Consider the following 58,804-nt stretch of genomic DNA (forward strand, 5'->3'; position numbering starts at 1 on the left):
TTAAGAGGTTTTCTACCATCTCTGTTCTTTGGCTCTTTAATTTCTACAAGTGTTGGTCTCTCATTTGATCAAAAGACTAGGGAGTAATAAGGCCATTAGTTCATTAGGGAGCAATAAGGTCGTTAGTCCATATCTTCATACCAATAAAATTTATTTAACTACTAACAACTACTAACATTTAACTTTCTAAAAAATGTTATATAAAAAATATAACACCCCGTAATTTCATAATTTAATTTAATCGGCATTTAAATTAATTAAGTGGAATTAATTGATTATTTGTTGAAGTAAGGGGAGAAAATTTTGAAAGAAAGTAATTGGGCTTGGGTTAGTAGTTAGTAGAAGGGGGTGTTAAGTTGAGTAGGCCTTAATAACTAATGGTTCTAGTTTTCATAAAATAAGAAAAGAAGGAAAATTGAAAAATAGAAAGCAAAAGAGCCAGAGAAGGAGAAGAGCAAGTACGTGAAATAGCAGAAGAGGGGAAGAGGAAGAATCTAAAGAATTTTGCTAAGGTAAGGGGTGACTAATCCATTTACTCTCTATCATCGGTTTAATAGTGGTAGGATTGAGTATGTAGGTTATTTGAATCAATTGATAGTATGTTAGGTTTGGGGGTTTTTTTAAATGTAGAACAATTGTTGGATTGCGATGAAATTGGATGAATTGAAATGATGTTTGATGTTAATGGACCCCTAATTATGTTAGAAAGAAGTTAGAATGTTTGAATTGAGACTGTATTGGTGATTTACTGATGTGGGAACGATTTGGGTTGGAATTGGAATGGGGAAGTGCTGTCAAAATTTGGTATTTTTGGTTCTGTGCACGATGTAATCGGGTAGCAGCCTTGCTGTAACCAGTTATCGCGTGGAAAAATGAATAATCTGGGAAATTTTGAGTACTGTAACCGGTTACCCACCATGCTGTAACTGATTACAGGCGCATTTTGAAAATAGCGAATACATTGACGTAAAGGCGTAACCGGGTAACGCCCATGCTGTAACCGGTCACACCTGATGCATTTTGAAAATTCATATCTTTCAAACCGTATATTTGTTTTAAGCGTCGTTTTGAGCATTGTGTCATTAATTAAATATTTTATATAATTAAATGATGTTTTGAGATGTAGCTCGATTATATTTTAAAAACCCTATTTTATTTTATGGTGGGGAGTTGTATGTTACATGTTTATGTGTTAAGTGTGAAGGTTGAGAAAACACTTAGAAGGGGGGGTTGAATAAGTGGGTTTTAAAACTTTATGAAGGAAAGATAGTCAAAACACAATTATTTTTATCTTGGTTCACCTTCTCAATAAGGCTACATCCAGTCCACCCTCAATAAGGTGATTTGCCTCTCTCTACAGAGGTCTTAATCCAGTATAACCAGAACCTGATTACACTTGCACGACCAACTGCCGTGACTCACAATACAATGCACGAGCCAAACTGCTTGTGACTAACAACCCCGCACAAACCAACTGTTTGTGACTAACCAATCTTCTAAGACTCAAGTAGTCCTAGACTTCTTGAGACTTCTGACCCAACTGGTATCTCTAGGACTCAATTACCACGTAACTTCTATTGACAATGTATTGTTTTGCTTCTAGAAAGCTGTAATCACAACTATGATATTTCACTAGGATTAAGTACAGAATAATGAACTCAGAATATGAATATGAAAATTTAGCTTCAGAGAGTTTTTCTTCACACTTGATGATTTATCAGAGTTGTAGCATTCTTGTGTGTTATTTCTTGTTTTCTTCTATTTCGCTCATTATATTTTCTTCAAACGATCATGACTATATATAGCTTCAGAATTTTTGACTATTATCTCCAAGGCTTGTATTCAGCATTAAATGGTTTGCGTGTTGTCTTTTCTTGTGCTGTCTCCAAGGATTTGCATGTGGATAGCTTCTTCAATCAACCTTGGGAATTACACTTTTGGAGTGTTGCAGCTGTTTTGCTAATGATTATGTCTTCAATGGTTTAATTTGAATCAATCTTCGTAAACTTCTGTTCAATCTTTGTTCTTCAACTTCTGTTGTGGATGTATTTACGGTGTTCTGGTGTAATATCTGAAGTTGCTTTCAGTGGTGTTGATTTGAATCATTCCTTATAATCTTATGTTCAGCCTTGTTCATCAACTTCTGTTGTAGATATGTTTGCAGCATGCGGTATCAGAAGTTCCTTTATGACTTGCGTTATGTTTCTCTAGCTCCTCATAAGTGCCAAATTCTGATTGCTGGTACTGGTACATCTTCTGAAATTAGAACCATATGATTAGAGTACCATGTTTGCATTATACAAAATTTGTTTGCTTGCTATCATCAAAACACTAAAATATGATTAGAACCAAACTATGTTCGAACAAAGTGTAACAATAAGGTGGAATTGTAGCAATGTAATTGCTTTGTGGGTGTTGTATTTGATTGTTGATTATGCATAATTTAATTTCTGAATGGTGTTGAATTATAAATGCATTGTTTTGGTGTTGCTTCAGTGAGTTGAAATATGATAATGATTGTTCATATTAATTGGTGTTGATGATTAACGTGCGTAAGGTGGTGCATGCATTCATAATCATATTTGTGGTTGTATCCTGGTGGTGTTGGATCAGCGATAGCTAATTCCCATTGTGTGGAATTAGTGAGTGGAAGTAGATGTATCATGTTGGTGGTGGATCGGTGAGATGGGTTAATCCCATGATTGGTACCATATGCATAAGAATCGTTGCATTTGCATATATGTTGATATAATATGATTGGAGGTTAGCCATATTATATCGGTTTGTGGTGATTTATGATTGAGTTGTGTGGATAACTGCCTATGAGTGATTTTTGAAATCTAATTGTACTGCAGTTGGGTAAATGATCTGTTTATGACGTTTTATCATTATGAGCTTATAATATAGTTTAAATGTGATTTGTCTCACCCTTACTGTTGACCATTTTTAGATTAAGGAGTAACGGCTTGTGCTTGGTGAGGATAGCTCGTAGAGTTATTTCGTTTAGTTCGGTTGTGTCAGTGTCATGCTCTGATCTTGTAACACTAGGGAACATTTATTTAGAGTTGTTTGATGAACTATTATCTATTTTGTTGGAATAATGTTTTGGTTGGTTTTGAGTCGATGATTTCTTAGTGTTGGATAACGATGTTTTATGTTATTCAATTTATGAAGTAATCCCGTTGTGTTAACATGTTTTGCAGAATAATATGGTTTGATGTTCTTCATAAGGCATGATATGATTGAATGTTTTAATTATTTTGGTGTTGTAATGCCCTTATACATGCTTACTCTGAATTTTTATTAATATTCTGCAGGGGTTTAGAAGGGTGTAACAATAGTGGTATCAAAGCATAGTCGATCATTATGGCCAAAGTCTTATTGTCATTATTCCCTTGTATACAACTAGTGTAAGGTTGACACTGTCGATACTCTTGTTCTGATGGAGATTATTTTGTAATTAGCAGAACAATGGCTGGAAGAGGTGGGAGGAATGATGATGCTACTGTCGGGGCACTGGGTATAATTGCTGGTGTGCTGGAAGGGAATGCCAATGGAGCTGGGGTTGGTGCCAACAGACAGTTGGGGGAATTTCAGAGTAACAACCCTTAGTTGTTCAAAGGCACTCACAATCCTGAAGGTTCTCAAAAGTGGCTGAAGGAGATCGAAAGGATCTTTCGGGTGATCGATTACGCTGAGAATCTGAAGGTGAGGTATGGTACTCACATGTTATCTGAGGAGGCTGATGACTGGTGGGTTACTACTAGAGCTGAATTGGATGTTGATGGTGTAGCAATCACATGCACTATGTTCAGACGGGAATTTTTGAGGAATTACTTTCCTGAAGATGTTCGGGGAAGAAAAGAGATCGAATTCTTAGAGCTGAAGTATGGTAGTATGACAATGCCTGAGTATGCTTCTAAATTTGTTGAGCTGGCGAAGTACTATACTCATTGCAACAATGATGAAACTAGCGAATTCTCAAAGTGTATCAAGTTTGAGAATGGTCTCCGTGATGAAATCAAGCAAGGTATCAGATGTTAGAGGATTCGTCGATTTACTAACTTGGTGGATTGCAGTCGGATCTTTGAAGAAGATAACATAAAGCTGAAGTCATCTAACTTTCGCGAGTTGGTTGACAAGAAAGGAAAGAAGCCTATGGATCGAGGTAAACCGTATGGCAGAGGTGATTCAAAAGCTGGTGGTTGGAAGAAGCCTAATGGGGGAGACTCTAGGTGCTATAAGTGCGATGAATGTAACACCCCATAATTTCAGTTTATTAATTTAATTTGGATTTAAATTAAATAATTATAATTTTAGTATTTTATTTGGATTTAATTGGAAAATGATGGAATAAGAACTATTAGGCTTATGGTGTGATGTTAGTAAAAGAGGGGTGCTATTTGGTTAGGCCTTTTTACTAAGTGGTATTCATTTTATTTTATTTTTCATAAAATAAGAAAAGGAACCAAGAGAAGAGAAAGAGGAAGAACAAGTGAAAAGGGCAAGAGAAGAGAAAGAGACAAGAACGTGAAACCGGAAGGAGAGCATTCAAGACACTAGTGCAGAAACTACTTTTTACATCGGGCAAAAACTACTTTTTACATCGGGTCTGGACCCGATGTAAAGCTAGGCGATGTAATAAGTCTGAGACATTTTACATCGGGTCAAGGCCCGATGTAAAAAGTAGCATACCACATCGGTTGAATTCAGATGTCTGATGTGAAAGATAATGCAATTTTTTTATAAAAAAAATATGCGCAATATTTTACATCGGGTATTCATTTTGCCCGATGTAATAGACGACCTTTTACATCGGTTGTTAGAAAGGCCCGATGTGACAAATCATGCCTTTTTTTTGCAACATATTTTACATCTGGGTGTGCATTTTACCCGATGTAATAGACTACATTTTACATCGGTTTTTAATACGGCCCGATGTAATATCTTTTCTGGTTTTTAACATAAATTGACTATTATTCCAATTTTTCCTATTTTAACCTGTAATTTTTTGTACCTAATTTTCAATATAATATACAAATACCACACAGACCAATATAAGGTCGCTACTTTGCACATTTTTCCCACAGCACACAGACCACATTTAACTGCACCAAATAGCTAAGATGCATATATATCCGTCAAAATATACAAAAGTATTAATTTAGGATACACAAGTGTACAAAATGATAAGAAAGGTTTACACACATTTTTCTACTACAAAATAACAACACTAAACATAAAGTTATTCTTTATATAACTCAAAGAAACATTTTGCCCAACGGAGTCGCAAATCATACAAATCTTCTTCTGTTAATTATGTAGGATCATCAAATACCTACAATACGTAAATTCACAATATAGAGTTATTCTTTGAAAATTCTCATTAAGTTGCAATACGCAAAGTAAATAACAAATTAAATTTATTTTATTACCTGCATCCAAGATCCAATTATATTTGCAGAGACAATGTCCAACATATTTTTCATCACATAATATCCACAATCATTAGAGTTATGTTGTTTCCTTGTCTACAAATGAAAAACATAATTATTGAATAATTATCATAAAATTAAATATAGAATTATAATTTGCATAACACTTACATTGGCAGTACGTTACCTTCTGGAAGCATTTGTGTCAACAATTCAAGCAATTCGGTAAAACTTTTATCACTCCACCCGTTAACTGCCTTCAGATTGAACAATTTTAACACGGCTGACAAACGTGTAAAATTTGTGCATCCCGGGTACAAAGGTGTATCCTTGTCAATGCATAAGCTATCATACGCATGTGCCCTCTTAAACGAATCTTGTCCAATATCACGCATCATATCTTCTAGATGATCATCCATTTCTACACTAACATTATCTATTTGGGACACATTTGACGTTGCTACTACTTCACCGTGCCATATCCATTGTGTATAACTTTGACAAATCCCTTTACAAATTAGATGATTCATGATTTCTTTCTTACTAAGTTTTGGTTCTTTATTTACACAACGAACACACGGACAGAGAATAAGCGTAGGAAGACTTTCTTCAGCACTACTTTTAGGAGGAGGCAGATCTTTTTTAGCATTACTTTCAGCAAACTGTAGAAATTCCATCACTCCATGTTCGTACTCAGCACTTAATCGATTAGCTCTCATCCAACTACGATCCATATCTATGTTCCGAAATTAATGCATAAATAATTAAATCATTAAATCATTATGACGCCTACAATTGACATTAAATATTTGTCCAAAAGGCGGGGGTGTAGACATTATTTCTAATAAAATTATTTCATGAATGAGATGGTGTATTTCATAAAAAGTTTAATAATTATGCATTTTTTGTATACAAAAACTACATAAACGGTCAATTATATCATATAATTGTATCATGTAATATTATTATTTACTAAATTATTAAATTTTCAGCATGAATATCAATATAACTTTGGTCCTTGAAAATATACTTTCATTTTCAAAGGCATTCGTACATTTCATATCAAGAAGCTCAAATACAAAAAGTCATAACAGAAAACAAGTTCACAAGTAGATTCATTATAGCTTAGAGCTAGCCATTTTCACAACCAACACCATCTAGACTAAACTAATACCAATACAGTACATTTCATGCCAAATATGTAATACATCCAAATAGCTCAGTCCAAAACCAATTCTAATAGTTAATAACATCTGGCTTTCAACCATTCTAGTAACCAAATTAACAAGCACTTTAGACCTATTATAACCCTTTAACAAGCACATGTTTCCACTACCGACCGACAGACTACAAAGTTCTATATATCTTTAACTTGTACGAGTACAACCCTATACTACTACTATATAGGCTCAACTTTTTAGATGATGAAAAAATTCAATTTTTTATCTAAATTATCTGAACTTGCAATACAAGGGAAGATTGATAGACTCCACTTTTAAAACAAAGATAAAGTCCAATTCTTTTTTCCAATCAAGAAAGTTTCTTTGAGGAGTAACATTAATTAACCATTCTTTTCTCACATCTCAGACTTAATCATCATTCTCTCTCTCTAAAACATATACTATAAGCTAGTACCACCTCTCTCAATCTTTCACTATTATACTTCTCCTCATCTCTTCACTTTATCATCTTTCTCTCAAATCTTCACTTTATAAGTATTATATTCTGATATTTATTATTTATTCCTGGTTTTCTCTAATGTTAGCTCAGATTTATTCATCAATTATTTTTCATTCACGTTACTCTATCATGAATATTATTACTTCATGAATTCATTCTATCATTCTTCATTAATTTATAAAACTAGCATTCTTTAGATTTTGTTTTTCTGGATCTAAGTTTCAAACTTCTGTTCTCTTGCTATAACTAAAAAGTGCAAATCTTTTTATTTTTTGCAATTGATTTTCAACCGATTAAACTCACCCGAACCAACCGACAAATCGGCAAACCGACAAAATTAAAACCGATGGCACCAAACGGACGATAGTGGATGAGATATTGTCATCTGTGGGTTTCTTCGGATCGAGGTTTTTTCATCCGAATCCGACCAATGTCCACCCCTAGTTAATATTACATATACACACATCAAGCTATTCAAAGCATCTACCAAATATCCAAACCATCATAATTTTTTGTTCAAAACAATCTAAAGAGCATACAAAAACCGAGCCATATCATTATACTAGCTTTCAGTTCACCACAAACCAATTCAAAATTCCATATAACATATATATCATCCAGACAATTAAACATAACAGATGCTAACAAAAAGGATCAATTAAAAAAACTTACGGAAGAGGAAGGGTCGTGCACCGTCAGACTCAGGCCGTCGCGGGCAGGCTGAAGCAGGAGAAGAGCGAAGTAACGGAAGAGGAGGCGAGGTCGTACACTAACGCAAAGACGCGGTTTGGCGGAGGTCGTGGATCAACGACGGTGGCGTTACCGGCGAGTCTGCTGGGCGTTACCGGCCGTCGTGGGTTTTGGTTCAATCGCGCAGGAAGGGAAGAAAGAAAAGAATATGTTTTGTGTATAGCTAGCCAACCATTGTGTATATCTTTTCTGGGTTTTTGTTCAGTCGCGCAGGAAGGGAGGTGAGTGGGTCGGTGAAGGTGAAGTTGTACCGCGCAGAGAAAGCAAAGAAGGAAAAAGAAATTTTGATTTTTGAGTGAAGGAGGCTAGGGTTAAGTTGGAAATAGTGGGAGACTTTTCCATAGGGTAAAATATGGACCGATGGGAAAATCTCTTTCTTGTAGACTTTTTCCATCGGGTTTTGTATGGGCTGATGGGAAATCCCTTTTTGTTTTATTTACAGTAATGCCACCGTGTAGACTTTTCCCATCGGGTATTGTATTGGCCGATGGAAAATCCCATTCTGGTATACTATTTCCATCAGGTATTATATGGCCCGATGTAAAAGCCTTTATAAAAATTTAGTTTTATTTACAGTAATGCCACCGTGTATTGAATTTTTAATTTTTTAGTTATTTTTCCCATCAGCTCCATTAAATACCTGATGTAAAATTCTTTGACATATATTTTTCACATCAATTATCTTTATACTTGATGTAAAATCTTGTAAGCAAATGTAATATTTTTAGTAGTGAGAGATTCATCGAGGTAAGGGGGGACTCTTCCTTTTAGTATTTATTATATGGTCTTAGGTAATAGGTAGATTGATGTATGGTTTGGTTCAATTAGACATTGGGGTTGTTAGGTTAGGGTGTTATAATTTGGATTGAATTGATGATGATTGTGTGAACTATTTGCTTAATAATGAGTTTAAATGATGTTTTGTGGTGTATGATTGAATGTATGATGATTATATGCCTATATGTGATGTCTGAGGTCGATTTTGGACTAAAATTAGGTGGAATCGCAGGGTCTGTCGCAGACCTGAGAATTGTTGAAATCGCAGGTCCGCTGAGCGGAAGTCCCAACGTAGTTCACTTCTGTTGGACGTCGCTAGTGGTCCGCTAAGCGGAGGTCTGAAGGATTTCGCTTCTGCCTTGCATCGCTGAGCGAACCTTGCTGTGTGTGAATTTTTCCAGACTTTAAAATAACGTATCTTTTGATCCGTGTATCATTTCTTAGTGTCCTTTTGGGCGTTGTGCAAGTAATTAAATGTTTTATATAATGAATGATGAATATGGGTGGTAGCCGACTTTATTTCTTTAAAACTCGGTTTAATTATTTGACGAGAATTGAACATTGTGTGCATATGAGATAGGTGTGACAATGTATTTGATGTGATGATGAATTGGTTGTGATTATTATTATGATTGGGATGAATGCATGACTATTTGAATGATGTTGAAAACATGTAGATACTTATTCGGTGATGTGGTGTTGAGATGAATTGTTCATCGTGATTCGGTGATGTTTTTAAGTATGTTATGTGTGTTTCATTCATTCATATGCATTTGATGTTGGATCCCGGTGATGTTTGAATCGTTGGTGGATATATTTCCCATTGTGCGGAAATTGTGTCGGTGGGCCGTATCTCGATGAGGCGTAGATCAGTTAGGTGGATTGATTCCATGGTTTATTGGTACCACATGCATAGTGTCAGTTGTGTCATATGCATTTCGTCATAACATGATTGTATGGATTTTTGTGTTATGTGTTGTAATCTATTATTGTGTGAATTGATGAATAATATATGTGAATCTGAATATGTATAATTGGGTGAGCGGTATATTATGATGCTTGTTACTTATGAATTGCATAATATTTTCTAATTGAGAATGAGACTCACCCTTACATGTTGTCATTTTCAGATTGAGGAGTAACGACATTAGTGCTTGGTGCGGATGACTCGTAGAGTTTATCCGTTTATGTTGGGTCGTGTCGCTCATGCTCTGATCTGTAACACTGGGGAACGATAGTTTTAGAGTTTTTATGAGATTACTCCATTTTATTTGGTGTTGGATTATATTTCCATTTGGTTGTATTCGATGATGTTTCCTATTCCGATGTGATAAACATGATTATGTTTTGGTCAACCGTTTCCTAATGAAGCATGACTTTGACCTTAGTTGATTTAATTGTTTTAAATAATTGTGTCACCCTTGTGCATATGTTTTTACTCTGATTATTTATTTAAATTGCCGCGGGGTTTAGAAGGGTGTTACAATAGTGATATCAGAGCATAGTCGGTCGTTTGAGTTAGAGTCTCGTGTCAGTTAAGCCCTCGTATGCGATTAATGTAAGGTTGACACTATCGATACTTCTTGTTCTAACGAATATTGTTTTATATTTAGCATAATAATGGCTGGAAGAGGTGGAAGAAACAACGATGCTATCGCTGAGGCTTTGGGCATGATTGCTGGGTGTGCTAGGAGGGAATGTCAATGGAGCTAGTATTGGTGCTGACAGGCAGCTGAACAGTTTTCAGAGGAACAATCCTCCGTTGTTCAAGGGCACGCATGATCCTGAAGGTGCTCAGAAATGGCTTAAGGAGATCGAGAGGATTATCAGAGTCATCGATTATGCTGAGAATATGAAAGTGAGGTATGATACACATATGTTGTCTGAAGAGGCTGATGACTGGTGGATGGCTACTAGGGCTGAACTGGATGCTGATGGTGTAGCTATTTACTAGGCTGTGTTTAAGAGAAAGTTTCTGAGGAGGTATTTTCCTGAGGACGTTCGAGGCAGGAAAGAGATTGAATTTTTGGAACTGACTCAAGGTAACATGACGGTACCAGAGTATGCTTCAAAATTTGTTGAGTTGGCGAAGTACTACGTTCACTACAACAATGACGAGGCTAGTGAATTCTCAAAGTGTATCAAGTTTGAGAATGGTCTTCGTGATGAGATCAAGCAAGGAATCAGGTACCAGAGAATTAGGCGATTTGTCGATTTGGTGGACTGTAGTAGGATCTTCGAAGAGGATAACCTTAAGCTGAAGTCATCTCACTCTCGCGAGTTGGTTGACAAGAAAGGTAAGAAGCCTATCGATAGAGGTAAGCCATATGGTAGGGGAAATCCTAGAGCTGGGGATTGGAAGAGGCCTAGTGGGGGAGATTCTGGTGCTCCCGTTAGGTGCTACAACTGTGGTGAGACTGGGCATAGAAGGAATGAGTGCAAGAGTGGAGAAAATAAATGCTTCAAGTGTGGTAAGGCGGGTCATATTGCTTCTGATTGTAGGACGAAGATCGTGACTTGCTACAATTGCGGCGAATAGGGTCACATCAGTCCACACTGCACTAAACCGAAGAAGGATCAGGCTGGTGGAAAGGTCTTTGCTTTGTTTGGGACAGAGACTACTCTAGAAGATCGTCTGATTAAAGGTACGTGTTTTATCCATGACACACCTTTAGTTGCCATTATTGATACTGGAGCGACTCATTCGTTCATTTCATTGGATTGTGCTAAACGATTGGGATTAGAAATATCCGTTATTCATGGAAGTATGGTTATTGACACTCCTGCGTCGGGTTCAGTAACTACTTCTTCTGCTTGTTTGAACTGTCCTATTGACATACTTGGTAGAAAGTTTGGAATGAACTTAGTGTGCCTTCCTCTTGAACAACTTGACGTCATTTTGGGGATGAACTGATTACAATTTAATCGAGTTCATATCAATTGTTTTACGAAGACGGTTATCTTTCCTGAAGAGGTTAGTGTTGAGGATTTGACTATGTCGGTCAAACAGATGAATTTAGCTGTCAATGATGGAGCGGTGGTATTTATGTTGTGCTCTTCGATGGAAGTGAAAGGGGGCGATAATACCGGTGAACTACGAGTAGTGAATGAGTATCCGGAAGTATTTCCAGAAGATGTTAGTGAGTTGCCACCTGAAAGAGAAGTGGAGTTTGCTATAGAATTGATTCTTGGAACTAGTCTTGTGTCGATGGCACCGTATCGCATGTTGGCATCGGAATTGGTTGAACTGAAGAAACAATTAGAGGGATTGTTGGAAAAGAAGTTTATTCGTTCTAGTGTGTCACCGTGGGGTGCTCCGGTACTGTTGGTTAAGAAGAAAGAAGGTTCAATGCGGCTATGTGTTGACTATAGACAACTGAACAAGGTGACAATTAAGAATCGATACCCTTTGCCGAGGATTGATGATTTGATTGATCAGTTGGTTGGAGCTTGTGTGTTTAGCAAAATTGATCTGAGGTCTGGATATCACCAAATTCGTGTGAAGGCGGAGGATATTCAGAAAACGGCATTTCGAACGAGGTATGGACACTGTGAATATTCTCTTATGCCATTTGGTGTTACTAATGCACCTGGTGTTTTCATGGAGTATATGAACAGGATATTTCACCCGTATCTTGACAAATTCGTGGTAGTGTTCATTGATGACATACTAATTTACTCGAAGAGTGATGAAGAATATGCAGAGCATTTGAGAGTGGTATTGGAGCTATTGAAGGAGAAGAAGTTGTATGCGAACTTGTCTAAATGTGAATTCTGGTTGAAGGAAGTAAGTTTTCTTGGCCATGTAATTTCGGAGAATGGTATCGCGGTGGATCCTATGAAGGTAGAAGCAGTATCTCAGTGGGAGACGCCGAAGAATGCTTCAGAGATTCATAGTTTTCTTGGTCTGGCAGGTTACTATAGAAAGTTCATTGAGGGATTTTCGAAGTTGGCATTACCAATGACTAAGTTAACAAGAAAAGGACAAGTATTTGTATGGGATTCAGAATGTGAAAAAGGTTTTCAAGAATTGAAGAAGAGATTGACAAGTTCTCCGATCTTAATTTTGGCTAATCCAGCGAAGTCTTTCAATGTGTACTGTGATGCTTCACTGATGGGTTTATGTGGTGTTTTGATGCAAGATAAGCAGGTAGTGGCCTATGCTTCAAGACAGTTGAAAATTCATGAAAGGAATTATCCGACTCATGATTTGGAATTGGCGGTTGTGGTGTTTGTGTTGAAGCTGTGGAAACATTATCTCTATGGTTCTCGATTTGAGGTATTCAGCGATCATAAGAGTCTGAAGTATCTCTTCGATCAGAAAGAGCTTAATATGAGACAGAGAAGATGGTTAGAATTTCTGAAGGACTATGATTTCGGTTTGAATTATTATCCTGGTAAAGCAAATGTTGTTGCTGATGCATTAAGTAGGAAGTCATTGCATATGTCTATGTTAATGATGCGAGAATTGGATCTAATTGAGCAATTTCGAGATTTGAGTTTAGTATGCGAAAGTACTTCCAATAGTGTTAAGTTGGGAATGTTGAAGTTAACTAATAGTATCCTTGAGGAAATTAGAAATGGACAGAAATCTGACGTTGGCTTGGTAGATAAGTTGACATTGATTAACCAAGGTCGAGGAGGTGAATTCCGAATTGATGAGAATGGTGTTATGAGATTTGGAGACCGAGTGTGTGTACCCAATGTTGCTAAGATCAGAAAGAGTATTCTGGAAGAAGGACACCGAAGTGGATTGCGTATTCATCCTGGTGCTACCAAGATGTATCATGATTTGAAGAAGTTGTTTTGGTGGCCTGAAATGAAGAAGGAAATTGCTGAGTTTGTTTATGCTTGCTTAATTTGTCAGAAGTCAAAAATTGAGCATCAGAAGCCGTCTGGATTGATGGAACCGTTGTTTGTTCCGGATTGGAAGTGGGATGGAATTTCTATGGACTTTGTATCTGGTTTACCTAGAACGATCAAGAATTGTGATTCTATCTGGGTTATTGTAGACCGGTTGACGAAATCTGCTCACTTTATTCCAATAAGAATGGATTATCCGATGGAGAAGTTGGCTCAGTTGTATGTTGAGAAGATAGTGAGTTTGCATGGTGTTCCGGCTAGTATTGTGTCGGATAGAGATCCGAGGTTTACTTCTAAGTTCTGGACAGGATTGCAAGAATCCTTAGGTGCTAAGTTGAGGTTGAGTTCTGCTTATCATCCGCAGACAGATGGTCAGACGGAGAGAACGATTCAATCGTTAGAGGATTTGTTGCGAGCTTGTGTATTGGAAAAAGGTGGTGCTTGGGATAGTTATTTACCTTTGATTGAGTTTACCTACAACAATAGTTATCATTCGAGTATTGGTATAGCTCCATTTGAAGCATTGTATGGTAGGAGATGTAGAACGCCGTTGTGTTGGTACGAATCCGGAGAAATTGCGGTGGTTGGACCGGAGATTGTGCAACAAACTACGGAAAAGATCAAGATGATTCAGGAGAAGATGAGAGCTTCTCAGAGTCGTCAGAAAAGTTACCATGACAAAAGAAGGAAGGATATTGAATTTAAGGAGGGAGATCATGTGTTCATACGAGTTACTCCGATGACTGGCATTGGGAGAGCCTTGAAGTCGAAAAAGTTAACCCCGCGTTTCATTGGTCCATTTCAGATTACTAAGAAGATTGGGAAGGTTGCTTATCAGATTGCTTTACCGCCTGCACTCGCTAATTTGCATGATGTGTTTCATGTATCCCAGTTGAGGAAATACATTGCGGATCCATCTCATGAGATTCAGGTAGATGATATACAGGTGCGAGATAATCTGACTGCAGAGACATTACCTATGAGGATTGAGGATCGTAAGGTGAAGCAGCTGCGAGGTAAAGATATAGCAACGGTGAAAGTGGTTTGGGGAGGACCAGCCGGTGGAAATGTTACATGGGAGTTAGAGAGCTAGATGAAGGACTCTTACCCGGAACTTTTCGTCTAAGGTATGTTTTCGAGGACGAAAACTCTTTTAGTGGGGGAGAGTTGTAACACCCTAAAATTTCAGTTTATTAATTTAATTTGGATTTAAATTAAATAATTGGAATTTTAGTATTTTATTTGGATTTAATTGGAAAATGATGGAATAAGAACTATTGGGCTTATGGTGTGATGTTAGTAAAAGAGGGGTGCTATTTGGTTAGGCCTTTTTACTAAGTGGTGTTCATTTTATTTTATTTTTCATAAAATAAGAAAAGGAACCAAGAGAAGAGAAAGAGGAAGAACACGTGAAAAGGGCAAGAGAAGAGAAAGATGCAAGAACGTGAAATCGGAAGGAGAGCATTCAAGAGATTCATCGAGGTAAGGGGGGACTCTTCCTTTTAGTATCTATTATATGGTCTTAGGTAATAGGTAGATTGATGTATGGTTTGGTTAAATTAGACATTGGGATTGTTAGGTTAGGGTATTATAATTTGGATTGAATTGAAGATGATTGTGTGAACTATTTGGTTAATAATGAGTTTAAATGATATTTTGTGGTGTATGATTGAATGTATGATGATTATATGCCTGTATGTGATGTCTGGGGTCGATTTTGGACTGAAATTAGGTGGAATCGCAGGGTCTGTCGCAGACCTGAGAATTGCTGAAATCGCAGGTCCGCTGAGCGGAGGGGGTCCGCTGAGCGGAGGTCCCAACGTAGTTCTCTTCTGTTGGACGTCGCTAGTGGTCCGCTAAGCGGAGGTCTGAAGGATTTCGCTTCTGCCTTGCGTCGCTGAGCGAACCTTGCTGTGTGTGAATTTTTTCAAACTTTAAAATAACGTATCTTTTGATCCGTGTATCATTTCTTAGTGCCGTTTTGGGTGTTGTGCAAGTAATTAAATGTTTTATATGATGAATGATGAATATGGGCGGTATCCGACTTTATTTCTTTAAAACTCGATTTAATTACTTGACGAGAATTGAACATTGTGTGCATATGAGATAGGCGTGACAATGTATTTGATGTGATGATGAATTGGTTATGATTATTATTATGATTGGGATGAATGCATGACTATTTGAATGATGTTGAAAACATGTACATACTTATTCGGTGATGTGGTGTTGAGATGAATTGTTCATCGTGATTCGGTGATGTTTTTAAGTATGTTATGTGTGTTTCATTCATTCATATGTATTTGATGTTGGATCTTGGTGATGTTTGGATCGTCGGTGGACATATTTTCCATTGTGCGGAAATTGTTTCGGTGGGCCGTATCTCGATGAGGCGTAGATCGGTTAGGTGGATTGATTCCACGGTTTATTGGTACCACATGCATAGTGTCAGTTATGTCATATGCATTTCGTCATAACATGATTGTATGGATTTCCGTGTTATGTGTTGTAATCTATTATTGTGTGAATTGATGAATAATATATGTGAATCTGTATATGTATAATTGGGTGAACGGTATATTATGATGTTTGTTACTTATGAATTGCATAATATTTTCTTATTGAGAATGAGACTCACCCTTACATGTTGTCATTTTCAGATTGAGGAGTAGCGGTATTAGTGCTTGGTGAGGATGACTCGTAGAGTTTATCTGTTTATGTTGGGTCGTGTCGGTCATGCTCTGATCTGTAACATTGGGGAACGATAGTTTTAGAGTTTTTAAGAGATTACTCCATTTTAGTTGGTGTTGGATTATATTTCCATTTGGTTGTATTTGATGATGTTTCTTATTCCGCTGTGATAAACATGATTATGTTTTGGTGAACCGTTTTCTAATGAAGCATGACTTTGACCTTAGTTGATTTAATTGTTTTAAATAATTGTGGCACCCTTGTGCATATGTTTTTACTCTGATTATTTATTTAAATTGCCGCGGGGTTTAGAAGGGTGTTACAGTGAACCTGGACATCGTATCCATGAATGCAAGAGCAAAGAGAAGAAGTGCTATCGGTGTGGTAAAGTGGTCCATGTTGTTGCTGATTGTAAGGGAAAGACTGTGACTTGCGATAACTGCGGGGAAGAAGGTCACATTCGTCCACAATGTCCTAAGCCGAGGAAGAATCAAGCTGGTGGTAAATTTTTCGCCTTATCTGGTTCCGAGACTACTCTTGAGGATTGATTGATTAAAGGTACGTGTTTTATCCATGACACACCTTTAATTGCAATTATAGATACTGAAGCGACTCATTCTTTCATCTCTTTGGATTGTGCTAAAAGATTGAATTTGGAAATATCTGATATTAATGAAAGTATGGTTATTGACACTCATGCGTCGGGCTCAGTGACTACTTCATTTGCTTGTTTGAATTGTCCGATTGATATTTTTGGTAGAGAATTCGGAATGGACTTAATGTGCCTTCCGCTAGAATAACTTGATGTTATCCTGGGAATGAACTGGTTGGAATTCAACCGGGTTCATATCAATTGTTTTACGAAGACGGTTATCTTTTCGGAAGCGGTCGGTGTTGAGGATTTGGCGAGCTCCTTTGTTTAAATTATTTTGAGGTTTTTGAGACTTAGGAGTCGGTAAGTCGGGAAAAGGTTTATCGACATGCTCACATTAAGAAGGAGACTGTGTAGTTGAGTTGTCATTCAGTATAGGCTTCAATTTCTTGGGAGCACCCTTTGTCTTAATCGGTTGAGACGGTGGTTTCATGTCGATTGTTTCAGGATATCCAATCTTTCGCAATTATTCTTTGATATGGAGTTTCATGTTATCATCGGCCTTCGAAAACCTCTCTTGTACCGCTTCCAATTCGGAAGTAATGGAGATATTCGATTTCTCTCCTTTGACGCAACCATCATCATCAAAACTAAGTATTTTCCAATGAGGGATAACTTCGTCCATTCTTATTGGCTCACCTAGTCTTGCTTTTTCAGCAATAACACATGCACACGTGAGACCATACGTTCTAGTAATAGTACAACCACACTTTACACTATCAGAACTGACAGTTTCACCTCGTTTGGCCTAGTGAAAAATATAGTTCAACTCAGCCCGAGACACATTGCCGATCAATTGAGAATAAAGAATGTTGTCCCGAAATTGATGTTCGAACACCGTAATGCTCTGATCAAAAGTGGTTTGTATCTCATTATGTTGGTTTTTGATCATGAGAATTATGGTGTCCAAATCTCGACACAAGTTACCCTTGCTATTAGCCAACCAATTTTTCAAACTAGCATGTGCCGATTCTGTAACATCCCGATTTTTTATTTTTATTTATTAAATAGATATTTTATTATTAGTATAATTATTTAATTATTCTCTGGTGTGATAATTATTTAATTGTGTGTTATTATACCAATGAGGTTAATTGAACTATTAGTAGAATAATGAGATAATATCTATTGAGCCTAATAATTGAGAATAGAAATAAATATGGGTGAGTGGGTTACTAAGCCCATTAACCTAAGAGAAAGATAGTAAGTAAATAGGGTATATAGTCATAATTATCATTTGGTAAAGAAGAGAAAGAGAGAGCTCAAGAGAATAGAAGAGAAAAAGTAGAAAGAGGGAACTAGAAGAGGAAGGAGATTTAACCTAAGGTAAGGGGGAAAATCCTTATTATTGTGGGTATGGTATAATCTTCTATGGATAGTAGTATGCTTAGGTTTCATATCTCAATTCCTCATAATTCATATGTTAGGGTTTGTGTAAATCTATGAGATTTTGTGAATTAATCATGTTTAATGTTGTTATAATGATAACCCATGGTTAAAAACATGATTATGAACCTTACATATGTGGTTAATTGCTATTTAGATGGACTTTTGTTGGTTAGAAACGATTTTCTGAAGTGCTGCTAGATTATAGTTTTTTTTCCCAAAATCTCAGACGGCGTGTCGCGCGGTAAAAACTTCTATTTGAGCGCACGTAGCGCGGAAGTGGGTGCCTAATGTGGTCTGCTATATAATTTTTTGATTTTGATTCTTTGACTTGGGATTTCGTATGCTTATGATTTAAGATGGATTTACATGTGTTTTAATAATTTATTCAATAATGTTTGGATATGTTTTGAATCGAAAATGAACTTATACATAAAACTTGTGTTTTGGTTATGTATAATGTGAATTTGTGAATTGAGTGAATAACATGATTTGACTTGTGTGTTATATGTTATATGTGATCATTACATGCTATGTGAATGCTTGTTTAATAATAAATGTGTGTTGTGCAATGTTTTGGTGGATAATTCAAATTGTGCGAATTATTGTGATATGCTTGGATAATTAAGGTTGTGTGAAAATCTTAATTGCATATGTTGTGAATATTATTGCACATGCATTCATGGGGAGTTGGAACTCCAGTTGGCTTTGATCCTTGTTTGGAAATAGAGGCATGGCTTAGTTCCTTTGTGGATTCGGAAGCGGTGAATTATATGTTCATATTTTGAGGGCTTTGGTCTTGTCTGGATCATAAGCGTGGTTCTGGTTCTTGAGTATGGAATCAGGAGCGGTGAGCTTGATACTCACATGGTACCACATGCATGAGTCACATTAATTGCCTCTCGAGTCGCTTTGTTTGCTATGTGATTATTTTAAATTGATGTATGCTAATGTGATAATTGAAAATTTGTGCCATGTGTAATATTTATTGAACTCATTTAAATTATGTCGTATTATATATATTCATAATGATTTGAATTCTCACACTTCTGTTTGAATGATGTTCATTGCGACATCGCCCAGGTTCCGACGAGTAGCGTGCTTGCACGAGGATTTAGCCGAGGAGCTTATCAATGATTTCATTTCGGTTTAGTTAGTGAGTCAATGCTCTTATCTTGTAACACTAAGGGGTATTTAAACTCATGTTTTTTATGTTTGGACAATGTTATCTTATTGTATTTAACATGGTATTTTGGATATATATGGTGTTGATGGCTAATGATGTCTACCGTTGGATTCATATGACATATTTATGAGATGATAATGTCATTATGATTTTGGTAGACGATTATAGTATGGGATATAATCGTTGAAATGCTTGAGAAATTGTTATTCCGTTGCGATATGCATATTGACGAAACACGAAGTTTTCAAATTGTGTTGTAAATATGATTAGTTGCATGTTTGTATGTTTTGATTTTGGATTTTCATTGCTATGGAAACTACATGTGATGCCCTTTTAGTTATATGCATGTTAATACTCTGTGAATATATGTATTTAGTTGGAGTTAGAAAATGGGTGTTACAGATTCAACTCTATTGGTGGTTGTATTCCCAAGGTGTTAGACATTATTGGTCCACATACACACAAACTTCTCCTTCACCTTATCAAGAATGATGCTTTCAACATATTTCAATAACTTCGGATACTGTTCACACACTTTTCAAAATTGAAAGACGGAATCGGCGTATAATTCTTTTGTCGAAGAATTTGCAATACGAGTCCATGCATCCATTATTTGTTCAGCAATCACATAGGGCTTCACCTATTTTCTACTTGTTCATGCATTCATTAATCAAAGCGGTATCGCGGTCCATAATAATCGCCTTGGGCATCTCGACTTGTTCCTTCAAAAGTGACCGGCACACCTCTAATGCCCACCTAAAATTATCCTCTTTTTCACACTCCAAAAAAGCAAAACCAACGACGTATGTCTTATTCGTGGATGTAACACCCACCATCTCAAATAACGGAAGTCGATACTTGTTGGTCTTGTAGGTAGAATCAAGAAGGAGCACTGTCGGGAAAGTGTTGAACAACTTTATAGAATCCGGATGAGTCCAAAAAATATCTCGGACCGTAATCCCATCGTCGCAAGTTCTGTACCGCGACACGTATTTGTTATCATCCAACATCTTCAACAGTTGTTGCATTTCACTTCTATCTCCCCTAATCGCCTTATTATTGCGGTACCAGATGTTATACACTTGCCATATATTCAGGGACGGAGCCAGAAGTTTTAAATTGTGGGGGCAAATTTTTAAATTTATTAAATTAAAAATATAATATATTATTTATAAATAAATAATTAATTTTTTTATAATTTTGATATTTTGAAAATAAAAAAAAAAATCATTTTCTAATTATAAGTGTACATCATCTTTTTGGCTTCACAAATTAAATGATAGATTATAGAACGCTAACTCTTTTTAACTCCAAAATTATACTATAAAAAACATGAGATAAAAGGTTTTTTTTTTTTTTTTTTTTTGTATAATGTGCTAGTTGAAGAATAACTTGAAATGCAATAATTGTCTAACGTAATATGTACTATCACTACTATGCACTCATAAGGTAGATGATTATAAATATATTTTGAATCCTAGTGGGGGCATATGCCTACAAAGTCCAATAGCTAGCTCCGTCTTTGCATATATTTGATACGTTGTCGGGTTCCTTCCGTTTGAACGTGGCAAGTATATTTTTCGGTTCAACAAGATTCAAGGACATGTCATTAATACATGTCTTCTCTTCCGGTTTGAGCCAACATACACTAGGATGTCCTTGTAATATCCCGCACATGTCATGGTTATGCAAACCACAAATAACATTAAATCTCCACTTCTTGCTAGCCACCATGTAACCACGAATTTTAAATGGACACTCACATTTTCTAGTACCCGTGTCGTCTCTTTTAAACTTTCTTAGAGGAGGATGATATTTCCTGCTTCTTTCACACAACATTGTTACGAAAGTGTTTCTTTTTACCGTACCATTATCCGATCTTCTTATTACCGCACCAAAACCAATGTCAATTGCATTCCTACGAATCCATGTGAGCATGCTTTGCTTTCCCGATCATCAAACTCTTGTTTGTTATTAAAGTTACCGCCAACATCTATCGCCTTTACGACAACCCCTTCAACATTCAAAGAAATATCGACTGAAGGAACTAATTCTCTAGAAATATTATCAGGATGTACCATGCCTATTCGTAACCAATAACAAAAATAATACAAAATTACAAGACCGCTAAAAAAAATTCCAAGATTATATTTATTAATTATTTTAGTTGTACGCTTTTATATATTTTTGCAAAATGAAAATTACTACTAGTTTATAAAATGAAATTGACGAGTTTAGACACGAGAACTCGAAAAGGAGGTACTAATCTGAAATTTACACATCAATCTGTGATCCAAGTAACAACTTCTTCTTCTTCTTCCACAGTTCCACTTCATTTGGTTTAAACACACCAACCAACCACATAACATTGTTGCGAGAGAGATATTAAACTATACATCATCGCAGAGTGGAAGTTGAATTCACATGTCAAAGAATCAAATGGCGCCGGCACCGCTATCGCGGTTCGGCGTACTGGTGGCGCAACTGGAATCCATAGTCTCTTCATTTGCTCACAAATCTCCCGAGCCACTCCTCTGCTTCGATCTCTTATCGGATCTCATTTCCGCCATCGATGAGGACACTAAGGTCATTTCCTCTACTTCCATTTCAGTTTCTTCGCATCTCGTTCGATTTCAATTTTCCCGCAATTTTGAATGTTTCTTTGAGATTTGGTTTGAGATTCCATTGATCTTGCTGTTTATCACTCTATTTTGATTCGTTCGCGTTTGCATTTGCTTGTATCTATATTTTAGAGTAGATTTCTATAAATCACGACACTGAAAACATGACGCTGACACAGTTTATAATTTGAAAAAAATGAATAAATTAAATGTAATTACGTCGCTGTCAATTTTAGACATCACCTCTCTGAAGGTGTCAGGTGCTACTTAGCTAGATTTACTCTACCTTGTGTTGCATCAGTTTGGATTAAGTGTTTTTGATTTTTTTTCATTATCGTTGTTTGATTAGTGATTAGCTATTTTATTGTTGTCAAACTCAATGTATGCTGAAGAGAACAGCTTGAAGATTCGAATTGGTAATGTAAGGCCATGTTTGGACAAACAACCTAATTAAGCGTGTTACGTGTGTGTTTGGCTCTACGGTGACGAGAATTGATTATGAGTAAATTGGTTTTTGTGGAATTGATTTTGGTTAAAAGTGAGTTGGATGTAAAGTGATTTATGTTTGGATAATTTATGTAAAAGTGAGTTAAATTTTAGTGTAAAACTCACGTCTAAACTCAAAAACTACAAATTAGCTTCAAGTAGAAACAATTTTGGAGGCTTATGAATAGTAATGTTGCATCTCCTAGGTCTATGAATGTAGTTTTTAAGAGAATTTGTTTTGCCATCTAAAAAGGAGTAGCGGTGCAGATTGTTGCCCGTGTGCCTTATATTTATGTATAAACTTTATTAAGTCCTAAATTAAAAAATTATAAAAAAACAGATTCGATTCTACTTTAGAACAACTAAACACTTCAAAATCACTCTAAAATCAATTTTACACATCTAGTACTGCTTTTGACTCTTTCAAAAGATAAACTAAACATACACTAAGAGCTAGTGGTATAGAATTAGTTATTTCTATGACTAAATAAGCTATAAGCGGTTTTCATAGCTATCCTAGAGAGATCATGAAAATAGGCTGAAAACAACTTCTGATAAGCTGTTTCCATAAGTTATGGCACAGTGCTCACAATTGCTTATGCCAGTAATAAGGTTAAGTATGGTAATCCAAACCGTCTGTAGGTTGTAGATGAAGCACTTACTGATTTTAGGAATTGGATCTTATATATAATCCAAAGCTCCAAAATTACCGGGAGAGTCAATGTTTTTCATTTGTAATTTTTGTAGAAAGACTTTCGGCATGGGTTATTGATATATGATACTGAAATACATAACTTGCAGGACAATATTATGGTGTGGCAAAGGAGATGTGAGGATGCATTATATTCCTTACTTGTTATTGGTGCAAAACGGCCTGTGCGTCACTTGGCATCAGTAGCAATGGCAAAGATTATATCCAAGGGAGATGGGATATCGATTTACTCTAGAGCAAGTGGCCTTCAGGGATTTCTTTCTGACGGGAAGAAGAGTGAACCTCTGAAAATTGCTGGTTTGTTGAAATTAAAGATTTCTTGAACTTTTAGATGGATATTATATTGGTGCTTTGCTTGTAATGAATTCTTCTGATAAATGTTGAATAGTTGATAAATGTTGAATAGTTGACTATCTCTATCTGAAGAAGGCTACTGATGTTGTTTATTTATGGTGATATCCCTCTCCGATTCCAAATAAACTTAGCATCATAAATTCATAATGCAATGTTTGTATAGTTTGAAGCAGCCATGAGCTCAACACCAAAGAGAAGCCTTTAACATAACTCCGTGTCATAATAAGTTTAGTGGAAAATACACACCCTTATGGTCAATCAAACCTCTTAACACAAGTAGTTTTCATGTTGATTTTTCATGTTTTCTTTTGATTGCTCCCGGTATGACACGACTCTTTACGCCATATTTATGTTATATTTCACGTTGCATGCTTTTTACTCATTCCAGGATAAACAACAACGACCACCAAGCCTTACCCCACTAAGTGGGGTCGGCTACATGAATCAAATTACGCCATAATGTTCTATCATAGATCATGTTTCACTCCAGGATGAAATATAAGCAAAATTTGACCAAATTATGCATATTTAGGAAGACAGTTGATATTACATTTAATCTATAATGTCTCAATGAAAAACAATGTCTATTTCCTAAATTACCCTCTACGACTAATAAGTTGGTTCATTGTGAATATAAAGAGTTAAATTAAATGGGGGGAATTTTAGAGATACTATCATTAAATAAGAGAGAAGTAGTAAACATCTATGTATATTTCATTCCAAAAAACGTGAGGTAAAGTTTGCTTATATTTCATTCTAGAGAGTATATTGGATACTGGTTTTTCCATTGTTTCTTGCATGTAATTATTAGTCATATTATGCGAGGTATCTTTTGTTTTTTCTTCTTCCTGTAATTTTATTTTTCTGAATATGATGTTATATTTGTAGGTGCTGCGCAATGCTTGGGAGAATTGTATAAGCACTTTGGGAGAAAAATTACTTCAGGTTTGCTTGAAACAACCAATATAGCAGCTAAACTTATGAAATTCAATGAGGTATTTTCTTACAGCTTGCTTGTTTATATGTTTAAATTACTGAGGCACAGTGAGTTGCAAAATATAAATGCCTTATAAAAGTTTCCCTTGGTTGATGTTGTTGGTTTAATTGACTAAGATTAAGAAAATAAAAAAGGCTATAAAAAGATTAGGGTCTAAGGTACACAAATTCCTGTATCAGTTTGCCGTTTAATCAATACTGATCAATTTAAATTTTTCAATTTTTTTTGTTTGGAATTGTTCAAATCTGGTGAAGGGTCCGGGGTTATGAAAATATCTATAAAAAATAGAAAAGGAAGAGACATAAGTTACTCTTTGCCACCTTAGTACCCTGGACCATTCTCCTCCTTCTCCCACTGTCTTCATTTCCAGAGCGCAACTCCTTCACCTCCTTTTCTCATCTCTTGCATTTGTAACCTCCTTTGCCCCATCTATTATTAGCACAATGCAATCCACCAATTACGACTTTTTGAAGCAGTTCATGGAATTTCAGTCCCCGGGTGTTCTGCTTCATATGCCACCTATACTGATTTCTTGAAATTGTTGCAGTAGCGCCCAAGCTCATGCTTAGTTGATCTATAGGGTAATTATGGTTTATTAGTCTCGTAAATATAGAAAATAGGGTAGGATTAGTATTTTTCATTTTATTATGACTTATTGTATATAACATAGCTCCACTATGTAATATGCACAAATTCTCTCATTTGTTTTCTCGTTTTCTCTATTTCTCATCACAAAACACCTTTTTATTTTTTGAAGCTTGCTCTGCTTTCTTTTAATAAATTTGTCATGTCTCTCAAACTTTAGGAATTTGTAAGACAAGAAGCATTATATATGCTTCGGAATGCTCTAGAAGGCTCTGGTGGAAGTGCTGCTTCAACAGCATATTCAGAGGGGTTCCGTCTTATAATGAGGTCTGCCGCTGGGGACAAGTCGTTTGCTGTGAGAATAGCTTCTGCAAGATGTTTGAAGGCATTTGCTAGCATTGGTGGTCCAGGCTTAGGTGTGGCAGAACTTGACAATTCAGCATCTTATTGTGTCAAGGCAGGTATTTTGTCTCAATTTCATCTCTTTCACTAATAAACACTGCAATCGGTTGGTGAAAAATTACAGTATTCTTTACTTGTTTTTGTACTGCTGCTTCTGATAGGCTCTTGAAGATCCTGTTGCATCGGTCCGTGACGCCTTTGCTGAAACTTTGGGTTCCTTGCTTGCTCTTGGAATGAATCCTGAGGCACAGGTTTCTATATATAATTGTTTTCTTTTCTCTGACTTTCCTCGATTCTTATGTCCTTCATTAATTCCCTCTCCTAAATCTTACTAGATTCAACCAAAGGGAAAGGGCCCTTTACCTCAAGCAAAAAAGCTAGAAGGTGGATTGCAGAAGCATTTGATATTGGCTTTCACAAAAGGTAAAATGATTTTGTTTGGACCACCGTATTTTTGTTTGCAAAGATGGTGAGAGTATATCATGGCAGGTCCTTGCTTAACTTGCTTAACATGGCCCAACCTCCCCCCTCCCTTCAAATTTAAAAATAGAACCTTACCTAGGTGGTCCCGCGTGTAAACAATGTACTCTATTCGTTGTAAAATGAGTGTCGGTTTAACAAATAAAATTTATTTTAAAATGAATGTCATTTTCACCTTTCAATGTAGGTGAGGGTTGCCCAAGTTTTATAAACACTACGCATGCCATATCTCTAAGCAATAAGACTAAATCCACCCCTTGAAAACCAATACACTCAAGGTGTTGGGGGTTGCAATGAAGGCAAGCCAAATGCTGCAATTATGTATTAGTGTATAATCTAGAGTGCCATTATTGATTGTGTAAATCTGTTACAGTGGACAGGAGATATATAGGTATCCTAACCTGTTCACGTATCCTAGCCTGTACCACAATATTGATGACACGGCACTCTAGATTATACGCTAATAGACTATACACTAATATTAGGTGATTTGGGGCGGACCGTAATGAAGGCGGAAATTCCATCACACCTCCTCATGCTCGGTCTTCAATGAGGCTGAAGCGTGGAGAAACTTGTTAAGAAATGTGGTTGGACCTAACTCAACCCTACAAAACCGGTTTGTAGGGTGAGACCCATTTATAAGCACATGTTTAGGTCATATATTGTCCGATGTGAGACTCTTTAACACCCCCTCACGTCCAGGATTAGACAACTGAAGTGTGGAAATCAATGGTGGGTGACCCGATAGTGGAAACATGAGAGTAGGTGGCCCACCGAATCTTAAACGAGACTCTCATATCATGTTAAGAAATGTGGTTGGACCTAACTCAACCCTACAAAACCGGCTTGTAGGGTGAGGATCGCCCCCATTTATAAGGACATGGTTAGACCATATATTATCCGATGTGAGACTCTTAACAAAATCCAACACAATGAAGGTATTGGGAGCTACGATGAAGACAAGTCAAAGTGCTGCAATTAAGGCGACTAGGGGCCGACCGCAATTAAGGTGGAAATTCCAACAATACGAATAGGGTTTATTAATGGTGGACATCACTCATCTTGCAAATCAGTAAAGATGATTTAGGCCAAACGCAAATTGGAAAATGGTATTAGAGCATATCCATCCGGCCACCTACCATATTTTCATGCACCAAACTAATAATAGCATTGGGTGAGAAGAGGTGCCAGACACCCCTCACATTACAAGTCGAATTTGTAAAGATGAGCTAGACCCAATTTAAAATAAAAAAGAAAGCTAAAAATACAGAAATAAAACAATTATACCAATGGAAATTCCCCATGTATCTAAAAATTACAAATGTAAAATTATCTCATTATTTTGATAAGGCTTCCTATGACCGTGTACATCTTTTGTGAGCATGTAATGACATTAATTACTTTGATTCAGCAAGCGGAGTACGTTCAAGGCATGTTCGGGTTGGCCTGACTCTATCTTGGGTATTCTTCTTGCAGGTAAATCTTGATATTTCTTTGACAGGTGTTCAGCAAACCGTTTATTTAGAGGCGTTCTTCTAATCTCCTTGTTGATATTTGTAGAGTGGATATCATTGTTATTTCATTTTTTTAGAAGTCTGTCTTGTTTTATATTTTATCAAGGGTCTACATGCCCTATTCTGTTGTTTTCTGTATTTGGACATTATTGAGCTCAAATTTCCCCCCTTCCTAATCACTAACTGCTGCTCATCTTTTTCTATGCTCAGTTATGTTAGCTATTTTTCAAACGAATTTTTCTATCAATAATGAGAAGTATTTTGTCGATACACTTCAGGCCACGTTTTGTACTTATCATTAATGTTGGGAGGGATATTGAGTTTGAATTGAAGCTTTATGGAAGTTTTCTTATTTTGTTAATTTGCTGGGGTTTGGTGTTTAACTGGAGTAGAAATATAAATAATGAAGATATTGTTGGTTGTTGTTTATTGCTGTGAAAAAGTCTTTTGCTTTAATGCATTATGATTTGTAATTAATATAATTTTGCAGTGAACTATTTGTATAATCTTGAGCTCATCTTGTGCACAAGTCTTCTCTCTTTATTGGCAATATATATATATATATATATATATATATATATATATATATATATATATATATATATATATATATATATATATATATATATATATATATATATATATATATATATATATATATACCTTTGGTAGTTTTGTCTTGGTCGATCATTTATTCTCTGTCAATTTCTATTTTGCAGGCAATTCGTATAAAATATCTACATCCAGATAGTGAGCTACAAAATTATGCACTGCAAGTTATGGAAATGCTCCGTGCTGAAACTTCTGTTGATGCCCATGCATTGGTATTTTTTTCTTTCGATGAAATGTTCTTTATATTTTCTCTTTTGCAGTTGATTTGTTTTATGATGTGCATTTATTGAGATAAAATGGCAGTGATTAGTGGTAGAATACTGTGTATGGGTCCTAATATTGAATCAGGGGAAGATGCTAGTGGGCCTTTGATTAAAGCAAACTGCTAGAATTTTCAGCCACTGGTTTCCTTTAATATTTCTAGTTTTTTAAACTGTTGACCAGAGCATCTTAATCTTGCTGCAGGCATGTGTTCTTTATGTTCTTCGCGTCGGTGTAACAGATCAAATGACTGAGCCCACTCAGAGGGATTTTTTGCTTTTTCTAGGAAAGCAGGTGCAGATTTCTTTATGCCCTTCTTGCTTTTATTTCATCTTAATGATGTATACTGAATCATTCACACCCTACCCTCTTTCCCCAAAATTTTGGCATATAGCTCCAGTCACCTGAAGCTGGTCCTTCCATGATGGTGGCGGCCTTACGAACAGTGTCATATACTCTAAAGACTTTGGGAGAGGTAACGAGACTTAGGTTCTACTATAAAAGGAGGAAGTATGCCTGGGACGTCGTGTGTTATCTCAATTTGTCGTTTTGCAGGTTCCCTTTGATTTTAAGGAAGTTCTTGACAACACTGTAGTTGCTGCGGTGTCGCATTCTTCAAAGCTGGTGAGCTCGTGATAGTGTGCATACATATATACATGCACCTATGCTTATATTATTATTATTATTCCTGCACTTAGTTTTGGATTTTATTCTTGTTTTGGTTTAACACGTCATCTTCCTAGTGCTCTTGGATAGAAATTATAAAAACTAAATGTGATATGCCCTTGTAGATAGTTTTTTTCTGGTAATTGTGCAGCGAAACATGATGGCTGAAATTCAATTACAATGGTTATCTCTGGAAGATAAATGGAAACCCCTTTATTTTTGAGCTCTGCACCTTCTTATCTGAAGGTCTTTGAGATTTAAATGTGCTCCTTTTTCCTAATTATGGGTTTTCTTTTCTTAATTATTCAAAATGAAATTTGAGTTCTATATTGATTAGGAAGATGTGATGTTGCTCATAGTGGTAAAAATTGAAAAACTTGTATGGGAGATGGCATTAAGGAAAGTTTGAAGACGTGTTTGTGTATGTAATTTTATTAGGACGTGATGTTAGAAATGTAAACAATATACACTTGCGCGATTAATTGTTCAGCTTAGTTAATATTGTTATTAAATTTAACCACAGCGTAGTTATTTTGTATACTTTAAGCTCCGGTGGTTATATAGGATTATGTACATTTACTAGAGATATAAATAAAATGAATATACTAGGCATGTACCCAACAATGATTTTAACCCTACATACTCAAATCATGTTTAGATGACTAGCTCCTTGACAGCTGATTTTAACCCCACAGTGTTAGGCGACTAGCTCCTTGACAGTTAATTTTACCCCTCACTTGATAAGTTGAGAGCTTATAGTTTCCACTGAATTACTCTAGAAGCTATCTGGAATTCTTAAAAATGTTTGTATTTTTTGCATGCCTTTATCCAATTTGAAATACTTTTGATCGGGTTCATGTTTGTGCGGAATATGGAATCAGAGAATAATTCTTTTTATCCAGGCTTTCATGTCTTGTCCTTCTGTTATAGCTTTTTGAAGTTGGTATATTGTTAGGTTCGGATTGAAGCTGCTTTAGCATTACGTGCAATGGCTGAAGTTGATCCAACTTGTGTCAGTGGTTTAACTTCATATGGGGTGACCAATCTTACTGCTTTAAGAGAGAGTGTTTCTTTTGAAAAGGTAAAATTTTTCAAACTTCATGATAATCTATATTTCAATGCATCATTTGTTGTTATTGATAATTTTTTTTGTTTCAAAAGCATTTGTTATTGATAGAATAATTTTTATTAACAATTATTTGAAAAGAGTATAATAGAGGATGAGGAAAGAGAAACTGTCCATAGCTGTGGCACAACAAAATTACATAAAAAGATAGAAACATGTATTGATAATTAAATTTGTAATTAATTAGCCAAAATCTTCTTCCCTTCATTTCATTATGCAAAATATTACATTGAGGATCCACCATATGTTCATGAGAATGAGATGAGTCCAAAAAAGGCTAGCACATGTGATCCATTATAGACCACATGAAGCACTGATCCCCCTAGAAGCCACCAAATTTCATATTCAAATGTTTTGTAGGTCGAAATTTTTAGTGGAGTTTTAGCTTTTCTGCGCAGAGATTATAAAAAAGTTTCAGGTCTTCAACTAGTGTTCTATAAATTTTCATTTTTTGAATTGACAGTAATACTTTGTCTGCAGGGTAGCAATTTACAGTTTGAACTTGATTCTTTGCACGGGCAGGCTACTGTCTTGGCTGCTTTAGTCTCTATTTCACCAAAATTGCCTCTTGGTTACCCAGCAAGGTTTATTTATTGTCTCTTCTTTCCCTTAGTTTTCTTACATTTTTTGTTTTCTATTTTTTAATTTCATACCTGTATTTTTGTTTTTGCACCACCAAATTAATGAACTCCTTTCCCCTGTGTATATACAGTGTCACTGAGCCTTTGCTTTGAAAATGATGTCTTTTTGTTTGTATTATACTATTTATCTATATTTTGAGATGGAATGAAAACAGATTACAATCCAATAATTTAGATGACAATGTGTGTAATGAATCGGTGCCACAACTGGTTCAGAGACCCATAATACTTTATAGTTTTGAACTTAGTTGATATAAATGTCAATCAACACCTTTGTTATCTTTATATATATTTTTTAATTCTTCCTGCATTCTTCATTGACACAATTAAATATCTTATTAGAATTTACATTTTTTGTTTAAACTCTGTCCATATGCTACTAGATAACAACAAAAGAATTGTTTCTTATGCAGTTCAATGCTTGCTTGATTTTTTGTACTAATATGTAGTAATGTGTTATAACCAGGCTTCCCAGATTAGTGTTTGAGGTTTCAAAGAAAATGCTGATAGAATATAGCCACAATCCGTCAGCAGCGACAGTTGAAAAAGAAGCTGGATGGTTGCTTTTGTCATCTTTATTGGTTTCTTTACCTAAGGAGGTATTAAATTGTTGATAGTCCGAATTTTTTTCTGAAAAGCTATAATTGTTATGAAACTAATAAAATGAATGGTAAAGGAAAGCGTGTGAAAATATTTGACATCAGCTTTAAATTAGCCTTAATATTTCATAACACGTTAAGGAGAAGAATCAAATATTCAATGCGTCAGTCTTATTGGCTCCAAAATAAGGCATATTATTTCCAAATCTTTTCAAGCCCTTGTCTATCTTCTGTAGCTATCTATCCTCTTGAAATTATAACAGAGAATTTGCACGCGTGTTTTGCAAGACATGATAATATGAATTGTTAAAATTATTATTAGGAATGCATTTGGTGATATTCCCTATAATTTTTTTAAGCAAAAGTCTCATGTTTTAGGGTTTTTCCCTGCTCGCAGGAGCTTGAAGAGGATGTCTTTGATATTCTAGCACTGTGGGCTACACTCTTTACAGGGAATCCAGAAAATGAAGTTGCAAAAACTGATGATTTAATGTCAAGGATATAGTAAGTACAACGTATTGTTTCCGTAATCAAATTATTTTGAACTTTTTCATATTAGCCAAAGTATTTGCATTTATATGGTGAATATCATTGTTAAAAGAACTGTGAGAGAAAATTGTTTTCATTCTTGTGCATAATACCAAACGGATACAGCTCATACTATAGGAGCAGAGTTGGTTCTAGAAACCAAACTGCAGAAGTAAAAGAAAAAGATCCTAGAATCTGGTCAGATATTGGTAATGATATTGATACATATATGATACAATCCTAATTAATACAAAGGAAAATTATGAAATAAAGAAAAATGGAAAGGTAATCAGATTTTTTTTTGAAAGTAAGGGAACCAGGTAGTTGGAGACTCTAAAGCAGGGCTTTATAGCAACACCCCCCTAAAGTCGGTGTGTAAAAATATCTATCATGTCCAACTTGCTATCATGAAATTCAGATATATTTTTGGATAACTCTTCAGTGAGTATAATATCTGCACTTGTTAAGATATTGGGACAAATGGCATGCAAACAGTCTCATTTTCTATTCTTTCTTTGTGAAGTACCTATCAATTTCCACATGTTTGGTTCAATCTTGTTGGACATGGTTCTGGCAATGCTAATTGTTGCATTATCAGCCCAATAGAACTTTATGGAAAGGTTAATAGCTACAACGAATTCTTTGAGAACTCCCTTTAACTCCATCAATTAACAAATGTCTTGTGGCATTGATCAATATTCAGCCTCAGAACTTCCTTTAAAAGGTCAAGAACATATGTCTTTTTCGATGTCTGGACCTTGCTACCTCCATACCAAGGAAGTACCTAAATGACCCCAAATCTTTTATTTCAAACTTCACAGGAAAAGTCTCTTCCAGCATTCCCGTTTCTCGTAAATCATCACCTGTGAGGATGATGTCATCCACATAAACAATGAGGAAAGTAATCTTCTCTCTGTTAGTTCACTTCACAGATCTTGTATGATCTGTTAGGCTTTGGGAATATCCTTGCTTTGTAACAAATTGAGCAAACCAATCAAATCAGGAAAAATATTCACGAAGTATTTGCTGTTATGTTAATTGAACACAGTCTTTCAGTCAAGATAGGATCCACATGTTTCTTGTCATGTAGATTTCTTTAAAATTTGAAGTTGCCAAGCATTGTTATTTTTTAGACGTGTTCTGTCTTGAATAATAAATCAGAAGCAATTCTAATTGTGCATGTGTCTTTAATGGTCTGCTCTTTTTTTGTAGTGTATGGTCTGCAGCTGTTCACGCACTTACAGCATTTATAAAATGCTTTATATCTCCTGATGTTATGAATGATGGAGTTCTACTTCAACCCGTTCTTGTATACCTTAACAGGTATCTGTGCTGCTTTATTTATGGCTGTAACTTCATTTGACTGTTGATAGTAATTCCTAACCCTTGTTGAAAGCAGTGCATTATCATACATATCGGCATTAAAAGTCAAGGAGCTTCCGAACGTGAAGCCTGCAGTTGACACTTTCATCATCAAAACTTTAATAGCTTATCAATCTGTCCCAGATCCCGCGTCTTTTAAAAATGACCACCCTCAGATTATTCAACTATGTACATTTCCGTTCAGGTAGTGTTTTTATTTTTCTGTTATTTATCCTCAGATTATTTGACTCCAAATAGATGTAAAATGCTTATTTCTTATCCCAAATAAATCATTCAACTCCAAATAGAAGTAAATTGCTTGTTTTTTTATCCCAAATAAACCATTGTGCCACTAGAACCTCTTTAAACACATAATATTTATGCTCAAACTATACACATCAAATTGTAGTGAAGTTTTTCCGTTACTATAAGAATTTAGCCTCTTCTTCACTCCTTTTAGAATTGTGGTTATGTCATTTAGCCTCTTCACTTCTTTTAGAATTGTAAACCCTAACTCAACCGCACGACATGTATGGTGAGAGGATGTTAGACTCTCATAAAGGAATTAAGGAAACTTGGCTATTCAGTTTTGTAACTGTTATTATATTATTAAGAGCAGAGTTATCAATACCGGATAGCGGCACGGAGTGGCTGACCCTAAAAATGGGATAGCGGGATGGCGGATAGTAGTATGACTGCTATTTTATTATTTTTTAAGACAAATTACATGAATGATATTAATAACTAACTAGAAACATATGCTTAATGTAAAATTGAACAAATAACTCAATACCCATAAAAGGTTTATAAATTAAATTATCAAAACACAAGATTTAACAAAACAACCCTTAATCAGTTCAACATCAACAAGTCTTGATATAAAAATATTAGCAAGGAATATTGAATTAAGAAAGAAAAATGAAAAAACGGAGGAATATTGTATTAATTTAACGCAACACAAGGGAATAAAGTATTAAATTTTAATTTTAAAAAAACAGAGGATAGAGGAAGAAGAAAAGAAACGGAGGATAGTAGAAGAAGAAAAGAACTTAAAGGTACCATTACCGACAAACCCAGAAGGTGGCAGCGCAAACACGGGAGAAGATGAAGCGCACACAAGGGAAAGATGAAGTGATGAAGCACACAAAAGAGAAAGATGAAGCATAGAACGCGAAGCAAACATGAGAGAGAGAGAGATGAAGATTGGATATTATGGCTGAAGTGCAAATTGACAAAAATACCCTTAAAACAATAATTTTTAAAAGGTATTTTGGGGTTTTCGTCATTTTAAACAGAAAGTGGTTTTTAACCCGCTCCGCTCCCGCGACCCGCTAACGACCCAATAGGGCCGTGTTAACTCTAATAAACTAAGGAATTGTCTTGAAAACAACGAAAAATTTTGCTAACAGTTTTTTTCACTAATAAAACTTTTTCAGGTCATATCACATCCACTCTAGAATTCTTTCCAGTTTTCTTTTATTTACGTCATTTACATAACAATTGATTAGACCGTTAAATCTTCATTGATTGATCTGAATATTTGTTATTGCTTGTTTGAATAAGACATGCTTCAGAATGTGAAGAAAGTTCATGCTTGAGGATGCTGTTAGACAAGAGAGATGCATGGTTGGGTCCGTGGATTCCTGGAAGGTATCTATCTGTCTGTTATACTGTTATGCTCTGTAGTATCTTTTCCTAATTATTAGAGTGTATTGTAATGAACCCTTGATGTTAAATGAAATTACATAGATTCCCTAACTTGTTTGCAAATGACAAACTCCTCCATTAAATTATAAGAAAAGTATACTGTGTCATATTAGATGCTATCAATTCTCTCTTTTTGGTGCTGTCAAGGTAGACTACATTTGTGGTTGTTCTTGCCTTTTTCCACTCTGCATTGCTCTTTTGTTCATTCTATAACCATTAGTGGTTTTCAGAGGTGGTTGGCTTTATTTTCTGGAGTTAAATCTTGTCTAGTTATTTAAGTGCAAATGGATGAAATTTGATTGAAGTTGCCCAGTACCATATTCATGATTAACAGAGGAATCAAAGTAGTGTCTGCCTAATATAGCTGTGATGGGGTTAAATAACATCTTACCAGCTTGTACCTGTAACTTTGAACCAAGTTGGGCTTCTTATATCTTCAATGTTTCTAGAGCACATGCTAAGAAAATATCACTTTACATTCTTTAGACTCATGAAGCCTTTTGGTACTTGTTCATTTTATTTTAGGCTATATGGAGAATTTTTTGGCTGCTTCAATATTTTTCTTTTTCTTTCTTTTAATATAATAGAATATTTTGTATTTAAGATATAAACCAAAACTTGTACATCTTGTGCTAGTCTATCTTTTCCACCTTCTGTGTTTCTCTACTCTTGGATTCCTCTGTCTGTCTCCGTTCCTGTTACTGACTGCATCCCAAACCATTAGTGTACCCTCAATTTTTGACATAAAAAGGAGATTTGTATCAGAAGATTTCATTTTGTCTCTCCTCTAACCACATGTAATGTTTATGTTCCAAATTACCTTTGTTGTTTTCCATTTTTTGGCATTGGCAAATGATACTCATTAAAAAACTTAGTTCTGTTCTGTCATCAAAATATTAATATTTCTGTTATATATTTAGGACACTTAATATAGGCGAGGCTGATATTATATAAAATGTTAGTTTTTTCAGCATTATTTTGAAAACAAGTGGAGCAGTTGTCTAGGTCTCTCTTTTTTCTTCTCCATTTTCCTACTGACTTCTCTCAACTTTATATTTATATGAAACAAGGGATTGGTTTGAAGATGAGCTCCGAGCTTTTCAAGGTGGAAAAGATAGCATCATGCCCTGTGTATGGGAGAATGAAATTTCTAGCTTTCCTCAGGTATTATTTCTTTGGAAAAATTAAAAATCTGGAACTCTTGGCATAAATTATTACTAATTCAGGAAAAATCTACTACATATGTAGTTAACATCACCCATATATTTTTAATGCGTTATTTGTATTTGACCTAACTTATCATTTGTTCTTTAATCTATTACTGATTTAGCTAGACTAGTTAATTAGGAAGTTAATTACTGAGATGGAAAACATAGGCTATATAAATAATAGGAAGGAGAGATTAGAAGGGGAATCAATTGATATTAACTCAGAAATGCCCCATGGAAAATCATCGTGTATATTATTCTAAACTACATTTAGTAATACATTCATAACATGATTGATGTTCATTGAGAGTCGAGAATGTCTCTTGCTAGTTTAAGGACACAATGATGAATTATCGGTAAGATGGTTTTGCTTTTTGAGGAAAAGACAAGAGAAAGAAAGACTATGAAAAACTCTTGGGAGAAATCATTTTAAAAGGCCTTGTTAAGAATTTGGCCCTTGGTGAAAACTTGGTATTTAATAGAACAAAATGATGTCATTTAATATATGTATCTAAATCTCATTTAGTAGGAAAAGTGCTCCGTTGTTATTGTACAATTTAAGTTAGAATTTCTTTGTAGTTTCATTAGCACATTTTGATTTGTTTATCCAGATTATTTCATATATCCTTTTCCATGCAATCTTGTTTTAGTTATTGTTTTTATCATAATGGCGTGTTTTCATTTGGTAACCTAAACTTAACCTTGAAGCCGGAGACAATAAGCAAGACTTTGGTGAACCAGATGCTTCTTTTCTTCGGGATCTTATTTTCTTCTCAGGTAGAGCATCGTAAACCGCTATTATATTTCTGTAGAATTCTGTTAGTGTTTTCCCTGTTGTTGAAATCATTAGTAATTTATATCTCAGGATAGTGGTGGCATGCTGTCCCTTCTTGGTGTAATTGAGCAGTGTCTGAAAGCTGGGAAAAAACAACACTGGCGCAAATCTAGTATAACCAATATTTGCGTGGGCTTACTTGCTGGGTTTAAGGTTCTGTTTATCCTTCTATTGGCATGATCCAAGTTCCTTGTGTTGATCTCACCGAATATTAATATTCTGATTTCATTATCTTTTCCAGTCTTTGCTTTCTTTTCGACCACAAACATTAGAACAAGAGATTTTGGGGTTGGTGCAATCTATTTTTCAGGTAGGAACCCTTAAACCAACACTATGACACACATTTAATTATTGTTCAACGCTAATTTTTGCTTTTCTTTGTTTGCCATATTTGAATGGAAGAGTATTTTGGTGGAGGGAGACATTTGTGCATCACAGCGTAGAGCATCATCTGAAGTTCTTGGATATTTAGCTCGATTTGGAAATGATATCTTCACTGCTAGATTGGCAAGTTTTTTACTCTGCTTCTCAAATCCTCATAGAACTGTGATTTACCTATAAAAAACTTTTTTCTCTTCCACAGTCCACACACACATAGCTTCTAAATTTTGTATGTGCTATTTAGTGCATTCAGTTCTGATTTTTTTTCCATCATTGATGGTGGCTAACAGACTAGATCACTACTTGGTGAGCTAAATGGAGCAACTGATTCCTACTATGCTGGATCAATTGCTTTGGCACTTGGCTGCATTCATCACAGGTCTCTGGTTAATAGTTTGCATCTTTCTTTAATCAATTCTTCAAACCCCACCCTCTCCAAACCAGGATATCTTCCTTCTGTTCAGAATTACTGAAATTTTTTAATTTGTTTCAACTAGCTTGTCTGTTCTGTAGTTCAAATTCTTCCTTAACTATAGTGGATATGTGTTTGACTAGTTAAGGGACCGTAATTTTTATGCCGAGATTTTGTATGTTTAGATAGAAGAGATATACGAAAGACAAAAAGATTTGAAATCCTCCACAAGAACCAATCAATAAGATAAAAGTACAGCGAGTCTTGTTAAGGAAGAGGAAAAGTGGAAAACAAGAAAGCTAATAGGAGAATAGAGTCCATGTGTAACAATTTTCCACAAGGGCGTGTTTGTTTAAGATTCTTAAAAAATAATTTCTGATACAAATAGTTTAAAGATTATCCATTAGTGATTAAAAAAAAACATAAATTATGGTTGAAATGAAATAACATTCAAGTTGAAAAACTATGCTTGTTAAAGTAGTTGTTCGTTAATATGGTTGAAAAAGCATAAACACCATAAATTATGTTTTTCTCCCTCTTTTATTAAAAGTGATTTTCTTCAAAAGCTAATCAAAATAGCTATTTCACCAACGAGCATCATCTTTGAAAGTTGAAACACACCCAAACCTCAGTTCTTTAAGCAACTGTTTAAGCCATATCATTTTATAAGTAGGCGAAGCCATTTTTCTACACTGGATCTTGCTACAACATTTCATTTCTTGCTCTTTCAAGATATATAGTAAATATTTGTGGAAAATTTTAAGTGATGAACTTGATTAGCAATTGAAATATAATAAAAAAAGTGGTTGTTAGCATGAATAATAATAATGATAATAATAATAATAATAAAATTTACACTGATTATAATAATAATAATAATAATAATAAAATTTACACTTTTATACTGGCCTTTTTACAGAATTTGTGCTCCCATTCATGGAATGATTTAATTCATCATCGGATTAGACTACAAAAACCATATTGGTTCCAATAGAGGTTTACAGTTTTGTTATTTATTGAACCCTTTCTGTTACGTTATACTTGTAAATTTATAATCTCATTAGATATTTGGCTGAGCAGATTGATAACTATTCTCAAATTAAATGAGAAATTGTATATTTTACTTCGTTTTCCCATGACTCCATATGTCCTGACAGTTTTTATCTTATATATCTTGCTGCAGTGCAGGAGGGATTGCATTGTCAACTTTAGTGCCTGCAACAGTGAGCTCTATTACCGCGCTGGCTAAAAGTTTTATCCCAAATCTGCAGATCTGGTCTATGCATGGACTTCTTTTAACTATTGAAGCTGCAGGCCTGTCTTTTGTTTCTCATGTCCAGGTATCTCATTTCAAATGTCAGCAGCATCTTGTGATCAGTATATTTCTCACATATAGAACAGATAGTCTGCCTTTCCCTTATTTTAATGAAGATCTTTCTTAAGGATCAACATTACTCATAGTGCTGAAATGTCACTAATTGATTCATCTGCACCAATGATTTCAGTTTTTTATTTTATGGATTATTACAGTATTCATGTTTATCCAACACAGAAAACCCTTGTTATCCTTTACCAAAAGAACCCCTTTTTATCATACATACATATTCACATGAACATGGCTCAGAAAATTTATGCCAATGTTTTACCAATAGAAGCATATCCCCTCCCATGTAAGTTACTGCCTGCCTGGCTTATGTATAGTAGTTTATTTCTGCATTCCACATCCTCCTTACATCTCTTCTAAGTGATTTATCTTTTTGCACCCAAAAACTAAAGAAAAATAAAGGACTGGAAGGAAAACTGTTGTTGTTTTTATTTGTTAATCTGATTGAGTACCTCATTTTATTCTGTAATATTATCTATCTTATGATTTCATTATTATCTCTATTTTTCTTTGCAGGCAACTCTTTCCCTTGCTATGGACATTCTTTTATCTGATGATAATGGTTTGGCAGACGTTCAGCAGGGAGTTGGCCGCCTTATAAATGCTATAGTTGCTGTTCTTGGTCCTGAGCTTGTACCAGGGAGCATCTTTTTTTCACGCTCCAAGGTTTATTTTTTTAGAACTATTTTAATGTAAGAAGAAAGAGAAGATAGTTGTAAATAATTTGGAAGACAAGGGATCATGTCTAATATAAAAGTAAAATGCAAATGAAATGAAAAGTATTAAAAAAGTAATGAGGTGAAGCTACCCAATTTCTCAACATGTCTCTTTGGTATGCATCCATAAGAGACCGCAAGCTATGATCATTTAGGTCAAATAACAGCCAAATGCCTTATCTGATACCCAATCAATTGCGTGGCAAAAGTAACTTCCTTAAAGATACAACAATTACACTCCAGCCATACTGTAAAGTTGAGTATATATTGCCTGTTGTCACAAAACTTAAGCTTTTCACTTTACCAGAACCATTACATTAAATATATTAATAATTAAATGTTCACATAACACATGGCTTTCGTTTTTTCCTCTTTTTAAAATCATTAAATGTAAACTTCATACAACTAGAGGTAAAGGAAGACCTAGAAAAACTATAAAAAGAAACTATTAAGAAAGATCTTGAGAGTTGAGATTAACAAGTTGGATAGAAACATGGTTTTTGATAGAACATTACGGCGTAGTTTGATCCATGTAGCCGGTCCCCACTTATTATTGTAAGGCTTGGTTGTTGTTGTAAATGTAAATTTCATGCATTTTTCTTTTTCTTTTCAGTCTGCCATTGCTGAGATAAGCTGTTGGCAAGAAACTTCAACAATGCTTGAGTATGCTTCATAACTCCATGCTTTATCATATAATTTACATTTTTCTCATGGTCATCTAGTCTTTGGCTTTTGGGAAAGTCTTTTTCAGTCGAGTGTTATCTCTACTGATGATTCTCAGTAGTTTTGCTTGTTATATTGCAGGAGTGCACGCTTCACTCAACAACTTGTTCTTTTTGCACCGAAAGCTGTTTCTGTGCACTCTCATGTGCAGACTCTTCTCTCTACATTGTCATCAAGACAGGTTTTTTTCTTCATATTTTTCGCTATTGGCATTACTTGAGACTGAAAATCCGATTCATTATATGGGAGGAATACGCACACACACGAGTCTCCTAGTCAATCCCAATAATTAGGAAAAGAATCAACTAAGAAAGGAAAATCAAGTAAATATAATCAAGACATATTAACATAATATCCTAATTGATACTAATTATATTTATAATATCTCAACAGTATTAATTTGTTATTCACTATTTTCAACTAACTATAGTTCTTGATGCAGCCAACTTTACGCCATCTTGCAATCTCTACTCTAAGACATCTAATTGAGAAAGATCCGGTTGGTTTCTAACCCTGGAAGGATTTCCAATATAGATATATTAGTGTATATTATTTTTGTGCTGAAAGTTGGTTTTAATCTTTACAGGCTTCTGTTATTGTTGAGCAGATTGAAGATAACCTGTTCTTTATGTTAGATGAAGAAACTGATTCAGAGTATGTGAATAAGAAAAAGAAAAAAAAAGATTTCTTACTCTTGCCTGCGGACACTAACCTACAATAGTTTCATGTTACTAATAATAAAAGAAAAGGGCATTTGTTTAAACACATATGATTGCATTCATACTAATGATATTCTGGAAAACACTATAGTTACTCTTAGAATTTGGGTTGACTCTAACTCATCCAATGTGGGACTCTTAAGACATCCCCTCACGCCTAGAACTTAACATCTGAAGCATGATCCGAGTGATGTGATAGTGGTGAGGTGACCTGATAGTAGGTGGTCAACAGATCTTGGACAGACTCTGATACCATCTTAAAATTTAGGCCAAGTTTAACTCAACCTTACAAAACCGGGTTGTAACTTGTAAGCCCAATATAAAAACCTAGTATGGCATCAGAGGCAGATTAAGAATTGCAATGTTGGAATTGGACCCAAGGCCATTGCTAAGTAGGAAGGTGGGTATTGAAGTCTCATATTGCTCGCATTCCCGGGCTCTTGACTATATAATTGTGTTAAGGCAACCTCATCCTTTGAGCTAGCTTTTGGGATGAGATCCAAGCTTATTTTAAGATTTACTAATGTTATTCATGAGGGGACTAAAATAAATGTATGGTTAGCATTATTTATGTACTTAAATTAGAAATGTTTTTCAAAATTTTAGCTATGGGCAACAATAGGTATCATTTATATTTTATTAACAAATTAGATATTGGCCAACCTAAATAAGTTCTGTTAGGCTTTTATAAAGCTCAGTTCTTACTCTTTTCATTTATGCAGAATTGGTAACTTAGTGCGAACCACTATTATGCGATTACTCTATGCATCATGTCCTTCATGCCCTTCACATTGGATATCAGTATGTCGCAAAGTGGTAAGCTTTCTATTTTTAATGCACATTTTTCTGCATGGTTCACAATGTCTAGAAGTTGTGCTACAAAAATACTGGAAAATTGATACTTTTTAAACAAATAGCACTAGATGCATATGAAAGATGTGGATGTTTCCTTTTTCACACTATTGTTTGAAATTCAGTTCTGAAACCAGGAAGATTTTAAAAGGCCCGAAAGTAAAGGAATTGATGTATAACAAGATCCTTTCAGGGATGAAGAGCAATCAACTTTTATATGCTTGGTCTTTTATGCACATTATAGGAAGCTTCAGTTCCCAAAATAACTATGTTACATATAAACTCTGTATCTGCATTAGCATAGTGATAAGAATTGGTTTTATTACAAGACAAATAGAAGGGAGCAAACTAGGGCAAAGCTCCAAGTACAATATCTTATGGAAATACCTAAATAAAAAAGAAAGATTGCTCTTCAGTAAAGAAATGATCATTTACCCTCAATTCAATCCTTCTCTCCCCTCAGTAGCCCCTTTCTCCCATTCCCCTTCGTATTACTTTCCATAACATTTCACCAAATCTTGACAGTGGTTTAATGGGGAATTATCGCAGGTCCTTGCAACGTCAATGAGAAACACTGAAACTAATAACAATGCAGAAAGTGATTTTTCAGATGGTGATTCAAGGTTGAACCTTAATGATGAAGATAATATGGTTTCTGGCTCCAACAACACTCAGAACCAGTTTCAAACATCCACCGGTGCAGCTAATAGAGAGAAGTACCTCAGATATAGGACTAGACTTTTTGCTGCAGAGTATGTATTTCCTAATCATGTAATTTAATTTTTGCTATAAATACATTGAACTTACAGTTCCTACATCTTTCTTAAAAATGATAAAATTCATTCTATTTCAAATTTGTATAAATTTGAATAAATTCACTGCCCTCTTTTACTATTGAAGATAATTAAAAGAGGCTTTTGTCACGTGGTGTTAATTTATTTAATGCTAAACATGTCCTCATCCTTCAGTAAAGTATTAAATAAAAAATCGGTCTTGATTTATATTTTGAGGCTGATGTATTTTTTTGCCAATTAAAGAATCTTGTTTTTAGTCTCTCTGTACTACTGAATGTAATTTGAGTCGTTATTTTATTATAGATGTTTGAGCCATCTACCAGATGCTGTAGGAAGAAATCCTGCTCATTTTGACCTCTTTTTGGCAAGGAAAGAACATGCAAGTGGGAAGTCCCATGGTGATTGGCTAGTTCTCCACTTGCAAGAGTTAATATCACTTGCTTATCAGGTACTGCCAACCAAGTAGAATATAGGAGCAGTGAATAAATTACCCTTTGTTCTTCTGAAATATTAAAGATATATTAGAATTAATATCACCCTTGTTATTTTTTTCTCATCAGATTAGCACAATCCAGTTTGAGAACATGCAGCCAGTAGGCGTTAGTCTTCTTGGCACTATTGTGGATAAGGTAGTATGTTTTCTATGATATATGATGGATGCGCTTATTCTATGCTTGTTTTTCCTTGTATACGTCTTTTCTTGTAGCTAATTTGTAGTTTTTCCTGTGTCTTTTCCCAATAACTATAACATCGTGTTATTAGTTTTAGACTTAGATGCTCTGTTAGAAAAAGAGGAGGGGCTTTAGGGTGGGGTCTGCTAACTATTATTCTCTTTATTAGATGTTAAGAGTACCACATTGGACAATATATGACCTGGACGTGTCTTTATAAGTGGGGAAAATCCTCACCCTACAAGCCGGTTTTGTAAGTTTGAGTTAGGTCCAACCACATTTCTTAACATTAGATTTTACTTTTTTGGCATGGGTGAAATGTGCGTATCTTCATGATTTCTTCACACTTTGTAGTTCTGGTATGAGGCAGGGTCTGTTTTGGGCCTCTTTTTGATGTTCAGAAAATGGTATCTTTAACTGAGCCTCCCTGATAGTATTTAAAGGCACTGGAGAGCTTACTTCTACTGAAGATTTATTGTCTTTTCTTTGTATTGTGTTTCTCATATGCCCCTATGCCTTTGACGATCCTTTGTCCTCCATGATTGCTTCTTAAGCTTAACGCTTATCTGTAATTGTATTTATCATCTTCTTTTCTTCTTAATTTAATGTTGTGTATACTGCATGGTGTAGCTTATAATCTCCCTACTGGTCAATTTTTGTTAATTCGTGCTTATATGTGAATTTTGGATTTACAGTTTGAAAAAGCAGCTGACCCAGAGCTTCCTGAGCATCTTCTACTTGAACAGTATCAGGTATTCAACAAAATGATTTCAACGCCCCCTAAATTGTTTACTTGACACGTGTCAATTAATTTTTATGTGTGTCTACTAAGTTTTTTTCTTTCTATTTCTTTTCAAGTATCATTTAATATATGCACATGCTTGTGTTTAAACATCCTATAGAACAGATACTTCATTTTAATAGTTATGTAGATTATGAGTTTTGTGATGCTCTTGGAATAACTGAAACTATTACAAATATAGGCCCAGCTAGTATCTGCAGTTCGTACCACCTTGGACACATCTTCTAGTCCTAGCTTATTGGAGGCAGGCTTGCACTTGGCTACCAAGGTTGCAGCTTTCATCATTCTATTCATTTCAGTTACCTTTGAATTTGATTTATTAAATGTTTTAAAATACCCTAAAGTTCACCTAGTTATTACTCCAAACATATCTCAAATTAGTCATTTCGATGTTAGGAATATTTTACGGAAGCTCCTTAACTATGAAATTAAACACAATTTATACTCTGTAATATGTAATAATTTCAGATATTAACAAGCGGAATAATCAGTGGAGATCAAGTGGTGGTCAGGCGCATATTTTCTTTGATTTCACGGCCACTGAATGACTTTGAGGACATTTATTATCCTTCGTTTGCGGAATGGGTCACAAGCAAGGCATGTGACTCTAAATGTTATATAAACTTAATATATTTCAATATTTTATATCTAGTTCTTTTATCTTTTTTATAATTCACATTTTAGATCAAAGTAAGACTTCTGGCCGCTCATGCTTCTCTCAAGTGTTATATATATGCATCCATGAGGAAGCACCAAGATGGAGTTCCAGATGAGTACTCGACATTATTACCATTGTTCCAAAAGAGCTCGAGTGTTCTAGGGAAGTACTGGATCCATACATTGAAGGATTATAGTTATATAAGCCTGTGCCTGAGCCCAAAGAGGAAGGTAAGCATGAACATGAACCTTCCAGATATTCATGGGTGCATACTTTCATCTCGGAGACAAACCTGGATCATTATGATTATGTTGGTGTCATCAGAGTTTCTTTCTCATTCTAGTCGCACTTTACTTGCAGTGGAATCTGTTTCTTGATGGGCTGCAATCACCTGTTGTTTCTTCAAAATTACGGCCATGCTTAGATGAATCTTGGCCTGTAATTTTGCAAGCACTTGCAATCGACTCAGTTCCAGTGAATTCTGAAGGAGATGATTCCACCAAAGCCTCAGTCAAAGAAACTGACAAACATAGTGCTGCTAAATGTCAGTATAGCATGGTCCAATTGAAGTTTGAAGATTTCAAGTTCTTATGGGGATTTTCTCTTCTTGGTCTGTTTCAGTCACAACATCCTATCCTGTACAAACCAATTATACAGTTGGCTTTTGTTAATGTGAAGCATGGTGGGAACTCCCCAAGCGATGATGTGAACCCCCCAGGCTTGAAATTATATGAAATTGTACTACCAATGTTTCAATTTCTTTCAACTGAGAGTTTTTTTGGAGAGGGACTGCTTAACATGGATATTTGTAAAGAACTGCTGCAGGTGGGTGTTGTTTCTTACAGTATTATTTAACATACAGTTCTAAGACATCATTTTATTTTTGTAGTGGGTGCAACATTCAGCCCTCTCAATCAAGTCCTATTACCTTCATGATATTTCCCTAATAGCTTAAGCTTTTTTTTTGTTTTGAAGATTTGGTCCTTTATATGGTATTAATGCTTCTATTGACTTACCCATAAAAAAAATGCTTCTTCTATTGACCAAGTGGCCAATAGCTCAATCCTTTGCAATTTACATAAGGTAAAGTGGGTCTATGCACTGTCTATGCTTACGGGTCCCTACGCGAGGTAATGTGTAAAACCAATGATGTTCCTCCACCTAACCATGTTTAAGGAGAAATTATCCTTGACACAGAACTTGCATGTATGTTTGACATGCAAAGTAGATATTCAATTCAATTTGTGATTTAATAGATTAATCCCGGTGAAATAGGTTCTCTGTTTTCTTCAATGTATATAATTATTACAAATTTGGAGCTGCAACAGCGTTGAATTGGGAGCACCTAAAATTCTTAAATCTACTGACAGTCAGTATTGCTAACATACCTGCACTAAGTCAGTATATCAATGCCAATCCACTACTCTGTATGAGGATATTGGACTGTAAAATAGTTCTGCTTGTTTTTATTCATGACAAGTTCTTTGAACATAGTTTAATACACATAAGGAATTATCATGTAGAGAATTCTAATATTTTTTTATCGTGTTTAATGGATGCAGATTCTTTCATATTCCACATACATGGATAATTCTTGGAATAGTCTTGCAATATCAATTTTATCACAGGTACGCATTCGAGAAATTGATTTCAGGATTTTAACTCTGCATTATATTTTATATCCCTGTAGGGTATGTTTTTCAAAACACTGAAAGTCCTCGTTTTCTTATTAGGCACGATTTGTTGTTGAATGGCGTGTTAATCTTATTAGCTGTTCTCCTAATTGGTTCACTTTTTATGACATGCAAAGTTCAAGTTTCATTTGTTTTCCCTACAGGTTGCCAAAAATTGCCCGGAAGAGATTTTCAATAGTGAAAATTTTGCTTTGATAACGATGGAACTTTGTATACACTACCTTTTAAAAATATTTCACAGGTAATTGATTTCCTGTGACTAATAACTTATTGTAGTTTCTTATTTGATAAACATTTTTGCATATATAATATGCTAAATATTCATGAATGTCTGTTGTCCAGAACTGACACAATTTCAGTAGATCATCCAACCTCTGGAGAAAATGTGATACATACACTATGTAGCACAACTGTGGCAGTAATTAAACGTATTGAGAACAAGGTGTGCCTGTTTTGTATGATTCTAGATAACTGGTTTTTATCTCAGCTACTATCATTTTTTACACATTTAAAATTATATTTTCTTGGAAGTCCTGGTGCAATTTTTTAATCCTAAAAGATGATTATCATTACTGACTTGCTCTGATTATGGTTACTCAAGATGACCCAACATCCAAAATCAATGGTTCTAGCATTAGTTTTAGTTGGCTACAAGTGTGTTAAGGAGGCTTCAACTGAGGTTTACTTATCAGAAGCTATTGACATGGTCAACTGTACAATACCTTTGTTAAAGAGAATAAGTGATGGTGAGCTATTTTAGTCCAAGTCAGTTTTATCCATATGCATACTTCCCACCCCGTGAAAAATAAAATTTGATTCATTCAACTGCATAACTAAGGGAGTTATTCTCAATTTTATTTTGTAGATGAGGCTGCGCTGGATGATAGCATTCTTCCTTTAAGAGAAATGTTTGAAACTTGTCTGAGTGTTATTGCTGCTTTGATTAAGTATGGCATCGAGGAATTCCATTTGCAGGAGGTTAAGAGTTTAAACCAACGGAAACTAATACATGCAAAGCTTGCATTTTCTCTTGAACAAATCATATTAATTGCGAAACTGGCTCTTGAAAGCAAATATGTTGATAATTGTGAAGCAAGCAAATCCATCTGTGTTATTGCAATAAGATATTGCGTTCGATGTTTCCAAACTGTACTCAGCGATTCCAATATGCAGGTAAATGAATATGTAGGAAATATCACATCGTTGATGTAACCCAGAGAGAAATACCGATGACTGTAATTTGTTGTTGACAGGTCCAAGTTATAGGTTTGCAATTTCTTAAAGCCAGGATTCAAAGAGGTGTTAATACAGAAGATAACTCATTCTTAATGTTTCTTGCTGGGGAGCTAATTACTGATATTTTCACATTGATCCACAAAATGTTAAAGGTACACATTTGCTTTTGTTTTGCCAATAATGTGACTAATAATATCATGAGTTCATTTTATTTGCTCATTGAATTTTGCAATTCTTCGTGTTGCTAAAGGATTTATATTTCTTTTGATAGCAGAATACTCTAACGAAAGAGTCGGTAAACATTGCCAGTGAATGTTTAAGTCTCATGGTGGTGTTACAAGCCCTAGCTAAAGGTAATGACTGCCAGAGAAGTTTTATGACCTTACTTCTGGAGGCCATTGTCACGATTTTCTTGTCAACAACCGACGGGTTTTCTCCGGTAATCAATATAAACTGAGATTTTCTATTGTTGGAGTTAGCTCCTCGTGATTTTATTATGCATTCTTTTGATCATTCAAACAAATGACAGGAAATAAGGGATTTAAGAAACACAGCCATCAAGCTTGTTTCTCGCCTTGCTCAAATTCCTTCATCAGCCATGCATTTCAAGGATGTTTTACTATCAATGCCTCCTCTGCACCGCCAGGAACTTCAGGTATTTTTGGTGCTATTCTTTTTTCTGTGCAACGTAATGATACGCTTCCATTATAATTCATTTGTAATTTTTTATTAAAAAGAGAAAGGTTAACCTAGATAAACGATAAGATGTTTTGCAGAGGATAATATAACATCATTTTAATTTTAATAACGATGCATTGAGTCATGGATTCTGTTACAGATGTTTAGGAACTTTGTCCATATTCTGATAAAATCTCCTGTTGCTTACTTCTGTATTGCCACGACATGCAGGGGGTAATACGAGCTTCTGTAACACATGATAAAAACCAAACAGAACTAAAAATTCCAGTTTTGGATATTAAAATGCCGAAGCCAGTGGGAGTAAGTGAAGAGAAACATCCCGCACCTTCAGCTGCTGTGATGAAAACAGATGAGAATAACGAGGAGGAAGATGATGACAGTGAAGATGATTGGGATGCTTTTCAATCTTTCCCAGTCTCTAAAAATGAAGGTGGAGATGAATCAAACACAGAGCATTCTGCCAAAGAGAAAGATCCTAGCATTGTTGAAAGCTCATCAGATATGGAAGTTTCTACTGCAGATGTTGAGTTTCATGATCAAACTGGTCCTGGGGTTAACGAGCCAAGTGACAATGAGAATCAAAAGATGGAGGAAGAATCGAAGAGCTCTATACTTCAAGAAGTGCCATCATCAATCTCAGGAAATGAACTAAATTCTCGTGATCAGAAATCAGATGATAATGAACAGTATAATAGAGGTGAAGAAGATGCTAAGGAAGATGGTGTGGATGAAAATGAGAGTCATGACTCTAAGCCAGGAATGTCTGAAAGTCCAGCAGAAAAGGAACATCCAGAGATTGAGGAAGAATTGCAAAGCTCTGGGCTTCAAGAAGATGCATTACCAATCCCAGGAATTGAACTAGTTTCTTGTGATCAGAAGCCTGAAGTAGAAGCAGAAGGATCAATTAAAGAGGAAGTACCTGATCAAGCAGTATCAGATTCTTCGGCACTTCAACAGGGATTTTTTGAATCAGATAATAATGAACAGTATAATAGATGTGATGAAGATGCTAAGAAAGACAATCTGAATAAAAATGAGAGTCATGACTCTCAGCATGGAATGTCTAAAAGTCCAGCTGAAAGTGCACATCAAGAGGCGGAGGAAGAATTGCGAAGTTCTGAGCTTCAAGAAGAGGTATCCCCAATCCCAGGAAATGAACTAGTTTCTTGTGATCAGAATCCTGAGGTAGAAGCTGAAGGATCAATTGAAGATGCACCTGAACAGGCAGTATCAGATCCTCCGGAACGTCAACAGGATTGTGATGAAGGCGGTAAGGAAGACGGTGTCGGTGAAAATGAGAGTCATGACCCTAAGCGAGGAACATCTGAAAGTCCAGTAGAAAGTGCACATCAAAAGATGAACGAAGAATTGGGAAGCTCCGAGCTTCAAGAAAAGGTGCCATCAATCCCAAGAAATGAACTAGATTCTTGTGATCAGAAGCCTGAGGTAGAAGCTGAAGAACCAACTGAAGAGGATGTTCCTGAACAGGTAGTATCAGATTCTCCGGAACGTCAACAGTGTGTTCTTGAGTCGGATAATATTGAACAGAGGAACAGATGTGATGAAGACAAAAAGAAAGACGGTGTGAATGAAAATGAGAATTACGACTCTAAGCAAGGAATCTCTGAAAGTCAAGGAGAAATTGCATATAAAGAGATAGAGGAAAAATTGGTAAGTTCAATCGCTGGTAATGAACTAGATTCTTGTGATCAGAAACCTGAGGTAGAAGCTAAAGGATCAACTAACGAGGATATGCATAAACAAGTTGTATCAGATTCTCCGTAGCTTCAAAAGGGTGTTTCTGAGTCAGATAATAATGAACAGTGTAACAGATGCGATGAATATGCTAAGACTTGGTAAGTCAAACGTCGTAACTCAGCAAGGAATGTGAAAGTCCAGTAGAAAGTGAACAGAATAGTACAAAATTAGAATGATTAGCTGAAGAGTGAAGACTATAGAGAATGAAATATTTGTCAGCCTGTAATATGTTGCATGTAGTTTTTATTTATTATTGCCTCACATTGATTTGCTAGTACACTGGGTTCCAAATTTCCATAGCTAGAGTTTTATGACATTCAACCTCTATTCAGAATTTGTTGCTGAGCTGAATGATGGATTGCTATCACATTTATTTCGGAGTTTTGATGATATACTGAAATTGTCAGTTATGAACAACAGACATTCATGAATGTTTAATATATATCCTATGCAAATTATTTATTGGTTACTTGTTGGAATAGGAAAAGAAGAAGACTTCTTACGTTTTCTTGGAAATAAAAAATGAAAACTAATGGGTTTAAAGTAAAAGATTGGCTCAAGCATAATCAGTTTCAATATTTTGTGTCCTTTTTATTCAAATTCAATTTTTTTTTTAATGAAATGGTGAATTAGACGGAAATATAAGTGGATTGTTTTGTAAATTTTGAAGCTTTGATTGCAATTATTTACCCTTAAATTACCGATGGGGAATATCAAATTAGGTTCAAGCATTTGGAAGAAAATTTATGGATCCACATGACTGCTTTCAAAACACTTCGTAACATATCTGTATAAGTTACTTTATAGAAAGACTTGTCATCTGAACTACGTTCAAAACACTTCGTAACATATCTGTATAAGTTACTTTATAGAAAGACTTGTCATCTGAACTTTGATATAGTAGGTACCACAAGACTCTTACAATTAAATAACTTCGAGGCATTTATAATGTTCTAATGAGAATGCAAAGGTAAATAAAGAGAAAACAAAAAGTTGATATGACAAGAAGTTGAAAAAAAAAGTCAATAGAGGGTCAATAATTCATTTTCTATAACTATATGCTTAAACTATTTCTTAAAAAATTTAAAATCAAAGTGATCAAACCCATTTAAACAACTATAGATCTCCTTGATGAGAAAACATGTCAAAAAGTTTATGGTTAATAAGCAAAAAGTTAAAGAATATTAGGATATAAGCATGCTAGATATTTGCCTAAAGACTCAAAATGTCCCTGGTGCAAATTTTACAACGTCCTACACACCTTACAATGCTTCCTTACTGAGAATTGATGCACTGGTTTTCTAGAAAGATGTATTTAGATGGTTATCGAGAATTTGGAAAGGTTCATGTACTAGTACAAGGAACCTGTTTTAGGGTTAAGAAAGAAGTTTGCAATCATAGGTACGATAAATTGTCTCAATGAAAATTTCTTTTTGTCAAATTTTCACAACGATTATAGGCACGACAAGAAAGAATTTTTTTAAGGGAGTAATTGCATAATTGCCAATTTCTCATCTTGAATTTCTTCAATATATCTTTTGCATATTGCTTATGGTGCAAGAAAACACCGACCTTTGTGTTTACAAATTTCATCTTAGAAAATAGGAAACTTTCTTAGATCTGACATTTGAAACTCATTCTCCATGCTCGCTTTGAACTTTGCCATTCAATCTCATTTGAACTTGTGACCAATAGATCATCCACAAATGGGAAAAGTATAATTTGATCTTGCTCATTGGAACCTTTCACATACACTCTAAGTTCTGATGTGCAATCTATGTTCTGGTGTGCACTTGTTGAATCCTAGCTATATCCAAAATTGACAATTCTTTTGTTCTATACTCTATGTTTCTGTTTCAATCCATACAATGTTTTTCTCAGCTTGCACACACTTTCTTCTTGTCCTTTGATCTTAAAACCTGGTGGTTACTTGACATGTACCTCATTCCCTAGTGGTCCATTAAAAAAATGCTAACTTCACACAATCAATTGATGCATTTCCACCATTCAAAAATTCCAACTATCGCAATACTCGTTCAGGTTTCTATTTGAACGATGCTCATTGTTGTAAGTATGAAGTGCGCCTAAGAGGGGGGGGGGGGGAGAGATGAATTAGGTTAGTAAAAATTTTATCGGTGTTTGGAGATGATGGTATTATTTTTCTGGTTTGTGGTGATGTTATGAAGGATGTAAAGTGCAGAAAAATAAATGACACGGCGATATATCCTGGTTCCCCTCACAATCCGAGAGTACTCCAGTCCCCTTACACAGTAAGAGATTTTCACTATTGTTTGGTAACTTGTACAAGACTAACCAAATGCCAAGAACAATCCTCTTGGACCTTGGACCAAGAACAATCCTCTTGGATTTTTCACTAAGTTAACCTACGAGAACAATCCTCTCAATGTGACTATATTGCTTCCAACAATCTTGGATAGCAATGATACAACAAGTATTTTGATTTTTGTATAAGAGTTTGTAATGATAAAATAATGTATCAATCACTTGATTGATCTTCTCTAACAATCAAGCAATTTATAAAATAACAAGTGCTCAAATGTTGATGAATATGCTATGAATTTTTTGGATATAGTTTATGACACAATGTAGAAAACTCTTTTGAAAGTTTGGTAAACACAACACTTGAATGAAAGTTTTAATGATATAGGATGATGTTAAATTGCAATAGGAAGAGGTGATTTCAATTCTGAAAATATAGGATATATATAGTGCCTTAACACCCCTAGGAATGAGTATGATTCAATGAAAATGTACAAAGATTGATGGATAGAAAAAGGTTCACGCTCAAATTTGAAATCATACTGTTTTTTGATTCTGGAACGATGGAAATTGAGTTACCAATATATGAAATCGATTTCCCTGAAATGTTGTGTCTTAAAATTCAAAAACTGATATTAGAAATCGATTTACCACCACAGGAAATCGATTTCCTTAAGAAAAAAACCATTTCCCAGAAACGGACTTGGCTGGGCACGCATGAGAAATCGATTTCCACTTATAGGAAAGCGATTTCCAGACTGAAAATGTTAAAAAACAAATTTTTCAAAAAGCCAAAAGACAAAGTGAATGCACATGATTTGAGGATGATTTTGAGCACAAAATTTATTCTTATAAAAACATGTTTGTACCTATTTAAAAGTTGAGCTCCATAAAGTCTTCAAGTGGTCTTGTATCTTGACAATTTTCTTTGAGACTTTAATGCTTGAGTAGTACAAACTTTGATACATCCTTTCTTGATATTTATGAGTGCACACATGTTGTCTTCATCAAAAAACATATAACACTTGGAGAAGCTTGCTATCACAATTGTATGGTGTGAAATAAATATCATTCTCCTGAATACAGTCAAGAGCATGTCTGTACAGCTCAGCCTGTAAGTATCAGATATGCCTAAGAGGGGGGGTGAATTAGGTACTTTATAACTTTTTCGGTTTTATGGTGTAAAGTGATTATTTTTCTGGTTTATGGTAATGTTACTAAGAGATGTAAAGTGCAGAAAAATAAATGACACAAGGATATATCCTGGTTCCCCTCACAAACCGAGAGTACTCCAGTCCCCTTACGCAGTAAGAGATTTCAATATAGTTGGTATCTTGTACAAGTCTAACCAAACACCAAGAACAATCCTCTTGGACCAAGAACAATCCTCTTGGATTTTTCACTAAGACCACTTATGAGAACAATCCTCTCAAAGTGTCTAACTTGTTTCCAACAATCCTGGATAACAAGAATACAACAAGTATTTGATTTTGTATAAGTGTTTGAATAGTAGAACAATGTATCAATCTCTTGATTGATCTTCCCTTCCAATGATAATAATTCACAATTCTTTAAAGTAATAGATTGCTCAAAATATTTTCTGATTTGGATGATATGAAAGTGTGTAGAAAATATCTTGAAAAAGATTGAAGAATAACAATGTGAATTTCTGAAAATTTCTAAGAGTTTTTGATTGGAAGAGGTGAAGAATAAATTTGAAATTTTGAGTATATATAGATGTTTATAACACCTCTTGAAATATCACAAGTTTCTGTATTTTAATCATGAACCATTGCCAAGATTAAAGGAAAGGTTTTAATGAAAAGGTGTTTGAGAAGGTGTAATGAAAAGATGCTGTTTTTCAGAAACGTTCAGCAAGCAATCGATTGCACCTTTGTGCAAATCGATTGCACAACTTCTAACAGTCACAAAAATTCAAAAAACCTTCAGTGCAAATCGATTGCTCTATTGTGCAAATCGATTTACACATGCAAAAACAGAAGCGCATGTAAAAACCTTCAGCAAGCAATCGATTTACAGTAAGTGTAAATCGATTTACACTAGGTGAAAATGCATTTTTTGTTTATGAAACTTGAGATTTAAGAAGGAGTATGCTATGCAATTTTGAGGTTTGGTTTTTGAGCATCTAAGACTTTAAGTAATTGATAATTATGATTATACCTATTCCAAAGAATCCATAGCTTGAATCAAAGTCTTTACACATGATGCTTTATCTTGAATATCATCTTTTCCTTCTTGTCATGTATGATTTGTCTTCATCAAAACAAAAGATCTTCCATAGAGAATCTTGATTTTCACATTCTCCCCCTTTTTGATGATGACAAATAATCTTTACTAATGCATTGTTATTTCCGGAAAGCTTCTCCTTTAAGATATATAACTCCCCCTCAATATGTGAATCTAGGAGTATTTTGTCTTGAATGATTTTGAGATGAAAATGAATTTTGTACCTTTAAACAAAACAACAAGGAAATACAAGCATATAGGTGTAACTTCCTTCTCCCCCTTTGACATTATCAAAAAGAAGGGAAAGATGGATAAAAATACATGAAAATATAAGAGATATATAGAACACCAAACATTCATTCATTAAATAAAATAAACATAACAAGAATAAGTCATACTACTAAGAGTGCAAAATAAAGTAGCTATGGTACTAAGTACCTTACAAGAACATAACATAAAAGACCATAATTTTAAAAGACATAACATAAAGAACAATAAAACATAACATAAAAGACCATAAGACATAACATAGATAGGCTTTAAGGTTGGTCCATGTTGTTGTTGTTGAAATCAAAAGGGCCTTGGTTGAAGAACTCTTGTTGAATAGGTGGTTCGGTATATCGTGGAGGAGGTGCAGCCGGGTTGGTCGGATCATAAGGAGGGATATAAAGATGTGAATAGAGATAGGAAAATTGTTGGTTCACATCATGGCGAAACTCATTAATCCGATTTGTGGTAGATTCATTGATAGAGTTCCATTGGTTGTTGATGGAGGTGTTAAGGTTAGCAAATTGTGAAGTCATGAAATCATAGAGTTCTTGGTTGCTTGGACCGTTTGAATCATGTGAGGGACGAGCATCTTCTTCACCACCTTCAACCTCTTGCTCATTTCCTTCATTCTCTACAACATCTTCTCCAATGTAAGTGATAGTTTTTGTGGCCGGATTATATAAAACACCCATCCGTGCATCAACATTCTTAATAGTAATTTTATTACTATTTGAATTCATAAGACAAACTTCATAGCCATCAAAATCTATCTCAAAGTGTTCCAAGATCCGAGTTATAAACCAAGCATATGGTAAAAATTTGGACTTATGATTGAACTTCAACATATGAACCATAATTAACCGAGCCCAATTAACCTCAATGTTGTTCTTTCTTGCATACAAGAGTTGCATTTCAAGCTCCGTAACAGTGCAATGATTTCCAGCCCTAGGAAACATGATATAGACCATAAAGTAGTGAAACAACCTATCATCTATATAGAAAATTCCAGCCGACCATGAACCTCTTGATGGTTCAACACCACCTAGTCCCTTAACTCTTTTAGCATGAAATTCTTGTTCAGTCATCCTTCCTATACTATAGTAAAAGTTTCTCTTATTAAAATCAGCCCATGCTTCATCCTCGGGGTCATAGAGAGAGCTACCACTACTAGGGATATTCAAAATACGACCAAGTAATTTGAAGGTTAAAGAAATTCTTTTTCCAGCAACATAAGAAATAAGTTTTCCATTTTCCATATGCATATTACTAAAGAACATTCTCACTAATTCCGGATAGTATGGTCCAAATGAAGATATGACCGGTTCCAAACCATAAGAGGTCAAGGTATTCTTGAGGAAAGGTAGAGAGAATACCATATTTTGGAGTTTGAACATTCTTGCTCGAAAAGAACTTTGTATACCTTTCCTCTTGTTCAATGGTGAGATATTGGAGTAAAGGATTCACCATGGATGATGAAGAAGCTTTGCCCTTGCCCTTGCTTTGGTCTGAAACTTTTCTCTTTTGTCTTGAAGCCATGGATGAGAGGATTTTTGTTTTAGGGTTTCTTTGAGTGAGAGAGTGAATTTTTGACAAAGTGTAGTGTTAGGTTTAGGAGAAGGAATTTTATATAATTGATTTGGTCAAGATAGATTTTAATGAGATAAGATAGGGAAAGGGAGAGTGATAATTGGGCATTAAAAATGGTCAAGGATTGGTGGAAGAGTTGGTGGAAGAGTGGGTTGAAGAGAATCAAAAATTCTGACCAACATTAAAAGCCACATAAAAGCAAGATAAAAGCAAAACGTAACAGGTGCAATCGATTTGCACAAAGGTGCAATCGATTTGCATAACATCAGAAAGTGCAGAAAATAAAAAACATACAACAACCAATCGATTTGCACAAAGGTGCAATCGATTTGCATAGCTTTAAAAAGCGTAAAAAATCAAAACAAACAGCAACCAATCGATTTGCACAAGGGTGCAATCGATTTGCATAGCATAAAAATAGAACATACCTTACTGTTTCAGTATGCAATCGATTTGCATATGTTTCCAATCGATTTGTCCATAAAGAAATTGTAAAAAAACATAAATAAAAATATTTTTTGACACACATGAATGATGAGAATTGTGTACCTTTGATTTATGAAAATGAATAACATATTTAAACATCACCTTCATCTAAAATTCCGAGTTCTCTTCGAATTTTGTAAAATGGTTCTTTTGCAAGCGGTTTGGTAAAGATATCCGCAAGTTGGTTATGAGTATCCACAAATGTTACTTCGACATCTCCTTGAAGAACATGGTCTCGGAGAAAATGATGTCGAATGTCTATGTGTTTGGTTCTTGAGTGCATGACCGGATTTTTTGTGATATTAATTGCACGTGTGTTGTCGCATCGAAGAGGGATGCATCCGAGATCAAGTCCGTAGTCACGAAGTTGTTGCTTAAGCCAAAGAATTTGTGCACAACAACTACCCGCTGCTATGTATTCCGCTTCGGCCGTGCTAAGAGCAACACATGCTTGCTTTTTACAAGCCCATGATACTAATGCATTTCCAAGAATGTGACAAGTGCCACTTGTGCTTTTACGATCAGTTTTACATCCTGCATAATCCGCGTCAGAATAACCAATTAAATTGCAAACACTACCTTTAGGATACCATAAGCCAACGTTGGTTGTTCCTTTGAGATACTTCATGATCCTTTTAACCGCCATAAGATGTGATTCCTTTGGATTTGCTTGAAAGCGAGCACAAAGACAAACACTAAACATTATGTCAGGACGGCTTGCCGTCAAATACAATAAAGAACCAATCATACCTCGATACTTGGTAATATCAATTGGAGTACCGGATTCATCTTGATCAACATATGTACCGGAGCCCATTGGAGTATTCATTGCTTTGCAATTATCCATATCAAACTTCTTCAATAGTTCTTTACAATATTTGGATTGATTGATAAATATTCCATCTTTGAGTTGCTTAATTTGTAGTCCAAGAAAGTAGTTCATCTTTCCCATCATAGACATCTCGAATTCTCCTTGCATCATCAATGAGAATTCCTCACACATTTCTTTGTTAGTCGATCCAAAAATGATATCATCAACATAGACTTGAACCAATAAAGTGTTACTCTTGATTTTCTTAATGAACAAAGTTTTATCAACCTTACCCTTTTCGAAACCCTTTTCACACAAAAAATTGCTAAGTCTATCATACCATGCTCTTGGTGCTTGCTTTAAGCCATAAAGAGCCTTTCTCAACTTAAAGACATGTGTAGGATTCTTGAAGTCTTCAAATCCTGGGGGTTGTTTGACATAGACTTCTTCATTGATGTAGCCATTCAAAAATGCGCTCTTGACGTCCATTTGATAAAGCTGAAAATTT

General features: G+C 35.2%; 1 protein-coding gene across 3 annotated transcripts; it reads left to right on the forward strand.

The window, feature by feature from the left end:
• The first annotated feature begins 21,645 nt into the window (after nt 1-21,645).
• Nucleotides 21,646-51,032, forward strand: LOC131608720 (protein SWEETIE-like). 3 transcript variants are annotated; one of them, XM_058880236.1, is made up of 48 exons: nt 21,646-22,006; nt 23,329-23,536; nt 24,482-24,588; nt 25,396-25,632; nt 25,739-25,828; nt 25,913-26,000; nt 27,469-27,533; nt 28,291-28,395; nt 28,649-28,738; nt 28,839-28,919; nt 29,000-29,068; nt 30,066-30,191; nt 30,717-30,820; nt 31,344-31,476; nt 31,874-31,980; nt 33,217-33,327; nt 33,404-33,571; nt 34,930-35,016; nt 36,144-36,237; nt 36,990-37,058; nt 37,147-37,269; nt 37,358-37,426; nt 37,519-37,623; nt 37,788-37,876; nt 39,093-39,249; nt 39,810-39,959; nt 40,623-40,672; nt 40,814-40,913; nt 41,175-41,231; nt 41,319-41,386; nt 42,174-42,267; nt 42,853-43,055; nt 43,401-43,545; nt 43,658-43,726; nt 44,464-44,520; nt 44,752-44,838; nt 45,039-45,167; nt 45,255-45,458; nt 45,589-46,053; nt 46,791-46,856; nt 47,066-47,163; nt 47,265-47,364; nt 47,524-47,668; nt 47,788-48,095; nt 48,176-48,310; nt 48,430-48,597; nt 48,688-48,813; nt 49,068-51,032. In XM_058880236.1, the coding sequence occupies exons 1-48, from the start codon at nt 21,845-21,847 to the stop codon at nt 50,640-50,642; spliced, it is 7,443 nt and encodes a 2,480-aa protein (XP_058736219.1). In that variant the 5' UTR covers nt 21,646-21,844; the 3' UTR covers nt 50,643-51,032. The 3 variants fall into 3 exon arrangements, with proteins under 3 accessions (XP_058736219.1, XP_058736221.1, XP_058736222.1); XM_058880238.1 differs by having other exon boundaries at nt 48,433-48,597; XM_058880239.1 differs by lacking the exons at nt 21,646-22,006; nt 23,329-23,536; nt 24,482-24,588 and having other exon boundaries at nt 25,499-25,636.
• Nucleotides 51,033-58,804: the final 7,772 nt, after the last annotated feature.

The sequence above is a fragment of the Vicia villosa genome, linkage group LG6 (genome assembly GCF_029867415.1).
Source record: "Vicia villosa cultivar HV-30 ecotype Madison, WI linkage group LG6, Vvil1.0, whole genome shotgun sequence".
In the NCBI taxonomy this organism is placed as follows: domain Eukaryota; kingdom Viridiplantae; phylum Streptophyta; class Magnoliopsida; order Fabales; family Fabaceae; genus Vicia; species Vicia villosa.

Bases quoted from the DNA above. Each gene is read 5' to 3' on its own strand.
- LOC131608720 (XM_058880236.1), top strand. From the start codon at position 21,845: ATGTCAAAGAATCAAATGGCGCCGGCACCGCTATCGCGGTTCGGCGTA. The intron at 27,534-28,290 runs GTAAATCTTGAT...TCTATTTTGCAG, and splicing joins CTTGGGTATTCTTCTTGCAG to GCAATTCGTATAAAATATCT. The intron at 47,669-47,787 runs GTGAGCTATTTT...TTTATTTTGTAG, and splicing joins GTTAAAGAGAATAAGTGATG to ATGAGGCTGCGCTGGATGAT.